Below are 71,102 nucleotides of genomic sequence, written 5' to 3'. Positions count from 1 at the left end.
GAATGTTGTTATGTTTGATGTTATCCCAGATGTCCCTTAAACTATCTCAGTTTTTAAAAATTTCTTTTTCTTTTTGTTGTTTTGATTGGGTATGTTCTACTATTTGTCTTCCAAATCACTGATTCAGTCCTTCGCTTCATCTAATCTGCTATTGATTCCATCTCATATATTCTTCATTTCACATATAGTATTCTTCATTCCTGACTGGATCTTTATGGTTTCTCTCTCTTTGTGTAAGTTCTCACTGAGTTCATCTATTCTCCCCCTAAGTTCATTGAGCATCCTTATAATCAGTGTTTTGAACTCTGTATCTGATAGATTGCTTGCCTCCATTTCATTTAGTTCTTTTTCTGGAGTTTTGTCCTGGTCTTTCATTTGGGACATGCGTCTTTGTCTCCTCATTTTGGCTGCCTTCCTATGTTTGTTTCTATGTATTAGGTAGATCTGCTATGTCTCCTAGGCTTGGCAGGGTGGCCTGATGTAGTAGGTGTCCTGTGGGGTCCAGTGACACAATTTCCCTTGAACCTTGATTGCTGTTGGCAATCAAAGTGGGTAGGATTGACCCTCAGGCTGACTGGCTGTGAGGACTGGCTGTGACTACATTGGATAAGCTATTATGTGGGGGTTGACCCATGAAACAAGATTCATTTTATCAGGGCTCTGGTGCTGCCAAGTCCACCTTTTGGGTGTGTCATTTGTGGAGCTAATTGGATGGTGTTCTGGTTTGGTCTGAAACTGTCCACCTAGTGTATTGGTTGTGGAGCCTCTTGGGTGAGGCTCCGGTGCAGGCCAAAGTCAGCCATTGCCTGTGCCCAACCCGGGGCCACCTGGTAGGAGCTACAAAGTGATCTGCAGTTAGTAGCTGCCTATGCTGGGCTCAGAGGCACCTGGGAGAAGCTGTCCTGCAAACTGAGGCAGGCTGCCACTAGTGCTGAGTTTGGGGCTTCTTAACAAGAGGTGCACAGCATGCCAGCTGCTGCTTGTTTGGGGTTTGTGGACCTCTGAGAGATTTTAGGAAATTCCACAGCATGAGCTGAGAAAGACAACTTGTGCAGAAAAGCTGCTGGAAGAGGTTTGGACTGGGCATGAGATGGGTAGGATGGGATCTCAGGGAATAACCCGGGTGGGGTAAACAGTGTTAGCCAAGTTAATGTAGAGCTCAGCTATGGTGCCCACCTGCACCTGCAGGCTGTGTGGGGTGGGATGGGGGTGGGGGGACAGCTCAACAAACGAACAATGGCACCTATTAGCACTTCTGTCTGGAGTGTGGCCCCTCCAGCCCTTATGCCGAATCCAGATAGTTCAGTTCCTCCCTGTATGTCCCTGGCTCTTTTTGAGCTGCTGTCCCTTCGCTGGAGCTTAGGGCAAGCATTTGTGAGCAAGTGAGTCTGTGCTCAAGCTCTTTAAGAGGACGCCTGGGTCTACAGCAGCCCTTTGTCTTACCCTGACAGAATCCCTGCTGAGTTTCACAGCCAGATGTTGTGGGGGCCCCTCTTCCAGGCACTGGTTCTCCAGGCTAGGGTGCCCAGTGTGGGGCTGGGACCCCTTCCACCTTGGGGACCTCCACAGCTGCAATATCCCTCCATCCTTAATCACCACATGTGTGTGTGGGACCAGCCTGTTTCACATCTCTGCCCCTCCTTCCAATCTCCACGTGGCTTCTTCTTTATATCCTTAGTTATAGGCGTTCTGTTCAGCTAGTCTTCAGGTGGTTCTCAAGTGTCATCGTTCTATAATTTAGCTGTAATTTTGATGTGGTCGTGGGAGCAGGTGAGCACAGCATTTGCCTACTCTGCCATCTTGACTGGAAGATGCTCAGTGAATCCATTCATGATGTCTTAAACAAAAGGCTCAGTCCCAGTGAGGAGGGACATATTGGAGTGCCAATAAATGGTGGCTTGCTTATTAGTGTTGCCTAGGTGCTTTCACACGTTTTCTCATGGCACAGAGAGGTTAGCATTTAACATTGGAAGACCTGAGAACTGTCTGCAACACCACTTAACTAGTTATGCCCTTACATGAGTCACCTATTCTTTCTGAGCCTCAGTTACCTCATCAATAAAATGGAGTTGATGACGATCCCCATCATTTCACAGAGCTGTTATATTTAAAAGATCCTACCAAAAACATTCATTCATTCATTCGTTCATTCATTCTGTAAACATGCATGAAAATCTACTCTTTATTAGACGCTGAAATACAAAAATATGCCCCAGCTCCTGCCCCAAAAGGCCACAGACTCTAGTGGATGAGACAAAGATATAATAATTTTTTTATAAAAGAAGAAGAGTATAATGTGAGAGATGCCAGCAGCCTGAAGTAGAGGACAACTGGCTCTGCCCTGGGAAGTTTTCATAGAGGAAGTGGCACTTGAGAGAGGTGGAGGTGATGTGGAGGGGACTCTCATCAAACAAAGTATGGAGCCATGTAGTTTTATGAAACAGCAATACAGAATAAAAACAAATCCTTCTTTCAAGTGATGGGTCTTCAGATATTTGACAAAAGTTATCATAGCCTCTCCTCCCATTTTTCCTCCAACATCTCCTCTTAGACATGCTCAACAAGCGCAGTTTCTTCAATCATTGTTTACCTGATTGGCTGTGAGCCCCCCAGGCCCTCCCTGGACATGGCCCCTTCTCTGCATGTCCCAGTGGCAGGGAATACATCAACTTATGTCACATATGTTACCATAACCAGTTTGTTAGGTATAGCCTAATTGACATATTTTAAAGCCATTTATTTGCTTGTTCCAAAATTCCAGGAATCTACAAGCTACACCACAAATTGGAAAGCTCATTAGCCATTCACATAATGATGTATGGACTTGTCTCATGAACACAGAAAAAGTATGTGTGTGAAGAGAGTGTGGGTCATAGAAAAGAGAAAATGACTGCCTGCGTGCTCATGCAGAGATGATGTGGACGGCTGGCTTAGTGCTACCAGGGGACAATGAGAACCCCAGCTCTGAATGTTGTCTCATTAAATCTCGAGGGATCCTGGTACGGCAGCTCAGAGACTAGTCTTTCAGGCGTCATTTCCTAGCTCTGTCAGGCTCAGAACTGGCCTTTATGGAACTGGGTGCTTTTCCATTACTGTAAATCAAAAGGAAAGGCAAAATGAACAGAAGGAAAGCCCCTCTGGAAGGAAAGAACAGGCCCGCCGCAGGAGATGGAGGCCCGCTGCTGTCGTAAATGCTGCGCTGGGCACCTGGCAGACGGCAGAGCCCCACCACACACGAAACAGCCGTTGTGGGCCCCAGGCCACCTGACTTCACATGGTGTTTTTTCTCACTGTTGAACACAGGGCATTATTTGTGTGAATGCAGTCCCCTTGAAGCCCCATCTCTGGGTGAAAAAGCCTTGTCCTTACCAGGTCTGCTCCCAAACCTTGACAGAGCCAACTCACCAAGGGACAGGTGAACACAAAGGGCCATTTCTTCTGTTCACAGCACAGAGGACTGCAAGGACCCTGGGTCCTTGGAACAGGACTTTGGAGTTTAAATAACACCCCCGTTTCCCACTCTCCTCATGCTGAAAGGGAAGGTGCGTCATCGACCTTCGTTTTGCAGATGAACCTCAAGGAAATCATTAATTGTCCCAAGTCACCCAGGGAAGGAGTGCAGAAAGTAGAATGGAAACCCAAATAGTGTGCCCTAGCCTGGTGCCCTTTCACCCTCCACAGCAGCAGAGACCAGAAGCGAAGGCTGTGTGCTGGGACAGGCAGCAGGCACGCAAAACATCTTCCCCATCACACCCGCAATCCAGGCCTAGGCTGCAGAGCACGAGGCCGGTGGAACGGAGCCGTACGAAGGCTCAGGAGCCTGAGTCTGTGCCCGCAGGTGGGCTGTCATCTAAGGAAGGAAGCAAAGTACACCCACAGGACAGCAGTGATCAACAGATACAGTTACCTGCGGACAAATGGGAACGTCGAATAAAAATGTGCAGCATTAAGCCAAGGCTCCCTGGTAGCAGTGAGAGCCGCTTGTTCTTTTGTTTGAGTTGGACCTCAGATGCAGAAGGTTCATTATATCTCTATTACTTCTCAGATACTTCTCATTGTCATTCGTCACTGGTCTGTGCAGAGCCCCTCTCATTTTGTGTTTTCCCTCTTTTATTCTTACCCCCGTTCTCATTCTCCTCCTTCCACAGTCAGCCATTCCACCGTATTTGATGTGTATCCACTTTTTGCTTTTTGTTTTTGTTTTGTGTATGGAGGTACAGTTGACATACATTATCTTAGTTTCAGGTGTAGTACAGCATAATGATATGCTATTTATGTATTGTGAAACAATCACCGCAATAAGTCTTAACGTCTTTCACATTACATAGTTACAAAAAGATCATTTTTCTTGTGAGAGCTTTTAAGATCTACTCTCTTAGCAACTTTCAGATCTGCGGTTCAGTATTAGTAACTCTAGTCACCATGCAGCACATGACATCCCCAGGACTTATTTATTTTATAAGTGGAAGTTTGTACCTTTTGACCCCTTCACCCATTTCTCCCATCCCTTCACCTGCCCGCCCCCGCCGCCACACCCCATCTCTGGCAACCCCCAATCTATCATCTGTATCTGTGAGCTTGGGGTTTTGTTTTGCTTTGGGTATGAGTTCTTGAAAATAAGAATTGTTGGCCTGTATGCTTGTGTCTTAAATGTATGTAAGCAGTATTATGCATCTCATTCTAGGTTTTTGGTCTTTTTATCACTTAGCACTGTTTGTGTATTTCACTTTGCCAAGGTTTATACTTGTTGCTATGTGTTGCTATGGTCCATCTGGTCGGCTGCTTTCAGCAGTCGCATTATCCTCTGAGGTGTGCATCACCCCGCGTTTACCTCCCCACTCCCAGTGATGCCCAGTGAGCTTGCTTCCAACCCCCTGCCACCATAAACAGCACAGTGATGCATATCTTCTCACATGACCCCTTCTGGGTGTATTGAGAAAGTTGGGGGACATAGACCCAGGAGCAGAATTGATGTTTCATGGATTATGTGTGAACTTAAAATGACCAAATAGTGCCTGGTGCCCCCTCAACAGCTGCCCTAGCTACACCCCCACCAGCAGTGCCCCTAAACTCCCACATCTGCTCCAGCACTTGGCATTATCCAGCTTCCTAATTTTGGCCAGTCCTACCGATGCAGAGTGATAGCCCATGTGGTTCCAATTTGCAGTTCTCAGGTTACTAATGAATTTGGGCATATCTTCGTTTTCTTGTTGGTCTTTGGGTTTCCTCTTTCATAAGCCACCTGTCTGTTGCCTGTGATTACACTGAGGTTCTTTCTTTTTTCCCTTGGTGATTTGCAAAGCTTCCTTGTATTCCTTAGAGAGGCCCCTTCTTGAACAGCACAGGCATCTTTACAGCTGTCGTTGCTCGTCTCGGGCAAAGGAACCGATATAACCACCAAGTCTTCACACCCTCATTCTGGGGTCAGGGTTTGGTAATGGCCAGAAGTTCAATCAAAGTGAAAGGAGCCCCATCCTTCCCTCCCCTCTGCCAGCCTTGCCATCCGGGAAGACAGGTAACAAGGAAATAAACTTTCTCTTCTCCAGGGCTGCTAACCTGCTGTGTCAATTTCATGCGTTAATGCGTGATTGTATGAGGCTTAATTGCATCAGAGGAAATTGAGATCAGCCGAATCTTAGGCCCCACTTAATTAACCTGTGTTCCTAAGGGGGGCTGAGCAGGAATCAGGGGACAGCCAATCATTAATTACATGTGCTGGTGCCAGTTGCGGCTGGCATTTCCTGCCAGTGTTTGCCAGGCAGGGAGACAAGTGACCCTGCCTCAATGCAATGAAGTCACTGAGGGACCTGGAGGCTGTATTGAGGGCTAAATCTAGAAGGGAGGTGAAGGCGGGGACAGGGCACTATGAGTGACCATCTACCTTCTCAACTTCTCCCGGAACTCTGCCCCTGAGACTCTCTGAACTCAGATGAGCACCAGTCTGTCAGGCATGCTATTTACTGTCTGTCCTTCGACCTCCAGCTTCTGGCTGAGGCAGAGAACCTGGGCGTGGTCAGCCCTGTCCCCACAGAAGGTGGCTCTGTGGATCTGGTTAACGGTTGGGTCCCCTCCCCAATCACACACACACCCAGTGGGGCCCTCCCTGCTCGGGACCCAGTGCAGGGTGGCACATCATCACCAGTGTGTGTCCTTCTCTTCCCGCACCCCATTCTCAGTACAGGACCCAGACCATCCTCTAAATAATGTTGAGTGGCTATTTAAAGAATTTTGGTTTGAAGGGACCCCCAATAATTAGCCTACACTGGGCTCCTAGACGTTTCAGTTGGGTCCTGTCTCGCTCTCCTCCATCTGCACGTCAGCGTGGTGATCTTGTTGTCTGTGTCCACCTGACGATCTTATCCTGTCCAACTTGTTCATCTGACAGTCTAGTTGGCATGTGGGCCTGGGGGATGTCAGAAAGCCGGAGAAAGGGGAAGGGGTGTACAGCTCTGGGCCCCGGGAATACGGACAGGCCCCGGGGAGGGTGGGGAAGGGAGTGGGAAGGAGGCATGGGGGCCATCGAGAGAGAAGGGGTTAGCCATGTGGGCAACAAGGACACGCCTGACGCCAGGCAGGTCGGACTTCTCCAGTGGAGCATGGAAGGGGCAGCCGGACCCCCTGCGCCCGCTGAGCTCACTTCCCAGAACAGGCAAAGGCTACTGCCCGGCGTCCTGCTGCGTTGGGCCGAGGGTTCTTCCAGACAGCAGCACCGAGAGAAGGAAACAAGGATGAGATAGGATGTGGCCTTAGAGTCTGTCCTCAGGTTCTTCGGCTGGGGGCCTCAGAGACCAAGGCTGCCCTTCGGGGACTTCACTCATGTCAAGAGGTCAAGAAACAAGCCCCTTGAGGACATGCACTGCAGTCTTGGGGTTACAACCAGGTGCCCGCGCGAGCCTGTCTGCCCTCTCGGCACCCCCTTCCAGCTCTCACTGACCTCCCCTCTCTTCTCTGGCAGGCACGGACGCCCTTGGCCATGACGCAGCCCCATGACGGCCTGTGTGACTGAACCATTGCTGCCTCGGCTGTTTCACTTAAGTGTAAGGCACAGGCCAACCCCGCTCCCTGCCAGAAAAAGATGCCTGGACCCTGGGTGGGGAGAGGTGTCGGTGGGGAGGAGCCCGGAGTCACGGGCACAGAGGGCAGGCCCCGGTGTCTTTGGCTTGTCCCCTCTGGCTGCCCTCAGGCCTTGAGTTGGTCACCGCTGAATCCATTCTGTTCAGATCTGCTAGGAGGGAACATGGGGACCTCTTTCTCCTGTTCCCAGGAAGGTAATCAGGAGACGGCTGATATGATGTAAACTGTATGGCACTGGCCCTGGGGTCCTGACTCAGACACTTGCTATTGTATGACTTTAGGCACCTCATTTTAATGGTCTGGCTTCCCCTCCTGCCTGTGGGGGTTTTGTATGGTTCAAAGGGGGTGCTATCTTTTGCTGCATAATAAGCCACCACATACTGAGCAGCATGTAACAACACACATTGAGGCTCTCACAGTTCCTGTGGGTTGGGAATCCAGGAATGGCTTGCTGGGTCTGCTGCTCCAGGATCTGACATGAGGCTGCATTCAAGGTGTCCACTAGGGTTGCGTTTTCATTCGAAAGCTCAACTGGGAGAGAGTTCCACTCTCACTTATGTGCTTGTTCAGTTCCTTTTGGGCTGTCGGATTGAGGGCCTCAGCTCCTGCTGTCCAGTGGCCTGAGGGCCAGAGGCCACCTTCAGGTCCTTGTCACATGGGCCTCCCCAACATGGCAACTTGCTTCATCAAAACCAGCAAAGGAGAAAAAGTTGTCCAGCAAGAGGGAAGTCAAAACGTTATATAATCTAGTCTCAGAAGTGGCATCCCATCACCTTTGCTGTATTCTGTTGGGTAAAAGCAACTCACAGGTCATACCACCCCTCAAGGGGGGGGGGGAGTATAAGGCATGACTGCCAGGAGGCAGGATACATTTGGGGCCATCTTAGAGCCTGCCCATCACAGGAGGAGCTGTAAACTGGAGGTGCCGATGAGATGCACAGAGTTATTGTTATTATTTGCTTCTGGTTGTAAAGAGAAAATGAGCCTGCCTTAAATAATAGAGAGCCACTGGATGTGGGAATTTAAATGCTAAATTGTACCATTAGTACTGGGCCTCAGGGAGCCTGCCTGGGACCTGGTTAGCTCACTGCATGCCCTCACCCCATGCCCTCTTGGGTTTTGATTGTCTGGCAGACTCAAGCAGCCAAAAAACATGTGGGTCTTCCTTTTTCCCATAAGCCAGCGTGTTTGAAGGATCTTTTAGTTTACAAAGGGCCCTCACGTACATGAACCTCACTTTTTGTTCTCAATCATACCTGTATACTGAGTTTTTGGTTCACCTCTCTTTCGTAGGTGGAAAAGGTGGTCAGTTTCCAAGCTGGGGTGGCTGCTCAGAGGCACAGGTGGGGCTCAGATGGGCCTTCAGACCCTTGACTCCGCCTGCATTGTCACACTCCGCCCACATTTCTGGCCATTTCTGCTGTCCAGCCTTCATGGTGCTGAAAGAAGGGGGGCCAGCATGGGGGGCAAAAGGAGGGAGGGCACTGGGGATTTTTTGTTTGTTTTTAAAGATTTTATTGGGGAATTGGGGGAGGGAACAGTGTTGGGGAATCGGGGAAGGGGAACAGACAGGTTGCTGACCTTTTGTTCTTCAGTCTAGTTATGGAGGATGTCGCGTCACTGGCCCATGTTGGTGTTATCATTGTGCTCTTCCTGGGTGAGACAGTCACTCGCCGGCCATTGGACGGCTGCTCACGGCAGCTCACGCCGGCTGCCAGCCACTCACAGGAGCTTATGGCAACCCACTGCAGCAGTGGCTGCAGCCTACGCTGTCTCCAGCGACTCACGGCAGCCCAGCTCCAGGTTGAGCTGTTGTTCACCATCTGAGCTGTAGAGGGCACAGCGTCACTGGCCCATGTGGGATTCCAATCTGTGGCCCTGCTGCTCAGAGCTCATGCTCCCAAGCCAACTCTTAACCAATGAGCCACTCGGCCGGCCTGGCACTGTTCTTATATGGCTTCATAATTCCCTGTCTCCTAACACAGGGTGGGCACATCCCAGGGGACTAGGCCAAGACTTTAGCAGAGGGGGTCACTGCCACCTCCCCCAACTTCAGGTCACTCCATAGGCCTCTCTGTCTCTTAAGCAGCCCTCAGTAGAGAGCGTGCTGGCAAAGCAGGCGAAGGCAGGGTGGTGTTTTAGTGGAGGCACATAAATCCTCCCAAGGCTGAGCTTCGTCCCCCACCAAATGCCCAGTGAGTCCCTGACGCTCGGCCCACCATGCACCTGGGCAGTCAGATCTGTCCCAAAGGCGATGCTCAAGTCTGCAGACGGGATGTGAGCTGAGAGGTGCGACTTGCTGCCCCCTGGTGGTATATCTGAGTCATAACTGCCAGGCCTGTGCAAGAAATAACCGGGAGATGATTAACAAACTTATTATTAAGTACCCGCTGTGTGCCAGGCACTGCGTATAACGCTACAGAGGGATAGGAAACAGTTTGGGATACAACCCCCTAACCTCAAAGGACTCATAATTTAGTGGAGGAGTCAAGATGTTCGCACACGCAAGTTGACAAGCATCCTGCCAAGACAGAGTTTGAAAAGCGTGGTGCATAGAAAGGCATTGCAGAAGGAGTCCTGGAGGAAAGAGAGCATCACCGTTGGGGCAGCCAGAGATGGTTTCTCAGAGCCTCGAAAGATGGGCGGGAATAAATAGCCGGAGAAAATGAGACCATGCACCCCCCTGCTGAAAGCTCTGCAGGAACCCCTTCGTCTCCGGCAAAGCTAAAACCCCACGTCCTTGCCTGGCTTACAGCCTCTCCAGCTTTGTTCCGCCCCTGTCCTGTACAGGCCTTTCCAGATTCCCACAAGTCCGAGAACCCCATGTATTTTCAGACTCCTTCCCTCTCCATTGTGTCTACTGGACAACCTCCCACGCAGCTTTTAGGATTCTGCTCAAACATGTCTTCCCTGAAACCTTTCCCCGAGTAGTTAGTTGCCCCACCTCTGTGTTCCCACAGCCCCCGGTCTGTGTGTCTCTGGCTGTGTGTCTCACACCATATTGTAAGATATGGGGTGACCGGTTAGCTCAGTTGGTTAGAGCGTGATGCTGATAACACCAAGGTTGCCGGTTCGATTCCCTGCATGGGCCACTGTGAGCTGCGTCCTCCCTAAAAGAGCCAACTATGCCGTTGTAGCATGAAAGCCATGTGTGACCAATGACCATGGCTGTTCCAAGATATGTTAAGTGTCTTTCCATCGCCAGGCTATAAGCTTCTTAAGGAGGGTTCATGTAAGAGAGACAGTGGGAGGCGGGGAGGGAAACAAATTGGTGGTGAGCATGCAAGGAAGAGGGGCAGGGAAAAGCTTCTGAAGTTTGGTCCAAAAGTTCGTGGCCAGATCAATGTATCCTGCAGGCAGTGTGATGTTGGGAAGGGTCTGGAGGAAACGAAGGGTGCTGGGGTGCTAACGACCAAAGGCTAAGGGTGCTCAGAGCCAAAACCAGTGAGATCGGTTAGAAAGCCACTGCACCAGTGCAGGCATGAGATGCCAAGGGTTTTAACCAATGTGGAGAACAGCAGACTGGGGGAAGCCAGAGGAGAATTTGAGGGTCTGAAAGTCTGGGCAAGTAGGGGAGCACCCCATGGCCTTGTCAAACCCTACTATGCAAATTAATCACCTGGGACCCTGTCAAAATGCAGCTTCTGACTCATTAGGCCTGTGGTGGGGCCGGAGATGCTGCATTTCAAACCCGCTCCACAGATGGCATGGCACGGCGAGCACCTGTGAGTGACTTACAGGCAGTGCAGGGAGCATGCCGTGTTCTAGGAGCACTTAGTGAAGAGCAGGTGGTGTCTTTGGGTGAAGAGAAAGGTGCCGTTTCCACCAGGTGAACAGCAGGGCAAGGGGCTTTGTGAGCAGAGCCCCCACTTGCCCTTTGAGTAACGCGCAACCTGCAAAAGCCTTCGTGCAGCTCTGGTGGAACCACTAACAGACAGACAGGTCCGAGGTGAGGGAGCCCCCGTGGAGAGAGGGTGATGATTCAGCCTGTCACAGTTGGGTTTGGCATGCCAGTGGGACATCCGAGTGCAGTGCCTGTCCACTAGCAGCTGGAGACCCAGCTGGAGACGCAGATTTGGTGTGTGGGGGCTTACTGATGACAGAGCACACGGTGAGGAAGGCAAGGTGAGGTGAGGTACAGCTTAGGGACTGATCTAAGCTTGTCAGCGGGTAACGGTCTTCTTTCAACACCTCCATCCCTTTTGTTGCCTTGCAGGTCACCATCCCCTGTACTGAACGTAAGTGCTCACTATCCTTCTTTCATCCTCAAGAGGCCAAGTCTCCTTGTACCCTCCTTGGTCCCCATGAGCCCCAGAGGCTCAGAAATCCCCATCCAGCGGCCCGAACGGGGAGTCAGCCTGAGGCCAGACAGCCTCTCATCCACAGCTTGCCTCTGTCCTGTGAGCCCACCGTAGCCAGGCCCAGCTCCCCAGCCTCGCCACAACCCCCACAGCCTTCCCGGAGCCAGAATGCCGCCTGCCTGCTCCCGCTGGGCTCGCTGTGCCCTTGTTTTCCACAAGAGCTGGAAAGAAAGGAAAGAGGCCCCCCTCCAAAAAGAGTGTGGGTTTGAGCCAGAGCGGCAGTAGGCAGAACTTTGGAGGTTCAGACCCTGTCCCCTCCGCCTGGGCCAAAGGCTCAGGGACCACTGGTGTTCATGCCTCCGAGGGCAGAGAGTGAGAGCAGGGCCATTGGGGTGAACCAGGCAGGGGGAGACCTCAGCCTGATCAGTCAAGGCTGGGGTTCATCACGTGTGAAATAGGGATAATTAGGAATTGTCCAAGATCGTTTGGAGGACTAACTGAGATACCCAGCGGAATGCTGAGTGCTGAGCCCACAGTAAACTGAAGCTGTTTTTCTTTGTGTCTTGAAGCCACCGGTGGAGGGGCTGTAGTTTAAGCAGGACATAAGGAGAGGGGAGAGGGGAGGCAGAAGAGAATTAGAGGGAAAGACAGCTAGAACCTTTGAAACTGGGTAGAAACAGGAAGCACTGCATCCCCTCTTCCGTCCACCTCCAGGAGATGTCAGCCCCCCGGGGAGGCTGGCTCAGGCCACAGCCACCCTCTGGGATTCAGGAAGTCCCCAGTATCCCAGCTGCTGGGGTCCCCCTACCTCCAGCTGTGCAGACAGTTTCAGGAGGGCGCCCTGCCCCGTGCCCAGTGTGGCCGCCGTGGCTGCCTCTCAGCCTTCCATGCATCTCCTTGCAGAGTTGGATGGGGCGTCGGGCGGATGACAGCGGGAACAGTAGTGATCACTGGCGGAATCCTAGCTACGGTCATCCTTCTCTGCATCATCGCTGTCCTGTGCTACTGTCGGCTCCAGGTCAGTCCCCCAGCCTGTGGCCCGAGGCCACCTGCAAACTGCTGCCCCATTGGGGCGGACACCGGAGGCCCTCTTCTGGGTGACAAAGCCCAAAGCCATGGAATGTGGGAGGCATAAGTCAAGGGGCCTGGGAGCTGGGGAGCGATCAGAGGGGAGCTGTGCATCCCCCACACTCTGCACACGTAGGGCACCCAAAGGGGGCATGCTGGGAAGATACTGGCTGATTGGGTTGCGTCTCCTGCGTGTCTGAGATTTCAGAGCGGTGGGAAGGGCACCGTTCTAGGGAGACTGAAAGCTGCTCCCCGCCACCCCTGGCCCTGTCCTCAGTGTGACTTGTGTGTCCCTCCCTCGCTGCCTCCCTGCCTGTGAACCATAGCCCAGAGGTAATGCACTGGGAAGTAGGGGAAGAAGAGGGGAGCAAGGCTGGGGATCTGTGGAACGTGGCCTCTGGTGTTGAGTTTGGACCTCAGCGCCCACAAAGTGCCTGGCACGGGGTCCTCAGTGGAGCAGGGGCGTGGGTGCCCGTGTGCTCAAAGGGGGCCTTCAGCCCTCAGGGCCCCCTCCCATCTCCCCTCAGTATTACTGCTGCAAGAAGAGAGGAGCTGAGGATGCAGATGACGAGGAGGAGGAGCACGACCTGCCCACACCCTCCAGGGGCCCCCCCTGCAATGCCTGCAGCTCCCAAGCCCTGGATGGCAGAGGCGGCCTGGCGCCTGTCACCGGCGAGCCCTGTGGCCAGCCGTGTGGAGCGGCAGCCCGCCACTGTACCACCTGCTCCCCATATAGCTCCCCCTTTTACATACGGACGGCTGACATGGTGCCCAATGGGGGCGGAGGCGAGAGGCTGTCCTTCGCTCCCACGTACTACAAGGAGGGGGGACCCCCGTCCCTCCAGTTGGCAGCACCCCAGAGTTACCCGGTGACATGGCCTGGCCCTGGGCGTGAGGCCTTTACCAATCCAAGGGCTATTAGTACAGACGTGTAACCAACCCCTCTTGCCCCCGAACCCCACACACACCAACGCGGCTGCCCCAGCAGGAGCAGTGGAGCCAGCCGTGCCCCCTCCAGCATCCCACAGGGACTGTCTCCATTTCTTTGGCTTTTCTTGCCTCACAGTGGAAGGTTCACCAGGATTCAAGCTATTGGATGTGCTGAGAACCAGGGCAGGGCCTGGTCCCCTGGCCCGGAGAGGGGGCCTGACAGGTTGAGTTGGTAGCTTTGCCCGTTTTTCTGTTGGGACATTCCTCTGTCCAGCTCCCGCGCTCCAGGTCCCTCTCATTTTCCTCACTCCCCCAGCTTTGTGGATTTTGAGAAGAAGGAAAGTTATGCAAAGGTCTGGAGGCCTCCAGAAACCTTGGGAGATGAAAGAAGAAAGGGGGACATGGGGCAGGGTGAGAGGGGAGCGCTGCAGAATTCGAGAAGGGAGAGGAGGCTGTGAAAGAGACTGCTGCAGGACTTGCTGGCTGAAAAGAATCCAAGAGCTAGCTTGCAGTGTAGTTTTGTGTTTCGGTTGTCATAGAGACGGCAGGCCCCATAGCTGCTCCAATGTCGAGCTGATTCCTGAAGACATCACAGGTGTATCTGCCCCTTCCCCGTAGAACACATTGAGTTGGCTTTAATGGCGGAAGGTTATTTGTGGGGAATGCATCGAAAAGGGGCTGTGTGACCTTGTCTCCCCTTAAATCCTCTTTCCCTGCCTCAGAACGAGCTGCCTGGCTGAGAGCCTTTTTCAGGTTTTGTTAGGAGAGTTCGAGTTGCTTAGCAAGCGAGGTCCTGCTGGTGGTCTCTGGGGCTGTGGCCCGCCGTGCTGAGTGGTGTGCGTGGATGCAGCCCTGCGAGAGCGTGTGCGTTCTCATGCGTGTGCGCACGCGAGGGGTTTGGCCACCTGCGGGACCCGCCGAGTGGAAGGGTCTCTGATGTCGCACCTCGAAAGAAAAGTCTGACCCCCAGACGGCATGAGGGAAAACTGATTCAGTGGCCAACCCCTGTACAGGAAGAGCCTGAAGAGTCTCCCGTGGGATGATGCTGTCCCACCGGCCCCTCTAGGGCGTACCGCTCGGGCACCCAGCTGTGACGCTGTAGGCCGGACCACTCACTCACCGGGCACAGCGGCCCAGGCTCCTGAGGTCCGGAAGGTCTGACTTAGCAGTCGGATCCCTCTTGCCGCCCTCCGTCCAGGCCACGCGCCACTCCCAGTCTCGGGGAGGGCCGATTTACTGCTGTCTCACTCTAGCCCCAAGTCCGCGCCCACCTCGCACTCATGTCAGCCGTGGCCTTACGCTGTTCGAGTGAATGCATCCGATGAGTTTTCCAGCTGCCTCTGTAGCAAGGGGTGGCCGCCCCCCTTCGAAGCCTGCCTCCCTACCTGACTGCACTCTCTCTGCACCCACGGATGCCCCTGGGGGGGTGGCAGGGAAGGAGCTGGCGCCTCTGCTGAAGGATCACTGTTCAGGCTCCTGTCACCCTGCATCTCAATCTGTTTATTAAGGCACACCAGGATCAGAGGATCTGGGGTCCGGTCACACTTTGGTCACTCACTAGCTCTAGGGATCAGCCACTTATCTTCTCTGAGACCCCATTTTCTCCAGGGAAATGAGACTTGCCCAGATGGACTTGAAGGGCCCTGCAGTGCTCCACGAAGCCAGGGCTGCCTGTGAAGATCTGCCAGCCAGGCCACGCAGTCCTGGCGGGGCTGGGTACACTTGCCAGCTGTCTGATCCTGTGTGCAGGGATGCATGCTAAGGAACAAAGACCACAGTAAAACAGGACTAGCAGGCAGAGCAGTGGTGATTGTGAAAAGCACGTGTTTGCCTGACTCTCCTACTGAGTGGCCTCAAATGGTAACATTGGTCTTCACACAGGAGGCAGCTCTAGGTGTCATGAAATCCGTCTCCGAGTGCAGAGGGGCCAGCTGAGGACGGCGGCTTTAACATACCCCATCCCACTGCCAGCCATTGCTGGGCCAAGCACACCCCCTTGATGCGAGCTGCTGGGCCTGGCCGCTCTCACCGCTTCCTGACGGCCAGCCCCAGTGCCTTGCTGCTCTGGAATTCCATAGCCAATCAACCCCAGCAGGGGCTGTCCCTCCTTCATCAAACAACAACAGGGTCCTTGTACCTCCCGCATTTGCAGAAATCAAGACAACCTAATCACCTGTCACCTGCTCCTTACGCCTGATTTGTTGGGGTCCCCAAGTGGAAAGCATCTTGTGGGGTCCTGTCCCCTCCTATAGCTTTCCCAGCCTAAGTCCTGTCAACCCACAGATGACAATCTAGGTGTGGGGCACTGGAGAAATGGTGGGCCACTGCTCCCCCACACACAGCTGCATGCCGCTCAGAGCACAGGCTCAAAGTTGCCCGCCCACCTGCCCGTAGGTGCGAGGGCCTGACCTGTGGAAGAGGAAGCTCCCCCATTCAGCTGCACGGCATTTTTTAGCTATGGGACACTACCTGGACACCCTCCAAACTGCACCCTAAACAGGAAGAGGGGAGTCCGGGAACCCTGTCTTCTCCGCCATTTTGTCTTCACCTCCACTCATGCTCCTGCTGCAGATTTCTTGTCCTGCATCTTTGGTAACTTGGAGTCACAACCAAGCGAATGTCAAAATAAATGAGGAGTTTGAAATAGAAACCCCACAGGGTCTTCCGTTCTTCACCTGGGGAGGGGCCAGCTGGGCACGGATGTAAGGGCGGACACTCCTTCCCATCACCCAGAGTGTCCATTTTCAACACAAAAAACCCCTACCAGCTTCTTCTCCCTTCCTGTTCCTTCCACACTGATAAACCCCCTCCGCCATGCTGCCGCCCACCCCGGCCTCAGCCAGAGCGCACATCCAGGGAGGGCTGTTGTTTGTTGGGAAAGGGGCCTGGAAGTGTTGACACTGCTGCTCCCTGAGGCGGAAGTGGCCTTGCCGATGCTGGGGGGCGGCCCAGGCGCCAGCCCCCTCCCTGCTGCCACCCCACCTCACTGCCAGGCCCATGGTATTCCCCACCTGCAGCTTGGGTTCAACCACCAGCTCTCTGAAAGTGTCACGCGACCAGGCCCTGAATGTTGGGAAGGGAGGAAAGAGAAGAGAATTTGGGGACCATCTCCTTAGCTCCCATGGTGGCAGAAACTGCAAAAACAGGAGCAGCATGGAGTGGGGACCAGAGAACCAGGAAATAGCTTTATGTGTGAGAGGGAGACTTCATGGAGGATGAGGGTGAGGGTGTGTGTGCCCGGGAGTGTGTATGAGAGCGACACACTCTCCCCACCTCAGGGCCACTGCAAGCCCTGCCCACAGCTGGCTGGGCAGCAGGCAGCCTGGCCTGAACGGTCCAGCACCCCTCTCTCCCCCCACAGTCACAGGCGAACCTACTTTCCCAGGAGGTCCTTTTCCAAGGATGGCTGGTCCCTGGGGGAGAATTTGCCCAGGCCTCCAGGGAAGCACTTGGCTCCCCCACTTCCTCTCTAGTCTGTCACCAACCACCCCCCACCCGTCACCCATTCTACACACACATACACACCACCACCAGCAAGGAACCCCAGCCACAGCTATAATCTCAGGGTGGGTGATGCAGCCCTACCCACCCTGGACCCGCTCCCAGGCCTGCCCCACCCAGCGGGCAGGACAGTTTTGGTCTTCACAGGAGTCAGCGTCCTAGGGCTTCATGGCTGCCTCACACCAGGCATCGGAGATCGCCTTCTGCTCCAGGTCTCCACAGAGGATGACACGGCTCATGTGGCCCTGGCCACGGGCACCTCGTCACCTGGAGGACCGCGGAGCTCCAGCGCTGGCCTGCAGGTACTAGCTGGGTCCTGGCCCCACTACAACCCTTCCTAGTATCTCTGCATCCTCCTGGGTTTCGCCTCGGACCAGAGGTCTTCTACCCATTGGGAATTGCATCCTTATTCCTAACACAGGACCACTCCCCTGAGAGGATTTGTGTTCTGGGTCTAATTAAAGATCCTGAGATCAAAGCAGAGACCTAACCCTCCTTCCATCCCCTGAAGTCTTTCTCCCAACGTGAAGATTCCAAACAAAGGGACCCAGAGGGATCAGGAGAGTCCAATCCCCAGGCCCCTCATCTTCCCTTGCCTCTGCCCCCCTCCCACCTCACCTGGGCCTGAGGACCCCATCTAAGGGGACGTCATGAGCTGGTGACAATGAATAAGGAGGAATCCAAAGAGAAAAATTGAGACTTGAGAATTTTAATTAAGGGAAAAAAGTGGTAATATAAAATGTGCCTGAAAAAAAAAATGTTAATAAAATGTGCCTGAGATAGACATTAGAAGGATACATAAAAAAAAACAACCTAATGAAAATGGTTTCCTATTGGGAGGAAGTGGGGGATCGATGCGATGGGGCTAAAACAAGGCTTGTCAGTGTATGCCTTGTTATGTGATTTTGATGTCTGTGACTGTACGTTTCGAAAAGATATTTTTCTGAGTTAACTTATCCCAACACTGTGCCTGAGGATAGAGACTGCCCTGTAGAGTCACAAGAGGCGCACGTGCTCAGGCTGTGAGCAGGACCCTTAGGGGGGAGCCCGCAGAGGCCTCTGCTCAGATCCTTAACTGTGGGAGATGCCGAGTCGGCGGACAGCAGCCGCCTGGGCACGTTGCGATTTCTCAACATGCTGCCACATTTGAAGTCCTTCCAGCCCTGAGGCTGGGACACGGCTCCTATTGGGCCTCTTGGGGGGCTCTCCACAAGCAAAGGGTCTTCTGTGCTACAAGTGTGGCCAATGGGCAGAAGACGAGGGGGAACACAGTGTCAGCCAACGCAGCTTCATATTGTATAAATAAATAAAGTGTTTTTTTTTGCTTGTGGTAAAATACATGGAACATAAACTTCACAATGCTAACCGTTTGAAGTGACATTCCATTCCCAGTGATTTGCAACCATCACCACTATCTGTTTCCAAAGCTTTTTCATCACCCCAAACAGAAACTCTGGAGCCATTCATGTTTGAGTTATTTTTAACGGCTATGTTTTAATTTGGTATCAAAACAAAGTTTTAAGGTTGGCTCATCCTGCCAGTGCTGCCCTGCCCGAGCATGGGGCTCCGGAAACCTGCAGCAAGGCAGGGGGGGGGGGGGGGGAATCTCTCTCTCTTCCCTTCTCCCACAAAATGTCTTAAGCAAAAACTGGCTTCAGGGAAACTCCAAAGATAAGAGAGTTGGAATGCAGCTTTGCAGCTTGTTCTGGGGGAAAGGTGAAGGGAGGCCTGGGCAGGCAGCATGTTTTAAGATGAAAAGGAAGAGGATTGGTGCAGTGGAGAGAATGAACCAGCTGGGCACAGTAATAGGGTGGGCAGCTGGGCAGCCTGGCCTTCCTCCCTGCTGTCAGCACATCAGGTCCTCCACTGTGCCTGGCAACAGGATGGATGGCCGAGGCCTCAGGCAGAACCGTCCAGTCCCACAGCCCAGGGAGCCATCTCAGCAGCGGACCTCACTGCACTGGGCCGGCTCCACTGAGCAGCCACCCTTCCCCTCACGGTCCCCAGACTGCCACAGTGCTGGCCACCGAGAGGGCAGGGGAAGGGAAGGGGGAAGGAAAGCCAGCCAGGTGTACCCCGGACTCTGTACAGGGACCTCAGCTAGACTGTTTGAATGCACATGAGGTCTGTGAACCCGTAGGATTTCAAGGTAAATGCATGTGTGTCAGGTATCCAGAGAGGGCCCATGCCTCCCCTCGCGCAAAAAAAAAAAAAAAGTTAGAAAAACAACAACAGGGATTTCCCCCATCACGTTCATCCCACTGGCATGAATTTTCAACTATAACTGACCCCACAGACCCATTTCCACCAGCCCCCATTTGGCCGTCCTTCACACCTTTTCCACTCCTGGGCCACCCCTAGAAGCGACTGCTCCCTTTTCTGGGTCCTCCCTCTACCTCTCTGTCACAGTGACATCCTAGGTTGGTATTCGGCGTGTCCTGTATCTTCCCAGGTAGACAGGCTGTTCGTGGAGGGTGGTTTCGCCACTGCATCAGCCCAGCCCCCTGCACGGCGCTCTGTACAGTTTGCAGCCAGTCAGTCTGCAAAGGAAGGAGGCTGCTGCTGCAGACCTACTGTGGGTGCTTGGAGTGAGTATTGGGGAATCCTTTGTGCTTAGCCTTCCGGCTCACCTTAACCTTTCACTTGAGCCCATTTCACTGAAAGCTTGTCTGTTAAGATGCGCAGACTCCTGAGAATGACTATTTTTCTGAACTGCAAAAATAAATCAGATTTTCAAAATTAAAGTCAGATTTGGTAGAAAACAATTCTATGAAATATGTCAACAGATTGGTGGTTTTTCGTTGAGTATAGACCAGTGGGGGCAGAAAGCCAGACGAGGGTGGAGGGGCTGAGATGGTTATCAGATGCCTCCTGATTCTTGTTTGGCGACATTCTAAGGCAGAAATTCTTAACACACTCTGGACTCTTCCTCCTCTCCACACACAACTGAATGACGTCCACAAGGAAGAAACGCATTTCCTATCAGCACACCCCAGATTAGGAGCAAGTCCCAGGGCCCTACTTATCACCCGACTCTCCCTCCTGCTCAGAAAGCCTCGTTAAGTAGGACTAGCACCCGAAGAATGCTCAGTGAGACAGGCAGTAGATTCTAGGCATAGCGTTTGCACCGTGTCACGTCACCAATGGCCACAAGGCCGCCTGACCTTCACAGGGTTCTCGGGCCCTTGAAATTATTGCTAAACGAGGGCCGCCTCCTTTCCCACCATCGATGACCACATGCCCAATTCTCTAAACTTGTTTTTCTGGAACTAGAATCTAGAATCATTTAACTGAGAAAAATTAAGATTTTTTTTTTTTGTAAACCAGTCAACTAATTTGAATAAGGCACCTTCTTCAACATCCATCAGAAACAAATGCAGAAGCAACCGCAGCTCGGGGTGAAGGGGAACACCAAGAAATTGGACATAAAGGCTAGCAGTGCCCATTTATATTAGTGAAATAGGAAAAAAGCACAATGTTTGAAAGTCAACTTGCTGCTGCTTTCTTTTATGATGGGATCTCAGTGTAATCTGACCACCTGGGAGCAGCTGCCTGCAGCCTTGATAAGGCGGAGGCCTGGCCTGGGCACAAGAAGGAAGGGCAGGGTTGCTGTGCGTAGCATCTTGCCAGCTCTGCCCCACCATGATGAGACTCAGCCGCTGATTCTCACGCCCACAGTGTTTCCTTTGGTGCAGGTAAATCCTCCCAGCCAGGGGCAAATTTAGCTAATGAGCCCCCAGTGAGGGAGGAAAAGTGGGAGGTCATTTCCCAGAACAGGAAACAGGATTTTTACAGACATCAAAACAAGCTGAAATAGATACCGCAGGTAATGCTGGAGGAAAGGCATTGAAGACAAAATTATTTTTATCTTTACAGATTATTTGCAGATTAGAGGATGCTGGTTGTGTCCTTGGGCCATTTGGATAAGCCTAGTGCTCTTCACTAGTTTATATACGTTTTTAAAAACAGGTTGACAAGCAGTGTATTACTTGGAAATGAGTTTCAGTGGCCCAGTCTCAATCGGAATAGAGCAAATGTAGGCTACAACCCAACACCTAAATTTAATATAAATAGGAATAAAGCCTATTTTAAAGTTTTCTGGAGAAACTGTTTTACATGATATCTTTATTTAGTTCTCTTTTTTGCAAATATATTATTCACAAGGATGTGACTCATAGCCTCAGTATCTGATAGTCTCATAGACACCTTTAGAAAAAATTTTAAATCATTTCGTATTTCAACAGATTATGATACAGGGACTTGTAATCAGTGATATTCACAATATGTATATAAAGACAAATATTAACAGTGATACAGCATTCAAGATATTTTAATTTTGAAAATAACAGAAAAACCGCTGACTTTTCAACAAATAAATTTTAAAATGAAATATATTATGCTCAGTGAACAACATATTAAAATGAATACTGCTACTTAACTACATATTCAACTTGAAAAACAGATTAGAAACTGCTTTTATTAAATGATCTATTAAGGGCTTTACAATGATGTACTGGTTTATTTTTGTAATTATAATGTTTTATTTTCAAATGATAAAAGTTTTCATGTTGCTATTTATTTCTTATAAGTAAACTGTGTATAAATGTAATCTTTATTCCCATTAAATAATCCTCAGCAGATATAAGAATTATATTTTCTATTTAACATTAGTTTTTGAAGTGCTAGAGATGCTATATACTGCATAAAAACTTTAGTCAGAGATATGCCGGTATAATCCTGGTAAAGATCGCGTAGCTGAATTAGTATCACTGTCACATGGTGTATTTGTTTGTTATATGCATTTTAACATCAGTGCTCATTATGCTTCCTGTCTTTAACAGATAAAAGTATAAATCAAACAATTAAAAACTGCGAAAGGGTCAAAACCACCTCAGCGGCCAGCAATGTTCAAATGGGGTATGGTGAGTGACAGCATGCTAAGCCTTGCCTCTGTAAGCTTGGGGGCCTTCCAATGAAATACATTTCAATTATTTTATTGACTTAAAAAAATAGAAACAATATCATTACTACCTGTAGTGATATGAAGCCCCTGGAACTTTTCTGCCAACTCTTGGAAATTAAGTAGGAAACCTACAATTTACTCCATAGGAAAAAAAAACAACTCAAGTCCAGAGACAATTTCTGATTTCACCAGTTGCTTCTAGAAATCTGCTATCAAACAAGAAGTGATTTATATTACTATGTAATGTAATGAGAGCTCTTCTATGATAATAATTAAATCACATATGGTATCATATGCCCAAAAGTCATTGTTCTAAGTGAAATAAACAAGCTATCTATTATAGTCATGAAAGAACTTCAAGATACACACGAACATTTGCAAACTTGAAAAATGTAAAAAATAGAAACAATTGAATAGAAATTAAACTGAGTACATTAGATAGTAAATTTTAATTATTTGTACATTTAAAAATATAAACTTTTACGTTTTAAAAAATAATCATCTTATTCATGAAAAGACCCAGAGCTAATAATATACTGCTTCTTTGTAAAATGATTTTTGAAGTAGTGGACAGAAAACTGACAACAGTTTCAGCTCATTGCACTTATACATGGAAGGAAAAGTTTTTTAACAAAGGCTAAATAGTAAAAAAAAAAAAAAAAAATTGTTGACTTTTTTGAAATTTCCTTTTTTAAATTATATTGAAAGGAAATGATGAAAAAACCATATTCAACTGAATGAAAAGATAAGAATCTTTGCTTCAGCTGTGATCTGAGTCACTAGACAGATTAGCTATGCACACTTCACACTGGTTACAGATCCGAGGTAGCACAGGTCAGCTGGTCAACAAAACAGCTCTACAAGGCATCATCGGTTTGTGTGATGTAATGCTAGGTAGCATCTGAGATCTAGAAATACAGAAAAAATGTGAATAAGCTATATAGGTTTTTCTCCAATTTCCTCTGAGTTTAGAGTAGATTGATATTGATATTATATTCACTGTGCTTGAACTTTGTGTTCAGGCAGGTCTTTCCTCAAACCTGTTGGAAGATTGCTTCACAAAGTTCCCAATGAAAATAGTCCCGTCAGGTAGGCCCCTACCTCAACGGAGCATAATGTAAGGCCTTGGTTAGAACAGATTTATGCATCTGCCTGTGACACGTACTTTCAAATAGATTCTTCCCTCATGTCTTTGTGACCTCTTTTTAGGTATCAGTAAGGATCTCTATTATCTTTTTACTGTTTCTGAAACTCCTTCCATACTTTAATCATGTGACTTAAAACCATATCCCAAAACCTCACTGAAATATTCCAGGAGCATGGTGACCATTCCTAGGAATGCCATGTAATGGAACAGACCCTTCATTTGGTCAAGATCATTGACTAGAGTTCTGCCTTCAGAGCTGAAATGCAAAAAAAAAAACCAAACAAACAACCCCCCCCCCAAAAAAAAACCCCAAAAACCCTACTGTCTCCATGAACACTGTTCTCAATCTTTTTTAGAATCACAGAACATGGTCCAGCAATTCATACTGGCCATTAGAACCTCTTAGAAACCATTTCTGCTTCCTCTCACTTAGTACAGCACATCTTGCATTTCTCTCATGGTTAACCTAATGGTACTTCTAACTAGCAGATCAAGAAGTGAACTGCATTACATAATGTTCCATCACTGCTTAACAAGTAAACAGTATGGTCAAGTTATGCTAATGTACTTATATAAAACCTACTATTCAATTGGTTCTTAAAATCTGTTCTGCTTACAGGAGACTCAAACCCTCATCCTAGACAATTATAAAATCCCATTCAGGGGAGGCAGAAGTGATGATGAACAGAAATTAACAAAAGCATCAGAAATCTGCTAGTAAATACTTTAAACACTCCACTGTTCCTCTGTAGGTCTTTATCTTTCCTAAAAAGTGTGTCTACAATAAACCTATATTTCGTCCTCTTCGTACTCATGAGTTTTAATACATTCATTTGTTTCCTACCCATTTCCTATCTTTTAACATGTTTTCTCACTTAATTGGTGATTTTTCAATCGGTGGAACTCTTTGTTCCAACGAAATCTTATGAAGAATCCCAAAATATGAAACAGTCAAAGCAGAACTGTTGTGATACAAAGGGGAGGGGTACCAGTAGACACAGCCTGATAAGCACTGCTCTAAATAATTCAAGTAAAGACACAGCCAATTGGAATTTCGTTTTCAATGATTATAAACAATTCCCCCAAGTTTTAGGAGCATTTCTTGAGTAGCGCTGCTTTTCTCTCAGCTCATTAACATAAAAAAAGCACAGTGCCTTCCATATAGTATTTAGGTAAGTATGTGAATTCAAATTTCCTTTTTTCATACTACTCAAAAGTGCAAATTAGTATAAAATGTAATCCCACACAACTAGGCTATTAAAATGAGTTTTTAAAATATTTGATATATGTGATATGTGATAGAAAACAATTCTTTTTAATTATCATTGCTTCATAACTAATTGCTTTTGTCCAAATACTATCCAAAAGACTGTTAAGAGTCTCAAGAAAATAAACTCCGCAATGTAGTTACTCTGAGCAGATTATTTTCCTGTGCAAGAATTCCGTTGCTGTATTTTTGGATTAAAAAAAAAAATCCTCCGTTATATCTACCATGCTAGATTTCACCAGATTTGCTTGAAAGGTAAGGGTGGAAAAAAAAGTCAGGTCTACCTTTCAGCTTTGTCAAGCTTTGAGTAGAAAAACTTTACAAAAAGTAAAAAATGATTTTTTTTGTTTTCTAAAATAAGCTTATTTGTGCATTTCAGGTGATTTCCTCACATTCATCAACCTCCTTCCATATAAATGGAAGGCTCTTTTTATTTAGCACACCTGGAACTTCCATAACCAATTCAGGGCTCAGCTTACAGCTGGCACCCCTGCTCCTCTATGTGCCTCACAGGCTGGACGGGCAGCACCAGGTGGGAAATACGGCTCCACAGCCCACTCAGCTTGTCCGAGTCCATGTGGTTGAAGGAGGTGGGAGTGTTGGAGTTGGTAAAGCGGGCCCACAGTAAATCTCTCACTTTCTCTTCAATTTCCCTTGGGCCGACACTTGCTTCTAATGTTTCCTCCTCTAGGAGAACGGTCAGGACCAGCGCCACGTCCTTAAAGGCGGCATTCTCATGGTCACAATACTTGTAGAAGATCAAGGTGGAGCCTGCAGGAAGGGATTCAAAGCGATGGACCACGGCAGCCTTCTGGCCGTTCTCAAAGCCAGAGCTCAGCTCCATGTCAACCAGTAGCTTCACCGCATCACTATCCTGCAGGCTTCTTCCAGCCCCATTGATCTGAATGGCGGAGACTTTCTGGGAAGAGGTGTAGGCATCGGCCACGTGGTGGCTCAGGCACTTGAGGGTCTCTCTTCCCTCTCGGGCTGCTGTAAAGATGATGGTGGCGGGCTCGCTGGGCTTGGAAGCATTGAGGTGTTTCTGGAGAAATTTACGTCCTCGCTGCCACAGAAAGGGACTCTGGCCTGGAAATTTATCCTTCAACTGTCTGAACTGAGCCAGGAAGGCCTCTAAAGCTGGATTTCTGGGCACTTGCTGAGCTGGAGAGGAATAGTAGCTCTGAACCGAGCGTAGCAAAATGAGAGTCAGAACTAGGAAGCCAAGGAAGATGGAGCCTGTCAGAGGATGAAAAAATAAACGACAAAATTGGGGAGAATGTGAGTCAGAAACAAAGCCTGTGGCAAACTGAAATGAGGGAGAGATACTGTTAGATTTTGCTGGTTGTGGTAAGTGTCTTTTGCCCAAATCCTTTAAACTTTCTGCTCTTAAAATCTACCACATCTACATTTTCTGATTTCTTAGATTGAATTATTTGAAGGGACAATATCTTTTTAAAAGGCAAAAGCTAAGTTCATGTATCTGTTGCTATAATATGTTGCTACAATATAATATAAACTTGTGATTTAGAAATGAACTATCAGTATATTCTCCCACCTTCTCAAAGTACCTACTACCTGTAACAGGCCATCTTTTTCCCTAAAGGGTCAAAATGTAAAAATGCCACTTGAGAAGTTAATACTCTCTAACGGAAAAGGAAGTTTTAGTTTCTTGATTATGAAACGCCTTTCCTCCTGTGGGAATTTCCATTTTGTTAAGGATGACAAAGCATCAGCCAGCACCCCTGAAGGAAAGCCCCTACAACTCTGTCACTCTATTTGACAATTACAGTAATACCTTGGTTTGCGAGCACAATTCATTCCAGAAACAAACTACTCGTATTGCAAGACATCACTCATTTACCACGTTAAAATGTATTAGAAATGTCTGCTCGTCTTGCAGAGCACTCGCAAACCAAGTTACTCGCAATCCAAGGTTTTACTGTGCTTACTATCACACATTGTCTTAAAACATGCTAAAAGAATGTTAAAACTGTTTAAATCTGCAAGTTCTCTAGGTCTTTTCTCTGAGGATTTCTGAATGTGGATCAACACTGCAGCAAGACAGGTTTTATTCTCACCATAGCTCAAAAAATCCTTTTTATTATTCTTTTGTATAGTACCCTGTGCAGTCTCTTTCTTTTCTTCCAATTTTTGGGTTCCTTGTTGGTGACTTTCAGCTTCTGGAGGGAAAAAAAAGAACATTATTTTTAGACAAATGACAGTGTGTATACTTTTACACCGCCTACGAAAACAAAGAATTGTTTGAGAGGATTTCTATACTTTGTAAAGTTTTCTTTAATACAAGGCTAGCTTTCTTCCTGACTTTCCCTTAAGGCTCACTGTTACTTTTACTCTGCTTAGAAGAATAAAATGTAGGGCTCTGAAACTCATTTAAGGAGACTGTTGCTACATTCCTAATTCCTCACTGACCCTTACATCAAAGACAAAGAAGCGAGCATCCTAATATTGCAGCCAAACCTACCTAAATTGTGATTCAACAACATGTACAGAATTAAGAAGCAGTGTCAGAAACGTCAGCCGTACACAAGACAACACCACAGGACAACGATTCCAGTGTTCTAGTCTCACATGGCTCTTCCCAATCCCCAAGTATACAGATAACGAGGCACTAAGCTTAGAGACAGCAGAGAGGACTGTGAAGTTGCAAAATATGTAGCTTACAAAAGCAAGTTTGAAACGTGGTGACGGAGGTACGCAAAGCAGGGAATACAAGGTTAAGGAAACTGATCAACTGTATAAAAATGTAGGTGTGGGGTCAGACACCAATTTTAAAATGTGTGGCTGAAAAGGAGCACTCTAAGCTAAGTCACTCTTGAGTCCAGGTGTGTGCCTGACCCCAGGCAGGTACCTCATGTCACAGTGAAAGCTGAATACTGCTCATAGCCCCTCCTGGAAAAACACCTCAAATGGCATACTCTATTAGCATATATAAGTAGAATCATCTTCACTTGTAAAGGAGGGTTCATTTAGTCATATCACTCCCCCCAAAAATAGATTTTTAAAACATCACATCACAGAATTTAAAGACCGAAAGGATCTTTAGTGAACGCCTACTCCAGCCCCCACCTTTATCATGACAAAACGTCCGGAGATGTGAAGGGTTTTGCCCAAGGTCACATAAAGAGATGTGGCTGGCTGAGCTGGGAACAAGGTTTCTCACTTAGATTAGCTCATTCCTTTATATTAAGTTGCTTCCCACAAATAAACTACATTTTGAAATAATATTTTCTTCCTGTCTTCAGTGAACCTGCACACCAGTGCAATTCTGATGGCAGATAATGGTCCACACAAATCTCATTCATTCCTTCATTTGACAAATATTCATCAAGTTGCTTCTCTGTGCCAGGGGCCGCAGAAACAGTGAGAGACATAGTCCTCCACTGAAGCTACAGACTGTTCTAATGATGAAAGAATGAAACAGATACTTGAGATCAGTCATTGATTTAGAGTGGAACATGAATTTCCAGCTCTTTGTCAAGTCCCCGATGAACAGAATATCTAATATTGTGTATTCCTTTGCACTGACAAATGGGCATTTCAGACTGAGCCCTTCAGAGTACTTATAAAATACAATCACAGAAGACGAGAGCTGGATAGCATCTTGTCCAACTTCTTCCTTCTACTAATAGGAAACTGAAGTGCCAGGAAGCTCAGAGACTGGCCCAAAGTCACCACAACTAGAATCCATGTCTCTTGAGTTCCAGTTAGGACTTAGCACATTGTAACTGTTATTTTCATAACGGGAGATATGATGCTTGTTCTTAATATGTAAGGGGGGTGGGGAATCAGATATAGAGAAATTAACTGATTTGTTCAAAATCCTATACAACTGAAATGACTGCATGAAAGGTACTTACTGTACCGCTGATGTTGGTTTTTATATATCCCTATCTCTTCATTTTGGTAGCATTTAGTTTTCCCAGAAATAAAGATTTTTTTAAAAATGTAAATTAAAACATGCTTATAAAAAAGAAAAAGCCAGAGATGAATTTTTTAAAAGTCATGCCCTTTTTTATATATATCATACTGCATTAATACAAACAGTAAATAAATAAAAACATTGTTTAAAAATGCAGTTTAAGTGTGAAAAGAAACTTTATGTGGTGGAACTAGCTACTTTAGTTGATGAGAAACCTCAGTCTAATCGCAACTCAGTCATATCTCTTTCTGTGACCTTGGGCGAGGCCCAAAGGCCTTAATCCAAGGAAAGACAGAAGTTTCTGGAAAGGACTGACCTATGCTGTTTGTTCTCAGTGACAGAAGCTCAGGGGGTTCTCTCACCTGGCGCCAGCAGCCGCCTCCTCAGTGCACCCTGGCTCTCCAGCCCTGCACAGGAGTGACCAGGAGTCTGGGCATCCTGGGGTTCCGTGGCAGGCGGCCCCTGTGAAGCTCCGGGGCCGTCGCTTGCTTCCTCGGGGAGGGCTGCAGAGCTGCTCCCTGAGTGTTCATCTGCTCTTCCTGCCTTGTCACCCGGAGAGCTGTCGGGTTCGTCGGGTTCGTCGGGTTCTTCATCCAGACTTTTTGAAGAGAGTGGGTGCCTTCCTTCTCCCTCCTGAGAACTCGGGTTGGTCTCAGGTTCTGTTTCATCCTTTGGACATTTCCCACAGTTTGTTTCATCAGGACTTTCTGGTTGATCATCTGTATCTGCCCTTCCTGAACCTATTGTTTCTACCTCTTGGTGGTCTTTGCTGAGACCAGAGGCAGGGTTTAGGGCCTGAGCTTCTTCGGTAGTACTTGCTGGAACTGTGGTCTCCTGTACCTGAGAATGTATTGGTGGGTCATTTTCCAAGTCCTTTTGAGAGTCTATTGAGATAAAAATTTATAATTTTTATTGAAAAAATTTCCCCCATTTTTTTTTTTGGATTTTAACAAGGTCCCTGATAAATGAGTAATATTTATATATAAAAATTAATAATTTTTTTATGGTTTACAACACATTATTCCTAAACATTATTTCTCTTGACATCCACTAAGAGATTAAGACAAACAAATGTATTATCATGTTAATAAATCTAACCAATAATAGTAATGTAAAACATTCTGAATGACAAGCCAACTTTTAGTTATATTAACTACATCCTCTTCTCTAATGAAATAATGGATCTAGGCAATCGTCATCAACAGCAACGAAAACCATTATGCAAAAAGCTAATGAGGAATTTTATAATGGATGGCCAGACTGACAACTGCTGAGTCCACACTGATCAATCTTAATATCACAAAAAAGAGGGAAAACCAGATACATTAACCTCCCAATTCAGTGCAATAGGAAGTGCACTATACCACATACCGTGTTTCCCCAAAAATAAGACCTAACTGGAAAATAAGCCCTAGAATGATTTTTAGGGTATTTGTAATATAAGCCCTACCCCAAAATAAGCCCCAGTTAAGATCATCAGCCAGACATGACTGTATTTGAATAAATGTAGATTTTTGTACATGAATAAATGAATAAAATGAGTCTTTTGGAGCAAAAATTAATATAAGACCCGGTCTTATTTTCGGGGAAACATGGTAGGAAGTACCCCTGCAAAACAACTGAACTTGAATCTGATCAGGCTTCTAGAGCTAACTATCAGTTTCCCAGGAATGTATTCAATTCTGCCTCAGGAATGTAATCAGTAAAACCCAGAATGTGGGACATTCCAAGGGACAAAAGACTGTTTCTTTCGGTAATAGCAAGAAAAAAAAAAAAGGAGTGACCTATTGATTAAGAGAGACTTCACAGACAAATCCACAGCATGCAATGTGCGGCCCACCCTGCTTAGACCCAGTGTCTGAGAAACCAACTGGTAAAGAAATATTTATGAGTCAATCAGGAAAAATTGAATGCCAGTTATTTGATGATAACTAAGACATTTTTGCTCATCTTTTAGAGCAATAAAGGCACTGTGATAATGTTTTTAAAAAAAGAATCCTTATCTTTTAGATAAGGATTTCAAGTATTTAGATAAGTGTTCAGGTATTTATTCATCAATTCAGTGATTTAAAAAAAAGGAGAAGTGAGGGAGTATAGAGGATTAGCCAGATGTTGACAACAGATAAAGCTGTTTGATGGCTACATGGGTTTCACTTCATCTCTCTACTTTATGTATGTTTGAAATTTTCTATAATAAAGCTTAAAAAAATAAAGCAACCTACAAGATATATAAATCAAATGCAGTGTGTGACCTAACTGTAAAGAGAAAAAAGAAAGAAACCCAACTAAGAAAAAAAAGATTATAAGACAACTGGGGATATGTGAATACTCAGTGGATATGTAATCATATTAAAGAATAACTATTATTAATTTTTAGGTGTGATAATGCTATTTTGGTTATATATTTTTAAATTTTATCTTTAAGAGATATGAACTGTTTACAAATAAAAAGATATAACGTCTTGGATTCTCATTTAAATATTCCAAGACAGGCCACAAGATCATTATGTACTTGAAGTTAGATGTTGAGTACATGGGGGCTTATTATACTGCTCTACTTTTATATATTTTAAAAACATCCTTAGTAAAAGACTTAAATAAATATGCCCTTCTTCTCTTCTGAAAAATCTACTTCATGTTTTGCCTGTTTTGTATATCCTATATATACTACACATAAGTAGGATGAATTTAAATTTCATCTTTCCCTATAATTGAAAGATCCCCTCTAAATATACACCATAAGACAAGTTTTCTTGATTTTTTTAAATAAATATGTGTCTACCATATATTTTAAAGATGCACTGCAGTTTTCCAATACCATTCTACGATTGGAGTCTCTAAAACATTAATCTTACTTATAATTAAGGTCTGATGTTTTGGTAAAATTTACTAAATATAAAAGAGTAAGAATAATCATAGCAAATTAATTAAGTTAACTTCTTTGTTACCTCCAAACTTCAGGTGTCAGTCATCAGAGATTTTCTCTCAGCACAGCCCTAGTTTCCTACAGCACCGACCTCAGTGCTGTACAAACGCGTCTTACCCTCTGAAGGATCCCTGAGTCCTCTGTCGGCCATGTTTGTGTCCTCTCTCTCCAGGCTTTGGGATACTTTTTGTTAGCGTCTGGTTTTCCTCGTGAAGATGTCTTGTTTTCTTCTTGTCCCAAGTCCCAAAAGACTCATGCTTCCCGTGGACCCAGGAAAGGCATATATACAGCGACTACAATTAAAATGACAAAAAAAATAAAATTAAAATTAAATGACTTTTTATTCATACATGGAAGAAATGTCAATTTCAGCTTTATTTATTAAATCTGTTTAGTTTGAGTAAGTATTTCCTCTCTGAAACTTTTTCTAGTGAAGAAAAAATGTTTTCTGGCTTTCTTGAGGATCATTCCACATCCTAGACTAGAAATAGAAAAAAGCTTCAGATTATTAACCTTGAATGCCGTAATCTCCTAATACATTCCAGTGTGGTGGAAAGGATGTAAAAAGACCAAGTGACCAGAAACTTAAAGAGGACATCTATGAAATTGAAATAAAAAGGAATTCTAAGAGTGGAAATGTTACTCAGTACTGAATTCATCACTGCAGATTTCTTTTATGTTTTCCATTTCTGTTCCATATAAATTTTTCAGAGTTTGCCTGTCAGAAACTTGTACTTATCCTTCACAAGTAACAATGCACAGGGTGCTACCTGCAAACTAAGATGGCTTCCTTGGTATAAAGAGTAGGAAATACACATTTGGAGTTTCATCACTGCCTTCTTAGTGGTATTGTTTTGTAAAATAAAGAGACATCTTTTTATATAATGCTTTTTTAGGCAGTACTGAAAGAAGACTGATACATAAATTAGTATGAGCTATATACCAAAGGAATCAAAATCAGAGGTTAAAAGCAATAAAAACTATCATTTTATAGTTAAATCTTATTTTTTGTCAAAAGCAATACTATCCAAAGTTACTTAACCTTCATTATCTGTAAAAATTATTAAGGTTTGCTAGGAGGGTTAAATACAAAAATATATGTGATCCTCAAAAAATTAAGAATAGAACTACCATATGATCCAGCTATTCCATTTTTGGATGTTTGTCCAAAGAATATGAAAGCAGTAATTCAAAACGATATCTGCACCCCTATGCTCACTGCAGCATTATTCACAATAGCCAAGATATGGAAACAATCTAAGTGTCCATCGATGGATGAACGGATAAAGAACATGTGGTATATACACAATGGACTACCACTCAGCCATAAAAAAGAATGAAATCTTGCCATTTGCGACAACATGGATGGACCTTGAGGGTATTATGCTAAGTGAAATAAGTCAGACTGAGAAAGACAAATACCATATGATTTCACTCACGTGGAATCTTAAAAACACACACACACACACACACAAAATAAATGAACAAACAAAACAAAACTCATAGATACAGAGAACAGATCTGTGGTTACCAGAGGGTAAGGGGGTCAATTTTATGGTAAAGGACGGTAACTAGACTTTTGATGATGATCGCTTTGTAATATATACAGATGTCGAATTATAATGTTGTGTACCTGTAACTTATATAATGTTATATACCAAGTTTACCTCAATAAAAAACAAAATATATATATGAAAGAGCTTTATAAAGTGTACATTTTGAAGCTAGCCAACTAGCCTCCTTTGTATCTTTCTTACAGCGTAATTTTGTAAAATTTAATTTTACAAATTAAAATTTTTAATCCCAAATGCCTAACATAGTGCCATATTTTACCTGAAAAGATATGAATGAATGAATGAATGAATGAATGGTGGTACCAGTTATAAACTGGAAAGGAAGGGAGGCATTAGGGACAGGTGTCCTTTTTGCTGGTGCAGACCTATGGACTACAGTGATTAAACAACAGATTAGTGGTTCCTAGGGGAACAAGTACTGACTGGAAAAGGGCATGAGGAAACATTTTGGGGTCATGAAAGTGTTTCCTATCTTTTTTTTTTTTAAGCTGAGCCATCCTGCTACCTGTTCGCAGCTCAGCGGCTGCTCAGCTTGGGCTAAGAATCGAACCGCTATTGCTCAGAGCTCAAACTCTTGAGCGAGCTCTTAACCAACTGAGCCACTCAGTCGGCCCTGTTTCCTATCTTTATTGAGGTAGTGCTTACACTTGTCATCAGACTTAAATCTCTGTATTTTATCGCATGTAGAATATCCTCAATAAACTTGAGTTCAAACAAACAGAACTGAATGCTCTCAAAAATGTGTTGCTTGGTAACTAGGTTGCAGCCAATAAACAATCTGCCAAGAAACCGTCACAAGTATGTCTATCATCTGACAAATGCCTGGTGTACACCATTCTTGTCTCAAGGCACACGTCATTCCTGTAGGCCATTTTTTCAGGCCCTTTGTAACATGGCGCGTTCATGTTCACAGCTGAAGTGCTATTCCTTCCAGGCTGCAAGGAAGAAGTGCTACAGACTCGGAGCTTCGTGACACACCCTCACAAGAAGTCGCCTTGTGGGGAGTCTGGGAGATCTGCAGGCCACTATTGGAGAGGCAGCTCAATCTTTGGAACAGTGTCCAGTCCATACCAGGAAGTGTATACATTAGGGACGTTTAGATGCATAACGGAAGTGAGGCAGAGCCTCATCCTGATGGAAATGGGAAGTTGGAGACTTTCTGCAGCTGTAGGAAAAACCATTCTGTAGTATTTTAAAAAAAAATGCCTTTAATGGGGCCTTTTTCGAAAAGGAACTAATGAAGACCCGTGTGCCTCATATGGCACAAAAACATTTAGGTTTAGTGAATCCCTTTTAGGTTTGTGAAATGTTGGTGTTCAGTGCCCCATATGTGGAGGTTATGATGATCCATTTTTCCACGTTTAGTAAAACTTAGGCTCATCACTGGCAGTTATCTCCACTTCCCTGGGACCCTGCAATGTGCAGCAAAACTTGGATCCTTTTGCTTTCACCGTCTCTATGAGGGCCGGAAACAGGTGAAAGCAGTAAGGTTTCATTCGCCATTTATGGAGAACGCACCAAATGGTAGGCTGAGGGATGCTTCCTTAATGTCAATATCCTGGGACTTCTCTAGAAAGGGACACAGGTTTCCCTGATGTGGCTGCCCTGTGCTCTGTCTTGTAAGGTGTCCCCTTTCAGCTCCATCTCCCTTGTACCAATGGCAATACTTTGACAACCTGGTAGGTATTCACTGTCTGGTACACAGGATGGTCTTTGCACTGTGGTACCAACCAAGGTTAGCAGAGTCCAGCATGCAAAATTAAGTGTTGGAAAGGCAACTTCACAAATGGATCATATTAGATGTTTATATATGAACATTGCTGCATAGTAAAATTTTGAAAGTGTCCAATTCTTTTTTATTGCTCTGTCTATTGTTTAAATAGATATAAAATGCAAAATTAAACCCATGAACAGAAAGGATGCACATCAGCTTCCATTTAGGGCTCACTTCTGCAGAGGGAAGGACAGGAAGAAGATGAGAACAAGAATGGAATTCGACTATACCTGTCCAGTATCTTTAAAAAAAAGAACTGAGGTAAATGTGGCAAAATGTGAATGTTAGATCTGTGTGCATAGGTGAATGCTATTTTCTGCACTTTTCTATGTTTGAGGTAGTTAATAATTTCTTAAATGAGTAATAAATAAAATATATTAGCTTCTGTGGGGAAAAGAATCAAAAGGAAAGGCCTGTAATGGCAATTCTTTGAGCCCACATGCAATGAACTTAATGTTAGAGGCACCATTCAACCAGTCTCCCATGTATTTTGTCACAACCAGGTGTGACAAAAGTCACATGTTGCAAATACCAGTGCTTCTTGATACCTACCTGCCTCTTCCCTTTAATTAATCAAATGGATGACTATCCCTTTCCGTATGAAAGGTACGGGGAGACAGGACAGGGAAAAGCTGCCTGTGAGAACAAAATCAGGGCTGGGAAAGCATAGAACCCCTCACCCAACCTCTAGTCCAGTGAGTCTCAACCTTCCTGATGCCGCGACCCCTTAATACAGTTCCTCATGTTGTGGTGACCCCCAACCATAAAATTATTTTCGTTGCTACTCTATAACTGTAATTTTGCTACTGTTATGAATCGTAATGTAAGTATCTGATATGCAGGATGTATTTTCATTGTTACAAATTGAACATAATTAAAGCATAGTGATTAATCACAAAAACAATATGTATATATTGTGAAATATTTATTTCTAATTACAAATAAATGAAATTTTGTCTTGAAGCCGGGTACTCGGATGTGGGCTTATCTGCATGTGGGCGGACCCGCCTGGATACGGATAGAGGAGCGGTGTCTCGGTTCCCAAGACCATCGAAAATATGTTTTCCGATGGTCTTAGGTGACTCCTGTGAAAGGGTCATTCGACCCCCAAAGGGGTCGTGACCCACAGGTTGAGAGCCGCTGCTCTAGTCCATCCTGAAAACCTCTAGTCTCGCCATGGGGACCAAGGAGAAGATGGGATGGAGACCCAGAGGAGACCTACAGAAAAGGGAAGAGGCAGGTAGGTGTCCAAAAGCGCTGGTATCTGCCACATTAAGATGTAAATTTCTTTTTTAAAGGACAGGGAAATTAGAAGTTTAGCAGCTAAGACAGACAAAAACTAATCAGCCAATCCTGGATGGTAGTTTGGATGTAAATGCCATCGTGACAAACAAATGTATGGTAGTCAGGGCCCAATAAGTATGTATCTTTTTTCTATTTCTAAACACTTATTTTAGTGAATGATGCCATTTTAGGCTCCAGGGATAAAAAGTAGCAGATATCTTGGCCCTCAAACAACTTATCATTCTGCCATGGAGACCACATATAAAACCTACACAATGACAGTAACCGCTAACATTTGCTCAGTGCCTTCTTTGGGCCAGGCAGCATTCAAAAGCACTTCCTGTATTAACTACTTGCATCTTCACGACTATCTTATGATGTATGGACTTTGGTTATTTATTGTATTTTACAGATGAAGAAGAAACTGGATCCAGAGGTGAAATCGCCCAAGGTCACTCCATAGTGTCAGAATTGGAAGACAAACCCAGGTCAGTTGGCTGCAAAGCCATCATTTTTCCTCTATAACAAGCAGTTTTCAAGTGGTCCCCAAGATTCCATGGAGAGTCAAAGGCTGTCGGGGGAAACTGAAGAGATGGACGGACAGGGCATGACTCATCTCACTTGTACAGATATCTGTAAAGACATCTGTAACGTGCTGACGGCCACATACTCTGGATGCCATGGAATTCTTTCTGTGCCTGGGCTTGCCCAGGGTTTGACTTAGAGATGAATCTCAACTCAGTCCCCCACAACCCAGGACAGCCTTCTCTTCAGCAGATATTTTCCTCCCTGTCTGCCCCAGAGCGTGTTTCCATTAACCTTCCACGCCCAGGTCTGCCATAAAATACCAGGAGGTAGTTATAAGTCATTTAAAAAATGGCCGCCATTATGTGATAGTATTATCGACTCCTCCATGGTTTGGAAGAGGTGCACACGGCTCACATAATCCAAACAAATGGATAAACCTCCAGATCATGTGTCGTGAAAATTAATTGTAGGCACACACTTATAAAGTTCAGTATTTATTAACTATGGCGTATTCTAGAATAATCCACAGTATGTTAAGCCAAGGATAGTCATACTGAAAAGACCTAAGCTGAAAAGCTACAAAGCTTTCTAAATTTTCTCTCTTGCTCAATTTTATGAACTTTACCACTTGACGTTATTTCTAAGAGCGGACCGCAAAACAGGTATGTGATAATATGATCATGTCTGCAGGTGAAGTACCCTTCTTCATGTAACATTAAAATTGGTATTTTTGATTCCTTTCTCTCGCCCATATGCGCACTTAGCTTATAATGGCCCCACACAGAACTGTTTGTGAGGAGGGCTACAATAGTCCTATTAGTTTAATTAATGAAAAAAGTGTGACTTGAGTTGTAGCCTGAAATATCAACAGTGACCTTCAGTCTGACGTGAAATCTCTTTATCCGTCACCAGCAAAGCACAATCACTGTCTCCATCTTGCAGCATGATGAGTACTCAGTCCCCATCCTTTGAAGCCAGATAACTAAACACCATGGATGCACGGCATTTCTCCAAGTTTGGTCAATAGAGCAGCTGCACAACAGTCTCCTAAGGCACCTCTTATAAAATGCAGATTTCTGGGCCCTCTGAGCAACCTATGGAATCAAACTTCCTGTGAGATCAAGAAATTCTCAATTTTTGACAAGATCGTGCAGTACTGATTTGAAAAATCAATGGTGCAAATCCATTTAATTTATCTTTACTATTAAAAAGGAGAGACTGGTCAAAACAGAAAGACCTTTTCTCTAGTTTGCTGATAGAACTGCACATATGTAGTGTTTCTCAGTAGTATGTGAAGAAATGTAGGGGTATGGAGCCTAATGCCATCCTCAAAAGCAATACCTCACTTTTTGGAGTGATCCTTAGGATAGTGGAGGAGTTGTTAACCAAGGGTTAATGATACACTAACTAGTCTTCACGCAGTTTAGCAGTCCACACAGTTTATTCAGCGCAGTAACAGGAGAGAACTTCCATCATGACAAACATAAGGCGGATACAGGGTAGATCTCTGGGATACATTCTTTACACAGACGAACAAACAACTTTAGGCTTCACACATGGGGCAGGCATGATCTGCTGCATCCAGCAGCCGTTCATTCCTCACTTCTCCCTTCCTAAGAGCCCTGATTTTATTGGGGAGACCGTGTGCCCTACCTACCCTGGCACTGCCAACCCTATTCCCCTTTGCCTGGTTTCCCGGCCTTCGTTGTGAACCAATACCTTCTAATGAGATGTAAGAAAGCTGGGAGGGCATGTTGAGAAAGAGTTTCTCTCCAGATAAGACAGAGCCTTCAAAGGAGAACGCGCTTTGCTCCCTACGTGCTGCCTTTGATGGGGACTGAAATGTCGGGAGCAGCAACAAGCCACATTGCGAAACTAGGGGGACCAAAGCTAATGCGATAAGGATCCCAGAGGGGAAACACAGAAAGAGCCTGGGGCCTTGAGAACACTGTCGAGTTGCTACACAAGCAGAGAATTATCTAGCATCTTAAGTGGAATTTTAACATTGTTCAGTGGCTTCTGAGATGTTTTCAACAGCCTTTTCTAAGTTTCTTACCCGAACTCTGGTTCCGTGACTCTCATGGAGAAGTGAAGGCCAGGCTGTGGCTATGACCAAACATGACCTGCTCAGTGTTGAGATGGGTGCTTCCCTTAGACTCCATCACACATATGGAGTCAAGCTTGGTGACTCCTTTTGTCACCTATCTCATAGGACAGGTACTTTTCCATCTCCAGAGTAGTCCAGTCACCACAGACACAGAATAGTCGTTTATGGAGAGCCAAAGAAGTGTAGACACTGGCATCTCTGCATGTTTTTGTTTAACTTGTGGAGGTGTCGCCTGACAGAATGTGATTTCTCTGACAGGGGCCAGTTATAGGTAATGTCAAAGCCACACTGAGGCCAAAGAGAGCCAATGAAGAATAAATGATTATATATGAATAAAGTGTATATAGAGATATATATAATCACTGAAATATATGTAAGAGGTGGAATTTAGAACCAAGAATTAAATAGTTTCTTATTAAAATGTCTAAGCTGCTTTACCAGAATGATCTAGAATCAAGCAACAATGAGGATGCTTTCCCACAAAAATTATCCCTAGAAACACTGTTATGCTACAGACAGTATGGGCCTTGCCTCGGGACTCCCTTGTCATTTGTCAATAATGAGGCTGTAGAGCTTTTTTAGGGGGAAGTGGGGTAGAGTTAGCTAATTCCAAAACAGGGAACATGAAATAGTCTGGTTCTAGATGAACAGCCTGGCTGGAATACTGATTAAATTGGTGCTGGACAAAAATCAGTATAGACCATCGTAACAGATCCAACCATTTAAGCAGTTCCCCAAAGCAGTGACAGTCTAGATCAGATTGAAAAGGAGTCGTTTTTCCATCTTCCTTGGGCTTCTAGCACAAAACCCTCTGGAGTCGCATTGATTTTGACTATTTACGAAGTTAACTGCCTTGGCCAAGTTTTTTGTTTAAGGTCGTGTCTGTTCTCGTCAAGATTAACTGTAAGGCAGGGTTAAAGCCAGCGACTCTCGAGTCATGTATCCTTTTTCTAACCAGTGGGGGACCTAGAAGAAATGGGTGGCAAGCTTTCTCAAAGGTCCACCTGGTCAGATTTTGGGGAGCCCACTCAAGTGGGAAAGACCAAGGGAGAATAAGGCTCCTATTAGCAGAATTATCAGGATAGCACTCAGGGCAATAATCAGCCCTGCTAATACGGTCTAAGAAAACTTGGTAACATTCATTGGCCACAAGTTCAGTTTGGTACAGCCAGTGGCCTAGCTCTAAACTAGGGAACCACTGTTGTCCACAGTCGGGGCAATGTGAATTATCCGAGAACATCTGGCCTACAGACACAACACAGAAAGCAATGGAACAGTAAGTGGCAACAATGACAGAGAGAGACACCCAAATAACCAGTCCTGTTACAGGTTTGGTTTAGCAATTTCTCAGTCCAACCACCACTAGCTGGAGGAGGTTAAATTTGACTTGCACTTCCGTGCAATTCTTCAAGATTTCGTTGTGTATTTTTCACTCAACTGCAACTCAGTCTCTGAACTCAGGGACCGATCCGCTCTATAATGTTATCAGTCACTTGCTAGGAGCACAGATCTCAGAATACCTCCTCCAAATCCCAGCTTTTCAAGGAAAGATAAGGCTCTAGTCTATAGTTATTTTTTTCTTGTGTGTTAATCAGCTGCTGATGTCATGCAGAGGCACGTGGCTTACTCTGCGTTGCTGGTAAGCTTATTATGTCTGTTTGGTCAGAGGAGCTCACAGGTCCAATGGGTCTTTGTGGGCGCTGGCACGCTTTCCGCTGTAATACACGTACCCAAGTCTTAAGGCGCTGGCACTTTACGGCGATGTAGGGGGATCGGGAAAACCTGGGAGAGGCCTCTTGAGCGTGGATCCAATGAAGTCGTTCTTGGGAGGACCTGAATCAGGACCCAGTCAGAGGAAGTAGCTGATGCTGAGCTGGTTGGAGGGTCTCAGAATCCTTCACATACCTGTAAAGGATAAAACTTCAGACGACTCATATGGGTTTTCAGTTACTCACAATATTATTAGAAACAAGCATTGAGAAATCATTTGGGTCAGTCAAGGTGGATGAGAATTGTCTCATGAGTTTCCCCATAGCAATTTCACATGGGTTCAAACCAATGTATCTGTTGGGGGTTATTCTTATTAAGGGCACTAGGAAGGGTTTTGGTTCATTTAAGACGTGTATGAGCTTAATGTTTTTTTAGGACTATGTTTCCTTTTTCTACTCCTTTTGCACTTTGGGAACAAGGTTTGTATAATCATGTTTAACCTGGTAGAACTTTGAGATTTCTTGTCTAGCTCTTCTGTGAAGTGGGTGTCATATACGGTATTCCCATAAGGTGTGGGACAGCATTAACAATGGTGACAGCCTTTCCGTAACACACTTCAATCCATCCAGGAAAGAGCTTACAAAATTATTAAATGATATTCTTCCCAGCTAACAATAGGAAGTTGGATGAAATCCTTTTGAAGGCTGAAAAAGAACCCATGAGGGGCATGTCTCAGTGCCCACATCTATGTTTATAGGTTCATGCACATTGTTTAAGTTTAAGAAGGTAAATAAGGCATAGTCCTGAGTAATGGTCTTTTCTTTAATGAGCTTTTCTTAGAAACAGATAGTAAATCAGTTGGAATTTGCAGATGCTGTTGTCAGCTTTGGAATTTTTCATGGCATGAATGTAACAAGTAAACAAGGGGAGGGTAGCAGGATGTAGGGAACAAGCAGATAGCCACTGAGGGAGTGCCACAAATCATCCAAGTACCATGGAACCCCCGACTTCTCCAGTGTTCTTTTTGTGAATTCTGAGGCTTGATCCTGTGAGAGCCCTAAGGGACGCAGGGAAGGCATGAGTGTTAAAACTGTATAAAGATTTGGCCTGAAAAGCAGAGGGAATTACAGCCTTAGTCATGGTCAGCCGAAGCCTTTTCCTTACGGCTATCAATAGTCGCTGTGATGCTCAGATTTTAAAATGGCCAAGTTCAAAAGGCAACTGAAGAGCAGCTCCGACAGTGCTGCAACATGGGGCCAAGATTTTGTTGGGAGCCCTAGAGGAGGTGAGACCATCGTGGATATACTGACATGTTTTCTGAGGTTAGGTAACAACGTGTGGGTGAGCGCTACCAATTCAGGTCCTCCAGCTGAGTGAACAGAAGGCGGGGTTCCTGACTCAGCGACCTTTGTGGTGACAACATAGGGCATAATGGGTTTCCTGGAGGGTCTCCTGAAAAGCGCCCCCAAAGTAAGAGTTTCGGTTGTTATACTGGGAAATCTTGGGTGTCTAGCACATGGAACATGTACCTGATCGTGAATAAAACCCACAGGATCGTGAGGTTTAAATTAGAAGGTAGCAGTCAAGTTAAATGACTAAATCTGACATTGAAAAGACAGAGAATTTTGTTCTTTTAGAGTGAAACGGGGAAATGCAATTAAAACCACAACAAGATACCATTTCACATCCACCAGACTGGCAAAAATTAACAAGTTTGACAATGGGGGCTCTCCAGATTCTAGACAACACCCCTCCTCCTCCCCAGGACAGCCCCACTGGCAGGGGCAAGAAGCCCTAGAGCTCCAAGGGCTCAGAATAAGCCCACCCTTCCCCCAACCTTCATCTTTCCAGCTTCAAGTGTCAAGCAAGCCCTCGAGCTCCAAGTATTCCTGAATCAAGAGAACGCTGGTGTTCCCTCCGTTCCTGACAAAACCGCCCCTCTCCTGGTCCTCCAAACCTCTGTAAGAGTCAGAAGTGGGCCCCAAGGCACTAAGTGTTCAGAATAAGACCACCTATAAGCAGCCTCCCCACTCCATTCCTTAGCCTTCTCTCTGCTGGATGAGTGCAGAGGGCTGAAAATGCTCCTGGCAAGGTTCTCAAATGCCTCCTCCCGTCTCCCTCCCCCAGCTTCACTATTATTACCTGCTGGAAAGCATCAGGGCCAACCAATCGCATCACACCTGTACCTCTTTAGGTCCTCACCATGTGAACCTCAGCTTCATCCCCTTAGTCTCTAATGGCTCTAAGAGCAGTGAGATAACATCCTTTCCCCTTGCTTTATTAATTTTTTCCCCCATACAACATGTACCATTTTAGCATATTAAATGTTTTAGCTATTAGTCCCTACTAAAATATAAACTCTGTCAGAGTAGAGCTTTTTGTCTTTTTATTTACTGCTGTACGAACCCAATAAACATTTCTTGAATTAATAAACAGCAATTTGAATCCTTCTACCCTAGCGATAGGAGCACAAATTGGTACAACCATTTTTGGAATTCGTTTGCTATTGTCTAGTAAAGCTGAAGATGTGCATTTCCTATAATTCAGTAATTCCACTCTTAGGTTTTATATCCTAGAGAAATTTGCACAAGTGCATTTAAAAACATGAATAAAAATATTTATTCATGGTAGTACTGTGTGTAATAGCAAAATAGGAGCCAAAATGTCCATGAACAGTAGAATGGATAAATTGAGGTACAGCCATACAATGGAATACTGTACATATAGACGCAGATGAAACGCAAGGCTATATATAATATTGATCTGAAAAATAAAAAGCTAGTAGTAGAACATACACACGCACGCATTAGTTTCCCTTTACATAGAGTTTCAACATATTGTTTAGGGATGAATATGCAATAAAGCTAAAGAGAAAAGAAAGATAAACACGGGATAATTATTACCTTTGATGTGAGAGGGAAGGAGATGGGTTGGAAAGGGCATACAGAGCATTTCAAAGATAATCAGAAATATATTTTAATTGGGTGGAGAGACAAGAGTGTTCACTGAATCATAAATCCTAGTAGCTTACATAAGCGCTATCCAATATTTTATAATTTAAAAAAACCAGTAGAGTAGAAATAGCAATGGGCTAGAAAGAGAGATTAATAGGCAAAATCCAACTTTCACATTGTGGACAAGAAAAGTTGCATCAGTTACTCTGTTCAGAGACAAAGTAGGTGACTGATAATATTGAGGAAAAGAGGAGCCCTATAGAAGGATTTGGATCTTCCTTATTCTCATTAAATTGTAAGCAGCTATCTCTTCATAAAGTAAAAGAGACCTCCCCAATGCTGGTATGGAAAAGGAAGTTTATCTTGGCATACTCCATAAAGGCATGTATCTGTGTGCAGAGAGGATGTTATTTCATTTGGTACCTTTGTGCAAATGAGAAAAAGGCAGCCTCCCCCTCCAGGCAAGATACAGCCTAGGGAGCCTCACCTGGCCAGGTATTCAACAAGAATGTAGTCTGTGAGACAATAATACTTAGCAACAATAGCTAACACTTATTACCACTATCTGTTCTAAGCCCTTTAAGGTGTTATTAACTCATGTAATCCTTACAATGATCCATTGAAAGAAACAGAGAGGTTGAGAAACTTGGCCAAGGTCAAACAGGTCATAGAGAAATGAGTATTTGAGTCCAGATAGCCTGGTTCCAGAGCCTGTACTCTTTGCCACTTTAAAATATCACCTTTCTCAAACAGTGACAACTGAGCTTAGAAAGCCTCCATAAGCAGTTACAAGAATACTCTTCAATTGTGTATATATATTGAGGTGGGCGTGGGGGGGGATTATGTCTCATCATTTCCTACTTCTACACAGAAAGGTCTAGGATAGGTTTCAGGGAGTCCTGAACCCCCTGACATGACACATAGAGTTTTTTATGTACACATACACATTTTTTCTGGAAAGAGACTACCTACCTTTGGACTCCTGAAGGAACTGGAAATGACTCAGGACCATTAATTGTTGCTTCCTTCCTCAACTCTATTAGCTTAAGTCGGAAGCAGTTGATTTGAGGTAAATATGTTACCAGCCAACCAAGTAGCCCCGACCCCCCCCCCAGAAACTTTTAAGTTTTCTTTCCTATAGAAATGTTAAGTATAAAAATGTTAAGTCTCCTCCCTAGTACCTTAGTTTCTTAGCTCTTGGCTTTGATTACTCTTCTAACCAGTTTGTGAATCCTAAAGACTGCCCCCTGCTTCTTAATTGCTTTGTAAATCAGTTTCTGAATCCTAAACAATAGAAGTCTCCCACCCCTGCTTCATAGAACTACTTGAAAACCTGTGACTTCCTAATATTCCCCAGGCCAGTGAGCTAAATGCCAATCCCATTCTGGGCCCAGACAACTGATGCCACCTGAGTGATGGGCTGAATGGCCAAAGGTTTCATGAGAGCTAACAGATTTATTAATTAAAATCTATTTTTCCTCATTCAGGGACCTTGGGGATACAGATGACACCTCAACAAGATTGCCAGTCACAACCAAAGAAGCCAACACGGTCTTCCAGGCGCAGCTCGAGACCCCTTCCTCTCATCCGAGATCAGCTAGGGTGAGAGTTCTGTGAATCCCCCAATAGGCAGGGACAGCTCTATGCCCCTGCCCAGCAGGAAGCAGATACAGAAGGAAAGACCTGTCCCTCAGCTTCCCACAGAGATTTTATGGGGATCAGGTCTCTCAAGGGGAAAACAAGACAGGCAGTTAGAGGCAGGCATTGGGTCTCTGCATTCCTGCATGTCCCACAGAGTGCGACCGCCAAGGGGACATCCCCTCTCCACCCAAAACTCCCCTTTGTATTGTAATTGCCTACCCCTGTGGGAAAACAAATGGGCACAAAGTACCCAACTAGATCAGACCAGTCACTGGCACCTGCACAGTGCCTCTTGTCAATCACAGGTACCAATCAAGTGGTCCCATGCCCATAGGGGAACAGCCCATTTTAGAGAAAGGAGATAAAAACTCCCAAGTCCTGGGAAGTCCACCCTGCTCTTGACGGCTTCTTCCCTTTTTGAACCCCTTCCTCCCTTTTTTGAGCCTTTTGAGCCCCGCCTTTGCATGTGGCCGCTCCAAACTCTTTGAAATGTACTATCTCTTCTAAAAAACTTTTACTCCGGTATCTCATTCAATTCTTTGCTCGAGTTGCCAAGGACCTGGACTTGCGCAGTGAAGGGCCAACTCTCCGACAAATATACATGATACTATTAGGCTTATAGACATGCTGAAAACACCTAGAGAACCACCATTAGTCTACTGATTATTGAACATAATTATTTAAGTTATTAAGGAAACCATCATGTACTAGGCCCAATGCCAAGTCTTGTGGATATAGAGAGAAAAAACTTACAGAACAAATCCAGAGAATCCAGACTGGAACCAATTTTAGGTAAAGGCTACATAAGGGCTTTTAGATGGATATAAAAAGCTCACCTATGGAGATCACAGGAAAATTCAGGAAGGCTCACAGAAGCTGACAACAGTGGGCAAAGACGAAAGTTTAAAGAGCTCCCTACTGCACAAAGGCTATACAAAAGAAAACCACAAATCGGGTTTCCTGTGTATAAGAACTAAAGTCAATTTAAGATTCTTCCTAGAACTTGACTAGAAGATTAGAAAATAGCAAATGCACTTTTATTTAATCCACTGAAATTCACATCTACTAATGATGGCAGCTTAATACCTATGAAATGATTATCTTTTCTAAATATTCTGATCTTTTTCATTCTTTGCTGTTTTTCAAATGAATGTTAGTAAGCAAGCTCAACTCTGCCCTTGACAAATAGTCCCTTGTTCTTTGTGATGATAGGATAATGTCAGTTTCAGAATGAGTCAGGATTGCGGTGACTTCTCCAGGCAAATATATCCCTTAGACTTTAGCCTCATCCGACTCTTCATATGCTAAGTTAAATAAAAAGGCACACCAAAAAAACATGCTTTAAGCCATCTTGAGTTCCTATTTTAAATATTTTCTTCCATGGGAAGGCTAATCAATAATCAAAACTGTCTGTTCTTTGTATGAAAGTTTCCCTAAGTTCATACACAAAGAAATCTTTGAGTTTCATGTTTCATAACTAGTTTGAAATTTAGATGATGGGAGACCAAGGAGTGTGAAAAAAAGGAATCAATCCCTCTTCTTTTTAAATGCACGTAAACTAAAATAATTCTTTGTTTAAAATATATTATGAAAATAAACGTTCCTAAAAAAAGTGTTCAGCCTAAGTTTAGCGAGGAACTCCTTTTAATTTGGCGAAGTCTTGAGCTCCCTGAGAGAAGCCACATGTATGACCATCTTCAGCGCTATTTCATACACACACAGTTCCCTCTTATGGAGGACAGATAAGCCAAAGGAAAAATATGATCCTGGCTTAGACAACAGCTGCCGAGTGTTCTCCTCTCACCCCCGGAACTGACAAAACAGGTGTGTGTGTGCATTGCTTGCATACCATAAAGGAGAACACTGGTTTAAATATTTACTGGTACATTTCAATCTACCTTGCCCCAATGGACTAAAAGTCCATGGTTCAAGTTCTGTCTATAGTTTCGATAGAAAACAGCAGCAGCCAAAGCTTTAGCTAATATGCAGCTTTCAACAGTGAGACCCTGTGCCAAGCTTAGGTATTTCTATACCTGTACCAGTTAACTGTGTCTGTGTTTAAAACGCGTTTCTAAGCCTTGCCCACTCCTCTTACCATATCCACTGACATAATATGCCAGTATTATTATTTTCACAATTTCCCACTTATTTCCAAGTGTTTTTACTAACTGGTACTGATTTTATATTTTTGAAAGGGAGTTTGAAAAAAGTACTAAACTAGAAACAAAAGGTACTCCAATTACTTCATTAGGGAACTCTTTCTTAGGTCGGGACTGAATGTCTGGAGCAGTATGTACATATGATATATGACATATGACCTATGATATATATTTTCTGAGTGCAGAAAGTCTTCCTTTCCTTCTTACCCTTCTTACTCCCTTCCCAACTCCCTTGTCTTGTATCTCAGGTTTATTGAGCACAGACGCAAAAACAATGCACAAAGAGCCAGAATTTGCTAAGATTTTCAACAGTGGGAAGCATAACCGATTCCCAATTTTAGCTCAACTCCCCTAGTCACCTTTACTATCTACCTCAAGCCAACATGTTTATATTAAACTTTTTATTTTGAACTACAGTCGTGGGCTGCATAGTGACATTTTGGTCAACAACGGACCGCACAGAGGACCCCATATAGGTCTGTGGTCCCCTAAGATTATAACGGAGCTGAAAAATTCCTATCGCCTAGTGCCATCGGAGACATCATAGCTGTCATAGTGCAATGCATACCTCATGTGTTTGGGGTGATGCTGGTGTAAACAAGGCTATTGCGCTGCCAGTCGTGTAAAAGTATAGCACAGCACGTGCAGTACATACTACATTACTGGTTTATGTACTTACTATACTATACTTTTTATCATTAGAGTGTACTTTCTACTTATAAAAACGTTTGCTGTGAAACAGAATGTCGTGCCTCAGAAATGATTGCATCATTTTCTCCTGTGCTTGATTTAATCTCGGGATGTTTCGTGCGGTGACATGCCATAAGGGCTTGTAGCCCAGGAGCAACAGGCAGGACCACATGCCCTCTACCATGTGTGCATGACAAAATCGCCTGATGACGCGTGTCTCAGAAGGTATCCCTGTCGTTAAGTGACGCATGATTGTAATTTTAAAAGTTACAAAAATAACTAAAAAAATAAGTTACAAAAATAGTGCAGAGTTCCCTTATATCCTTTATCCACTTTCTCCTAAAGTCAGCATTTCATAAAATTAAAGTACAATTATAAAAAACAACAACAACAAGGTATTAACAGTGGTACAAGTCAATTAACTAAACTACAGACTGTTCAAATTTCACCAGTTTCTCCACCAATGTCCTTTTTCTGTTCCAGGGTCAGCCAGGATCCCACTGCATTTAGCTGTTAATTCTCCTGAGTCTGCAATCTGTGAGTTTTTCAGTCTTTACTTGTCTTTGGTGACCTTTCCTGACGATGGTGACCTTGACGCTTCTGAAAAAGTACTGGTCAATTATTTCGTGGACTGTCCCTCCATGTGGGTTCGTATGTTTTCTCATGATTAGAAAGAGAAAGAGGTTCTGCATTTTGGGTAAGAATACCACCACAGAACTGCTGTTGTGTCCTTCTAATCGCATCTTATCATTGGGCTCGTGATATTATTGCTGGTGACGCTCACCTCGTTCCGTTGATTAAGGGTGGCATCTCTACAGTTGTTACACTTTTCTTGTGCAGCTAATACTTATCTTAGGGGAGATACTATGAAACCACACAAATGTCCTGCTTTTCCTCACATGTTCACCCGCTAGCATCACAGGTGGATCTATCTACAGCAATTACTGCAGTGCTGTTGGCCTAATAGTGTCTATTTCCTGCTTTCCATGTTTATTCATTGGAATTCTTCTGTAATAAAGACTTGTCCTTTCTTACCGTTATTTACTTGTTCAATTATGTCAGTATGAACTCAGGGATACTCACCTTATTCTATGTGTTAAAATCCAATGCTATTATTCGCTTTGTTGTGCAAATTGTTCCAACTTTGGCCATTAGAAGGGAGCTCCTTCAAGTTGGCTCCTGAGTCCTTTCAGCAAAGCCCCCCAACTTTTTTTGAGCATTTCATGGTTTCAAGCACCACAAAGGAGTCCCAGGCTTATCTGTATTTCCCTGCCCTGGGCCTGGAATCAACTGCACCCCCCAAAAAACCATCCTGGATCGAAAAGCAAGAGCTGGGTGCTCACTGCTCCTGGGGTTTCACTGTCAGGCCTACAATTTGGACAAACCAGCACCAGTGTTTGCCTCCTTACAAAACTCATTAGCTGGAAACCATTAGCATCACTTGGGAGTTTGTTAGAAAATACAAATTCTTGGGCGCTACCCCAGACCTACAAGACTAGAATCTTTGAGGGTCTGGTGCCAGAGTTTGTGTTTTAACAGGTTCACCAGTGGATTCTGATGCTATCAAGTTTAAGGAACACAGCTTTAAAGAAGAAAAGTTCGTTTCCTTCACTATAAACCCTATATAACTTTACTATGTTTATCTCTAATAAAAAATGGAAAAGTTAGTCTTAATAACTTGTGTGTAAATTATTTTTACTGCCACAATTAATAAAACTAGGTGAATGCCTCATCCGTTAAGGCACTAAACATTTCCCTATTCTTCTCTGCTATTTTCCTATAGAATTTTAAAATGTGGTGGTCACAGTGGTAGTTATCCAGTGCAAATACTGTTACTTTTATACAGAGAAGTTGTAAGTCAGCCCTGGATCAACTCCTGCCTACATACAGGACCTATCATCCACACAGTGAATGTACAAGGAGAAACCCTTGCAGTGCTGGCTCTGAAGTCAGACGGCCAAGTCTGAAGGACTTTCCAGTACAGGACTTGGTGAACTGTTCTCTACACCTTGGTTTTCTTAACCACAAAATGGAATAGCACTACCTTGATGAAAGAGGCATTGTGAAGGTTAAAGAGATCATGTGCAGCACTTACCTCGAAGGGGGCACAAAAAAAAATCCTCAAAAGCTGTTTATTATTACTTGAACTATTAAATAAAAGTGCAACTTAGAGGTTTTATTTTTTGGAATGGGGAAAGCAAGTGGAAATTGTGCTAAAGGAAAGTTCTGCTGTTTCTTCACTAGATCACATTAAAGGCAGAATCAGAGCTCTATTTATATAATTAAAACAAAATTCTCAAAGGTTAACAAACCAATGTTTTAAAACATTGGTTTTAAATTTAAATTTTTACTTTTTGTAAAAATGTTACATTTACATTAAGTATACCTATGGTCAAGGACTAAAAGAGAGTATAAAAAACTTAAAATAATTTGATCTGTTGGGGTAGTGGAATTATGGGTGAATTTTCTTCTTTCCTATTTTGATTATCAAATTTGTGTGCCAATAACTCCTTTAATATTAGTAAAGAGGAAAGTAGCCCAATTAGTAATAACAGCTTCAATGTATTGAGTCCTTAAACTATCCCATTTAATATTCCAAATAATCCCATGAATTTTTATTTTACAGATAAGGACATGGACTTTGAGCGATAAAGCAGCCTACCCAGGCACACAGTGACAGAACAGGAATTCGGCTCAGCTGACTCCAAAGTCTAAAAGCTCATAACCAATGTTAGGGACATCCTTCCTTATTCAACAAATTTGCCAAACTAAGGATAAAATATAATCACTATACTGAATTATCTCTGTGGGACACAGTAGTGGTCATAAGATGTAGAATACTCATGAAATGTTAACGCAATTAAAATTCTAAATGAAAAACAGCATAAAGCAGAAAGGCTTCTCTGAGCACACTTTTCCTTCAGGAAATTCAAGTGGCACTTCAGAGAAATGTGAATTTCCATAGAATCCAATTTAAAATGACTTCTTGGGCAAAATTAAATTATATATACAAGACACCAAACATTACTAAAATACCAAATAATCCTCAAATAATTAGCAAAAATTTTAAGTTACTTTATTTGTGAATGATAGGAGCTCTCAGGCCAGTATTATAATCTCTACACTTGGAAGTAAAATAAGCGAAATAGAGCTTAAATGAGTCACTCGCAGTTCCGAGATAAACCAGCAGCAAAACTGGTCATCAATCTATGGACTCTGCATTCGATATAATAAACATTATTGAGGAGCGGCTCTCAAAGTTTTCATAGCAAATGTCAGTTTTTCAAACTGTTCTAATCCACTCAAAGCCTTCCAAGCACATTTTTAGTTCCTCTACCATAAAGTTCCTCTATAAGCCAAATGATTTCCCACTGGCCATTTATATACGAATCATGTGCTTTAAAAAGCAAACTGATAAATATGGACTGCCACAGCCCTAATTCTTTAAAGAGAGACAAGGAAAGGGTCTCTCATATAGGTCCAAAATAAAATGTTTCAAAACCTAAAACAGGTAAAACTGAAACAAAAAGTTAAGTTGAATCAGGTTAAGATAGCTCATTTCTGTATTTGTGTATGAAGTCTAACAATGAAGCACTACTGATAAAATAGAGAATACTGCACACGTTCTTGAAGGAGAGAAAAAACGGTAAACTTTCTCATCAGGTATGAAATAGAATTGGGAGGACATATAATTTGTAAGCAAAAGGAATTGTAATTGTGGGGTCTTACTAAAACTTCAAACTTTGTCCTTTTTGGCACCATGAAGGCTACAATAATAAGGGGAGTTGGGGGTTACTATCTAATAAGGATTAAGATGACAAATGATGATCCTGTTAGGCACGGAAGTAAAGGGAGTAATCGCCCCCTATTCAGGTAGATTTCCCGTTTCCATTTTGAGTCTTAGAGGAATTTTGCTTCTCGTCTCAAAGTCCAAACCAAACATTTATTTCCACCTTATCCTATTTAGTGTTTAGAAGATTGGGTCTTTTTTTTACTCCAAAACAAAAATATACCCCCTACCTGCTCCGTTTAAGATTGTTGCAGTAGGCAGGTGGGGGTGGGGAGGGATCGTTTCTCAAAGATCTTTCGAAAGAAGATATTAGATCAAATATTAAAATATGGAAAAGTTGTATACACGTTTTATGTACTTACAGATTCTAGCGGAGTTTTAAATCGTTAACAGTCAATGTCAGGGGCGCCCTTCGGGTGTTCTGGTCCACGACGACGCCGGACTGCACCCCTCGGACGCGGCTGAACAGAATGTCGCCCGGTCCTTGCCCACGTGACAGTGATCTCCACCAGGAGGGGAGGCGCCCGCGGAATGCTGGGACTGGTAGTCGCCCTGCCCCTCCCCTCGAGTCTGCACCCCCGCCCCCCTTCCCCGCTCTCTCTCCACTGCCCAGCAGGCCACCAGCGCCAGGCTGTGGTGAGTGCGCGCAACAGAAGCGCCGATGTCCCCGCGTTCTCCTGCTGTTATGTGACAGGGAAGGCAGGCATCTCTGCCAGTGGACCCTAACTAACCTTTATAATGATCTAAAATTCATAGACTGGAAGAAGCCGTGGAGCCAAAACGGTGAAAGGCACCACCCACTGATAACCGCCAGCACCAGTCAGACATCATTTTGGACCCAGTCTCTGCCTCTCCGAGGTGCGTGTCCTCAAACCTCAGTTTGATCGTGTCCAATGGGGACAACACTACATACTTCATAAGGTGGTTGAGAGTGAAAGCGTTAATGTAGTAACGGTGTCGGCTAAATGACAGTAGCAAATGTGAAAGTTGAGAGATGTAAGAAAGCAATTTATCTAAGAACACATAATTTAGAGCAAAGTCAAGTACAGTTGACTCCACATGAGTTTGAATTCTGTGGGTCCCCCGATATGTGTTTTTTTTTCTTTCCAATAAATATAGTCTGCCTTCCGTATCCCAAGTTTGGCCTCCTTACATTCAACCAACCACAGGTGGAAAACTGGACTTCTCATCCACTATTGGGAATCCGTGGGTGCAGAAGACCCGCTGTTGTGTTACCAGTCACCGGAGCAGCACCCCGCCACACACTGAGAAACTTTTAAGTTCTTTCCTATAGAAATGTTAAGTCTCCTCTGTAGTTCCTTAGTTTCTTAGCTCTTGGCTTTGATTACTCTTCTAACCAGTTTGTGAATCCTAAAGACTGCCCCCTGCTTCTTAATTGCTTTGTAAATCAGTTTCTGAATCCTAAACAATAGAAGTCTCCCACCCCTGCTTCATAGAACTACTTGAAAACCTGTGACTTCCTAATATTCCCCAGGCCAGTGAGCTAAATGCCAATCCCACTCTGGGCCCAACAACTGATGCCACCTGAGTGATGGGCTGAATGGCCACAGGCTTCATGAGAGCTAACAGATTTATTAATGAAAATCTATTTTTCCTCATTCAAGGGCCTTAGAGATACAGATGACACCCTGGCAAGATTGCCAGTCACAACCAAAGAAGCCAACACGGTCTTCCAGGCGCAGCTCGAGACCCCTTCCTCTCATCTAAGATCAGCTAGGGTGAGAGTTCTGTGAATCCCCCAATAGGCAGGGACAGCTCTATGCCCCTGCCCAGCAGGAAGCAGATACAGAAGGAAAGACCTGTCCCTCAGCTTCCCACAGAGATTTTATGGGGATCAGGTCTCTCAAGGGGAAAACAAGGCAGGCAGTTAGAGGCAGGCATTGGGTCTCTGCATTCCTGCACATCCCACAGAGTGCGACCGCCAAGGGGACATCCCCTCTCCACCCAAAACTCCCCTTTGTATTGTAATTACCTACCCCTGCGAGAAAACAAATGGGCACAAAGTACCCAACTAGTTCAGACCTGTCACTCGCACCTGTGCAGTACCTCTTGTCAATCACAGGTGCCAATCAAGTGGTACCACACCCTTAGGGGAACAGCCCATTCCAGACCAAGGGGATAAAAACTCCAAGTCCTGGGAAGTCCACCCTACTCTTTTTGACTGCTTCTTCCCTTTTTTAACCCCTTCCTCCCTTTTCTGAGCCTTTTGAGCCTCGCCTTTGCGTGTGGCTTGCTCCAAACTCTTTGAAATGTACTATCTCTTCTAATAAACTACTTTTACTCCAGTATCTCATTCATTTCTTTTGCTCAATTTGCCAAGGACCTGGACTTTGTGCCGAGAAGGGCCCACTCTCCGACAACATTTGCATTGCTCTATGCTGTTTCATATAAGGGACTTGTGCATGGGTGGATTTGGGTATTTGCAGGGGTCCTTAACCAACCAATCACCCACGCATCTGGGTGGGGGTCAGGGCCCCTAACACCACCCACCCCACCCTATTGAAGGGCCAACTGTAAATCTAAAATTCCTGTTCCTGACCTATACCAAGTCAAGAAAACATAGAAGAAACCTACTCACATAAATCTCACTTCCCCTTCCTCATTTTTTTTTCCTCCAAAACACTCTATCACCCTATTTACTTATTTTGATTTTTATCTGACTCCTATAGAATATAAATTCCAAGAAGGCATGAAGGGTTGTCTTTTGGTCTGGTCTTTCACTGCTGTATCCCCAACACCTAGAACAAGGTCTGGCTAATGCATAGCAGAGGTTCAAATATTTAATGGATTAATGATTCTTCATTTAACAGTGGTTTTGGTACCTTCACCTCTCAATTTTCCTCTTTTGGTAGAAGTCACAGGACTTATGAACATTCTTGGATACTGTTTAATAATTGACTGCAATTTCTAACTCAACAAAGAATAAGTGGAAGAATTTTATATTCCATTCACTTCACTGGGTTTAAATTTTCTTAATTTCTGTATAACATTTCCAGCTAGTCAGTTCATTTGTATTGTTTTTAAAATATTTTGTCTACTTGTATGAATGGGGACTAAATGGAACCAGCTACTATGTCTTTAATTCCCTTCCTCGTACTTAATATTTTAATCACTGTTTCCTTATTAAAAATAACATGTTGACTTCTTCCTATATTTATGTATTTTATCTGAAAAGTTTAAGTGTACTGAGAAAAGTCAGTACAGTTTTGATGTCAAATTGCTGGAATTTATAAGTATACTATTCTATTTGGAAAAGAGGCAATTTTATTTTAAAATGTGAACTTCTTCCACAGTCACTAATTTATAGTTACGAATAAATATAACATTCCATTTCTATATCATTTTATAGCCTATAAAGAATTTTTACAAAACTTTTCATTTTTATTGTAGTTCAGACTAAAAATGTTAACAGAAGAAAGGAGTCTGGACATCACTTGGTTAATTTCATAAGTTAAATCCTTTTGCAAACATGAATACTACATCCACACAGCCAATAAATGATCTTATATTTCTTTAAAATGTACCAAGATGATTGTCACTTTTTTTAAAATTAACGTTTTATTTTGAATTTTAATTTTCATAAAAGATGCACAGATAACACAGTCATCTCATATACTGTGCTCCTCACCCAGCTCCCCCTGATGTTTGTTCATGTCTTACATTCCTATAGAAGTACAGAGTATTTGTCAACACTAAGAAGCCAACACATTTGATACATTACTCATTAACTGAACTCCAGACTTCGTTCAGATTTCACCTGTTTTTCCACTAATGTCTCTTTTCTGCTCCAGGATCCAATCCAGGATACCACACGGCACTTTGCTAAATCACTTTTAAAAGTAGTAATTTCTTAAATTTCAAAGGAATAAAAAGAAGCACTTCCTTACCTGCTCTATGCCAAAATCTCATGTGTTTAATTCCAGCTGTAATTAATCAGGCATATAGAGGTCCATCTTTACAATTTATTCCTCTGAAATAAATAACAAAATGTTTTAATTCTGAAGGTAAATCTCTCCTATAATAATCTTTTGCCTAATCCATACTTTGTCTTGATAACCCCATGACTGAAATGCTTGGCCCGCTTGTCTCTCAGGTTTGTGCTATGTAATCATGCATTGGTATATTTATTATTTTGTCATTATTTTACTATTAACTCTTCTCCATAGAATCTGAAAAGATAGGAACAGCTGAGAATTGTACTATGCATAAGGAATACTATTTCTGGCATGAATGAGTTAAAGAAAATTGTTTATAATACTTCATTATAGTTTAATACAGTCTTTCCAAGCACAAAGTTCCTCTTAAACTTTTTATTTGGGCATTGTCTATGTACTGTGAAAAAGGCATTTATCTGTATTTTTAAAGTGCTTTAATGTCTCACTTTAAGGAATAGGAAGTTAGTTTATGAAACTTGACTATTTCCTCCTTCAAAGAAATTAATATTTTTATTATAAAAATAATACATGCTCATTGTAGAAAATTTAGAAAATTAAAAGTATAACAGAAAAAATAAAAAAATATATAACTTAAAAAAAAAAGTTGCTTATTTCTACTAGGCAATAACCCTGAAGTTACTTGCCTATCTGAGCACAAATGTGAATATCATGTACAATGGATTGATAAATGCCTTCTCAGTGTATAACTGGATTTCTGCTTACCTTAAAAAATTCATATACAAAAATGATTTTAAAATGTTTCATTTAAAATAGCTGCTTTATTTAGAAATCTAGTGTCAACAACACTAGATTTCAAGACCTAGAACTAATAGCTAGGTATATTAATGTCAATCATTTAATCTGAATCATAATTTTTTGTATATGTCTCCCCTAATACATGGCAAATTTCCTAGGGATAAAGAATACACTAATTAATTTAATTCATATATGTATTAAACACCTATTCTGTGCCAACAGAGATGTTTAATAAATATGTGAATTAATGAGTGTTATAATCATTTCTTCTCTTACCTGTCTTCTTTGATTCACTGAATTATTCTATATATCTCAAATTTCCAGAGTAATTGTCTAACATTCATTGCTCATGCCTCCTCTTGGTATTGGTGGCCCAGCAATTCTTTGTAATGCTATGAGTCTACTGTCTCTGCAACGTCACCTCTTTTGGACACCCCTGCAGTTTGGAAAATATTTACAGTAGAATATCTGGTTTGACTAGAGTTTAGCTTTGCCTCAGCTTTTAGTGATGAAAAGTTGGTATTTGTAAAGTTGCTAGGTGTGGGAGGCAGGTATGGCAGAGTTAGGATTATGTATGACTACCTAGCCGAAAGAGGGAAAATAAACTCTAAGCAAATGTATGTGTTAATGCTAAAGTTACATGTCTCTAATTTTAAAAGATTCTCATGATTCGTTTCTTTGGGAAGCCATTCCTACGCCTTTACAAGAATTTTTTAAATAACAAAATAACACATGGACTGATTAGTCAATAATATGTAGAACCTTTCTCTTTTTTAATGTCCCAAACCTAAGTTTACAAGTCTATATCCAAGTTTGTATATAGTCACCTGTCCTGATAAATGTTTTAAAGAGGCTTTTAATATATGTATTGAAGCTCGTAATGTGAACTTTGTATATTAATACTATAGTTTTATATCCTTTTAATTACATTACAGAACTTTTACTATTATATGTTAATGAGTAATATAATAGGCACCTTATAAAGCATTACTTAAAACAAAAGGCAGGTTTTTGGTACCAAGTACCAATACTTTTCAGCATTTGGCAGAAAATAAGTCCCACAAATTTTCCAAACATATTATCTAACCCAGGCTGACAAAGGAGAATATGCCTTTAATTTTTCCTTAAAAGATTTTTTTTTAAGTAGCATTTCCCTTGTCACTGTTCCTCCAGTTTCTTGGGCTATATTTTATATACTAAACAAAGCTAAACTAAAACTAACAGGCTAAAACCTAGGTGACTCTCTAAAGCATGTAATTCCTTGTATCTGTGGCCAAATATTTGGCCACAGCCAAATATAGTGACAACACAGTACATCTTCAGATTTCATTAAATTGAAATTGGTGCCCAGTTTGAGCAAATGAGTTGCTCAAAAGCATTCTAAGGTGATTTAAAATACTTGAAAGCATAAGCAGCTAAATACCTTCAAAAATTTTAGTCATTCTTTTTAATTCGTATCCTAATTACAATTAAGATCTATTCACTAAAATCAATGATTAAAAAAATCCTCCATGAAAGTGTACATTTGAAGGTAACATTAATCTGTTTCAATAATTCAGATTTTACACACTAACTTAAATCCTTCCCTCAGTGTGTCTAAAGTTGGTTAGATATTTGAAGATTATCCACGTCTGTAAATATGTTATTGGGAAGTGAAACAAACAGTGCTTATTCATGCCTTCTTTATTCAGTAAAATAAACGCAGGAAACCCTATCAAATGATAGCAAACTGGATACCGTCTCCAGTCGTGTCCAGAATCAAAGTAAAAATAACGGATCACAGTTAAAATTACGGCTGTCTTTAATATACGTAGTTGTTCGTTTCCCTTTGTCCATAACAGCACTAATAAGCTTCCAGAACAGCGCTACTGGAATAGTTTCTACCCAAAAGCCAGGAATAAGGCTTTGCTATGCACACATTTTGCAAACGGGAACCGATTTTGTACACTCGCAACAGGTGCCTTAAAACTGGGTAACGGCTTTCCTAAGGAGCGCTTGAAACCAAAAATTTTCTCCAAGAAAGGATGACACAAATGTATCTTTATTAACCATCGCTCCTGCTAGGGCCATTTCCAAGCATGGCTAAGGTAGCGGTGGATCCAAAAGGCTCCAGAAAAACTGCGCAACAGCCTGGGAAGGAGGACTGAAACTCCTCCACCCCCGTCTCACTCCGCCTTTCCTGAGACTCGGCATCGGGAGCCAGCACCGGCGTCTCCTGCGTGCGGGCAACAGTTGCCACGAGCAGCTGGGTTTAGGACACGCAATTTGCTCAGCCAGTTGTCCCTTCTCTATCGTCCCCTCCCTCTCCCTCAAGGCCAAGGACAGCGACGTCCTCCGCCCTCCTCTCCTCCTCTTTGGTGCCTTCAGCCAGGAGGCGGGAGTGACCAACAGCAGCTGACCTAGCACAAGGCACTGCCTCCCAGCCCTCGGACACACCATGGGCCCAGAGGCGGGATTGCAACACAGCAGCGACGACGCGAGCGGCAGCCCCGGCGACTCTCAACTGCCTCCCTGACCACCGCGACCACCGCCCATCACCCCGAAAAGCCGTCGTCACCAACGGCAGGAGAATCTAGAATCGTCAAAGCCATCTCCGCGATCGACTCAAGCTACGTCAACAACTATGGCGGGCGAGGGGCGGCGGGCAGCGTCGGTGATGGAAGGATGGGGGATGTACGTCACACCGAGGGCCCCCATCCGAGAGGGACGGCTCCGGCTCGCCCCTCAAAATGGCGCAGGCAGCGACGCGCCTGCGTACGGAACTTCTTCGCCGTCGCGCCACGGCCGGCGGGAAGTGAGGTTCTCGGAAGAGCCGCCCGAAGTGTACGGCGACTTCGAGCCTCGGGTGGTTAAAGGGAAGTCCCCGGTGGGAACACGAATCCGACTAGAAGCGTTCCGGCCCGATTCTGCGAAAAAGGAAGTGAGAGAAAGCGCCTATTACCTTCGGTCTCGGCAGCGGAGGCAGCCGCGACTGCCAGGAGCCGGGGAGATGAAGACGCGAAGTGCTATCCGCTTGCAGCAGCAGCCTCCGCTCCAGCCGTCACCGTTTACGAGCCGGAGAGGATTCCAGGACTCCCATTCCTCTGAAGGTGAGGACGACGGAGGGGAACAGTCCGAGCCGCAAGCCCAGGAGCGAGCGCGACGGGCAGGGGGGCGGGCGGGCAGGGGGCGCGCGGTGTGTGTGCAAACCTCGGAGGCTGGCGGGCTTGCCCGTGTGGCTCCTCTGCGCTGATGGGCGTGCGTCCCCTCGTCGGGTCCACCCATCCCGCTGGAGGGAAAGAGGCACGGGCGGGAGGACTGGAAAGGCGGTGGTGCGCAGCGATGGGCAGAGCTGGGGATCTCTGGGCATCCCTGCCCATCCCTGGGCATCCGTTTAGGAGCGTCAGGGTTGCCTTTCTGCAGGCCTTCACGAGGGGACGGCAGGCGGGACACCGAGTCACCCCGGGTTCGGTTGTATGTCGGTTTCCTCTGTCCTGCGGCTGCTTCTACCAAAGCCACTTCCATTTCCTCCTTTGACACTCAGAGGCCAAAAAGTCCCCAGCTAAGAACTAACGGTTCTAATCTAACCTTCCAGTCTTTTCCTGTATTACTATCCCCGTGGGGGAAGAGGGAGGGAAAATTTGTGAGTGGGCGTTTTGTAGGGTAGCATAGTTGGTGACTTGAGACCCCACCCACGTACATACACTGAAAAGGGGTATGTCGGTTACCCCGAGCTTGAAGCCCCCAATGTCTGATAAACTTGAGCTCTAATCGCTGTTTCTGGACTGTAGTGGTCTCTGCCAAAAATTTGCCACGTTGGGGGCCCTCAGTGTAACCTCAGTGGTTAAGTAGCCTGACCAAGCAAGACTTTTTAGCTTTCATCTAAATGGGCCAAAAGGATGCTGACGGAAAAAAATGTATCGTTTTAGGTGAGTCACAGGTGAATCGACTCTTTCAATCCATCCTCTCCCACCTTGTCCCCAACCCCCATGTAACACTGAGTCACGAGTGAAGTTTCAGTGAAGTTTCATGTTAGCCCCATGTAAGACACCTAACGAGGTAAAAACCAGGGGGTTTGAATCACAATGGCATTACATAGTTAGGTTCACCATTGATGGCTATGAAGAGGACATGGATTTTCAGTTTAGAGCGGCGTAACAGGCTGCACATTTACCTGCTGACACATTTGAAGATGTGCTGAATTTGGAAACTTTATGCTAAAGATATGTAAGTTACTATAGTGCCACACACGTTAGTTTTTTCTCGTCTTTAGGATTATAAATTCCCTGAAGACAAAGAGCTTAACCAAACATGTTTGCAGGACTATGTTATACTTTAGTACTTACGTTAATTCTGTATTTCCTTCAATATCTGCGTGAATGTTTTGCACATATTTATATTTAAACAAATATATGTTAAATTGTATTGACTCTTCCACAGAGCCTAGTGCAATTATGCAAATTAATTTTTTAACACATAAAGAATTTATTTCTATTGTAGTAATTCTATAAGGACCTAAACATGTTTCACTCTTCTGCATCATTTATGACACTCTAGCTCATCTTTTAAATTTTCTAAAGTAAAATATGCTTTTGTTGTAAAGCATCAATGGTGAATAGTTTATTTTTTTATCGTCTTAAGAGCATTTCTAACTAATTACATTTGTAAGTTTTGGTAAACCTAGTTTCACATTTTTAAATAATTACTTGCATTTCTGTTTATATATTGCTATTAATATGCATAATCTCGTACCCAGATCATATGTTCTGTGTTTTGACATTTGTTATATTTATTCTTCAGAGGATGAACCATCTTCGCAAACTGTTTTAAGTCAAACAGTCTCAAAGAAAACTATCAGAAGACAACAGACTCCAGGTAAGAAGAGTGATTTTTTTTTTCAACTTTTTTTTTAATATCTAGATTATAGCCTGTTTAATCAAGGGGCTCAAATCATACCTCATTCAGAGTTTCAGTGACTGTTCTTTATAGGTGTTCACTGAATTAAACAATGTGTCAAGAAAAGACAGGGTGCATAGATGAGTGCATATACTACCAGCCACTTTGCATATGTTAATTCATTCACATATGTAGGATAGATACACCTGTTTTATAGATGAGAAAATGAGCTCAGAGTAGCTAAAAATGTTCACTAAAATTACATGGTATACAACTGAGCCAAAATTCAGACCCAGGTTTGTCTTCTTCAAAGCTCTTTCATTTTCCCCAGATACCTCACTGTCACTCTCCCATGTAATAATCAGCTACTCAGTAGGTTAAATGTTGAATGAATGACTATGTCACACAACCTTTCATTTAAAATGGATTCAATGGTCTGCAAAGTAAAATCATGACACAATATGGTTAATCTTGTCAGTTTGATACTATATTTCATCAAATCTAAGATGTCATCAGTTGTAAGATACACCATCATTGTTTTATGTACTGCTTAGAAGGAAGAAATACTGCTAATTAACATGCCGCCATAGAGTGTATGATGCATCCCAGTTTCAGAAATGTTAAAGTGTAAAAATATTTGCATCGCAGTATCAGTGTAACATGGAAGTAGGGTACATTTGATAGTCAACTTAAGTTTTAAAAACTATTTTAACTATTTTGAAAGGTAAGGGAAAGGATTAACTTCAGTTATTAATGCCTAGTATCTTTCGGTTTTTAGTTCCTTTCATTTCAGTTTTTTTTTTTTTTGATATTTAGGGAAGTCTCACAACAATAAATGATTCTAGCTATTGAAACTGATCATCCAAGCTTTTATTTATTTATTTTTTAACCCAAATCCTGCCTTACTTTCTTATCCACTGCTTCTAATAAGATTATGTTTATAGTTGGAACTGTTCTCAATTTAAAGTATACGTATCTTGTTCAAGTTCAGTTCCAAATAAACACACCCTTCATGCTTAATTCCTTGAGCAGCCTATCTGTTAAACTATCTTAGAAAAATGCTTAGAGTAATACGTGTAATCAGATTTTCCAGGCCACTTGGGAAAGGTGTATTATTGAAATTTTATTTACAGTAGATTTAATTGCACATCCCTTATACCTGGAGAAGCAAAAATTTCTCATTTTAAAAAATCTAGAGTAAATTTATAAAAATTACAGAGTTAAGTAAATTGATATAATGAAGACTATTGAGCACCAGCTTATATAGACCATTACGAAACTATTATATAGTAGCACGTCTTGAACAATCTTTTGGAATTCTCATTAGGCCTGTATTTAAGGACTGATAATGAGGTGCATGTCTGCGTAATGTGTGGAAAGAGCACTGGATCTTTGTTGGTTTACCCATCCACCTTGAGCCTCTGGCTTTTATCTTTATGACTCACCCTGCCTAACTCACAAGACCACGGCAGAAATGAGATAGTACATGCAAAATCACTTTGTACATAATAAAACATACAGACACAAGGTTTTTCTTTTTTCTCATGGTACTTTACAAAAGATGTGACATTGATAAAATTTGGCGTAAGCATTTTTCTTAAGAAGCTTATGCTGTAATTGGAAATGGAAAGACGTAATGTCCCAATATAGATGATAGATTGATGGAACCCATGCAGAGATTGCCCAGAGTATATTGATAGTGTACTGTTCCTACAATCTAGCTAGAAATAAGGAATATGCCTCTTTGGGAGGTATGAGACTGTGAGGGCTCTCTCACTCTAAAAGGTGCTTTAAAAAAATATTACTATAGCTAGCACTTGGCATGCTCCCATTGCATGCCTCTTAATGAAAGGAGAAAGAGTTGGGGGAATTACTAAATAAATGCTTGTGAAGTCTATCTAACAGAGGAGTTATTTAAATAAGAGTCACTCTTTGATGGAAGACTACTTTAAGTACAAGTTTAAGGATAGGCCCTTCTTCCTTATAGAATCTTAGGGTTTCAGCTTAACTTGGTATTCAAAACAGTGTTGTAATTGTATATAGGGCCGCTGGTGTGATCTGAGAGAAATTTACCCAAAGATGCCCTTAAAAATAAAGACCCAAACTAAGGGGCCACGTTCTAAAACAACCTAGTAAAGACAACTATATCATTATTATCCTGTTTCTGGAAGTCATGAAAAATGCAGATTATATTAATTTAGAACAGGGATATAGTTTGTACTCTTCTCGTTGTTTGAACTTCCAGAATTGAATTATTTTCACATTAAAATAGCCGGTAGGTTGTTCAATCATATGGATGGATGGATGGATGGATGTTTGTTCTTGTATGGCCAGATTCTTCCCTTTCTGGAAATCATGAAACTAATTTTATAATCTAAAAAGAAATTAGAAAATTTTCATTTATTTTTCCTAAAGTTAAATAGATATTTCTGTTTTACTGGTTGTTGTTTCTAGCTACATAATCATAGATAAATATTTTTGAATGCCTACTGTTTTGTCATGAGCATTTGATTTTTTTGGCTGCTGTAGTTACAGCTTTCATTCATTTTCCAGATATTTATATTGGGCACCTATTTTATGCCAGTCCCCGTGCTAGATGCTGGGGGAGCAAAAACAGACAAGGGAAGGAACTAGCTACTAAAGAAGAAGGATGCTTGTTGTTTCATTCTCTAATACTCCTCTGACCATGGTACTCTGTCTCCTTCAAGTAACTTACATAGGGTTATATATATAGTAGAGTATACAAGAAATGCTTCTTAAATGAAAAGATGGAGACCGAAATAGTAATTGATGTGAGTAGGTTGAGTTTTCGCCTTTAATTAAACCTGAAAAGTATGGAAATTCAGAGGAAAAAAAGAGGAAGGTAATAATGGGAGTAGCAGGCATGTACTTTATTTTTAAAGCCACTTATGTAATTTCCTAATACCCAATGTGTGCAATGCTAACGTGAGATAAATAGTTCATAGAATCTTAGAGCTGTAAGATTTAGGGAAGTGACCCCGAAACCTTCAAAGTTTCTGGGCAGGCGTCCCTTTGTCAACATCCATTCATGCATTGCTTGAGCATCTTCAGTTATATGGAAAGCGTTCTCTCACTATCTGTTCTGTTTTGGAGATAACATTAATAACTTGTGTTTTTTGTTCGTTTGGTGGGTTTTTTTTGGTTTTTTTTTTTATTGGGGAATTGGGGGGATGGGAACAGTGCTGGGGAATTGGGGGAAGGGGAACAGACAAGTTGCTGTCGTTTTGTTCTTCAGTCTAGTTGTGGAGGACGTTGCTTCACTGGCCCAAGTTGGCACCATCATTGCGCTCTTCCCAGGTGAGGCAGATCAGTCGCCGGCTTCTGGACGGCCGCTCACTGCGGCTGCTGGCCACACACGGCAACCCACTGCCACAGGGGCTGCAGCCTACGCGACTCAGGGCAGCCCAGTTCCAGGTTGAGCTGTTGTTCAGCATCTTAGCTGTGTGGAGGGCAGTGTCACTGGCCCTCATATGTGGGATCCGAACCGGGGCCTTTTGGCGTCCCAAGCCAGTTCTTAACCATCGCACCACTCGGCCGGCCCTGTTCGTTTGTTTTTAATATTGAACTAAAAGCTACTTTGCTGTAACTTTTTCTTATTGATCTTGTTTTTCCTTTTTGAGCTACACAAAATCAATTTCATTGCTTTTCCATGTCTCCATCTTTAAGAGGTATAAAAACACGCTCAATAAGTATTTTTGGAACAAATGAATGACTGTCCCTTCAGGATTTCTCCTGTAGATGCTACAAAGGGGAAGCCGGGTTAAGTCAGTTTTGTGAAAACAAACACAGGCAGTCAAATGTAATGTGATAGCCAGTCCAATGGGGTTTCTGCAGTTCTCACACAGAGCCAAACATAATGCTTTTTTCTAGAGACAAATGAAATAAAATATGTTATAATCCAAACTGAGGTATACATTAGGTTTTAGATTTGTGAAGTGAGGCTCTTTGAGAAAACACACCTTGGATTTCTAGGCTAACATTACCATTTTATTCAGTGAGACTGGCTTTCCCGTGAACCCTATGCCGGTGAACCATAGTCTGAAACAAACCCTGGCTAACATTAACATTTTATTTAAAATCGGAATTTGCATGTCCCAAACACACACAAGGTTAAAATCTTGGAGAGAGTGTATTAACTCTCAGGAAGGTACACCCTGAAAGTAAAATATGCCATAAATAATCCACAATGAGTATACGCTCCAAATGGAAATTGGTTCTCTTGGTCCTTTGTAAGTTTAAAAATTTTTTTCAACTATAGTTGACATTCAACATGATATTAGTTTTGGGTATACAGCACCAGAATTCCGTTCTTAATTGAGAAAGTTGGATTTCTTTCCTTTTATGCAAATATGGTCTGTTGAGAAAAATGACCAATTTTTCCATCAAATCCATAATTTTTAAATTTTTTTTAGCTGAGCCTTCCTGCCACCTGTTGGCAGCACAGCAGCAGCTCAGCTCGGGCTGTGAATCGAACCGGTGACCCTGTTGTTCAGAGCTCACCCTCTTGGGCGAGCTCTTAACCAACTGAGCCACTCGGCCGGCCCAAGTCCATAAATTTTTATGGCAGGAAACTTGTCTCTAGTTCACTAGCGTATTATACTTTGCATAATGGAAAGCTCAGAAAAACTTTGTTGAATAAATAAATGATTATATAATAAACCTAGTGTATTGGATAGCTTTTATATATTTTTTAACGTTTTCCCTTCCCACAGTAGTGATGAGTGAAGATCCTGTCACCGGCCTGTGTAGACCCCCTCTAAGAAGTTCAAGATCTGGTAAGAGATTGTAATGTCTGTTGGTTTAACATTTTTTTAAATACAATTTTATTTTTAAGTTGCACATGTATACATACAGCTCAAAATTCAAAAATTACTACTGTATAACTATACATTGAAAACCTTCCTTGCTCCCTGTGTTACCCACCTAGTCTTCTCATCAGAGGCAGCCAAAGTTGTCAGTTTCTTACATATTCTTCCAGAGATAGTTTATGGAGATGTAAGGAAACTTGTGTTTAAATGATCATTTTAACACAAATTTTAGCCCAATAAGTACTCATTTCTGCATCTCTATGTTATTTGTTTTTATTTTTACTTAACATATATTGTGACATCTTTCCATATACGTAAAGGACTTCCTCATTTTTTTAAAGAGGTGTTTCTTATATGTTGCTATGATTCTTTCTGTGAGCAGGATGATTTTAAACTAGGGTCAGGGACTTTTTATTCTTCCCAGTTTAAGATTAATAAAAAAAATTAAGACTAAGGTTTTGTGACTCAGAGCTATAAAATTTCCCTGCCACAATTACATTTCCTTTTGACTGAAATTTTTAAAAACTATTGCCCTTAAATTGATTTCATGACTATGAAAGAAAACTAGGAAAGTCATTTCAAACAGTCTACTTCTGTTTCATTTTTGGAGTTTATTGGCCCATAAGGATGCTTTATTGTGGGAACTAAAAAGGAAGCTTTTTTGTCTTCACATTAGGTTTCTACTCCTCCATCGTTCCCTGTAAGAAAGAAGTTTTTTTTTGATAGGTGACTATCAAGTATTACAATGATAAAGATCGGTTAAGATTTTGATGATGAACCTGTGGTAAAGAACCATGTGAAACATTTCCTTTTAAGCTTGAATTATTGTCTTGCTAGCTCTTGCAGATTAGGCATACAAAACAAATGGAAATACTAAAATGAGTGAACTAGGCTTGTTTATTTCTAACTCTTACAGATTCTCTGAGGGGTCTGATATGAGTTCAATGCAGGAGTACACACTTTGGTCACTGGCTTGAGAATATTACTTAGTTCATTATCTTGGCATGTGGGATACTAGCCCTATGACCATGACCTTTTTAAATAGCCTTAGATTTTCTTCTATCTGAAATTATGGATTTTGTTATACAATTGCTTAAATTCATGTAAGAACATGTAATAACAAATACACTTTAGTTTTTATTAGCCTTTGTTAAATTCACACTATTGAGAGTAAGTAGGTATCAACTTACTAATTAAGGTTTTTTCTTGATTTAGCAAGTGAATTTGAGATGTTTTTTTCATAGTAAGTCCAGTGTCCTTGGCCGTGTTTGTTGAACTGGTTTAAATTCTTTTCAGTGTTTGCCTGGGTGTAGGACATGAGATACCAAGGTCTGTAGCTTTAAGTGAACCTACATTGATTGTGGTTGGACTTAGTTTTAAGTTACAGATCTTTTCTAAATTTGGAGATGAATCAAAAGGAGGGAAGCCTCATTTTTCTTTATAAATAGTTGCAACTTCTTTTAAATTCATCTTTCACTTAAGCTCAGGCTAATTCTTTAGCTACTTCAGGCTCTAGTATCTGGGGACTGAAACCGATCCTTACAGCATACAGCTATTACGTGTATTACCCACCAGAGTTTCTCAAGTGCTCTGTTTAAAAGCTTTTGAAAAATGCTTTTAAGTCAATTAAGTCAAACTTTTAATTGGAAGAAAATTTGGAGCTAACATAGTCTCGCACTTTTACTTTCTGTGCTAAAGTTAGCAATCATTTTTATAAGTACTTTATTATAAAAACTAACTTTAAAACAAGTGCTTTCCAGTTTAATGGAAATTCCTGTGAGATTAGTATAGAGAATGGAGTATATCAAATAGCTATTCATGAAGCTTGAATATTAGTGGCATCCCCAAACTATTCATTACTCTCTCCTTCCTACTGCCGCACTCTGACTGTTCTCAAAAGCATTGTTGGCATTGAATAGTCTTACAGGTACTGTTTTTAAAGGCATCTATACCAGTGGTCAGTAAACTACAGCCCCTGAGTAAAATCTGATCTGCAGCCCTGTGTTTGTGCAGCCTACCAGCAAAAAAAACTTTTTAATATTTTATGTATATTAATATGTATTTAATCATAATATATATATATGAATGCAGAGAACTTATGTGGCTCACAAAACCTAAAATATTTACTGTTTGGCCATGTATGGAAAATGTTTACCAATCCCTGACTCATACCAATGACAGGAATAAAGACAGCAAATCACCCAAACTATCATTTATTTGTTCTAAGAGTAAATTCAGAAAGTTACATCCTTCCCCGAACATAGACTTATTATAACACTCCATGCTAGGTTGTACTGACAGCACAAGAAGACAGGAGATACAATGACTCCTGTATTCTGTCTCGCCGTCTCTTTGAGAAAGCATAATAGTGTCATTATGAAATCTTCATATCTTTGTCCCCAGACAAAACACCAAGTAAGCAAAGCTTATATTTGCTTGAGTATCCTTTACTCCTCACACCAACACATTCCACAAGTCTAGGAATAAGAAAGTCTATAAAGTAGTAGAAATATATGTGGAACTTTGTATTTTCCTTAAAATCTGCAGTCAAGCAAAAGAAAGTGTATAGAGAGTGTTATAGTTAGTGGCCTCCACCAGAAGAGATGGTTGTAAGTGATCTATTCTTGCAACAAAGGAAGACCTAAGATCTCTGAAAAGTACCTTTTCCTACATTGGTTGAGGTTGTTAACAGCACATTCCATTATTGCCATGTGTGTATATATTTCTTACAGTCACAGCTTTTATAATTTCCTAAAATAACTTTTTAAAATTAAGGGTATTATTGCTCCAAATAGGATTTTAATTTCTCAAAAAGCTTCTGCATGAGCATAGTGAAGAGTAATACGTGTGTGTGTGTGTGTGTGTGTGTGTGTGTGTGTGTGAGAGAGAGAGAGAGAGAGATTTTTTTTATTTTATTTTATTTTTAAAGATTTTTGTTGGGGAATTGGAGGATGGAAACAGCGCTGGGGAATTGGGGGAAGAGGAACAGACNTCCCTCAAGGCCAAGGACAGCGACGTCCTCCGCCCTCCTCTCCTCCTCTTTGGTGCCTTCAGCCAGGAGGCGGGAGTGACCAACAGCAGCTGACCTAGCACAAGGCACTGCCTCCCAGCCCTCGGACACACCATGGGCCCAGAGGCGGGATTGCAACACAGCAGCGACGACGCGAGCGGCAGCCCCGGCGACTCTCAACTGCCTCCCTGACCACCGCGACCACCGCCCATCACCCCGAAAAGCCGTCGTCACCAACGGCAGGAGAATCTAGAATCGTCAAAGCCATCTCCGCGATCGACTCAAGCTACGTCAACAACTATGGCGGGCGAGGGGCGGCGGGCAGCGTCGGTGATGGAAGGATGGGGGATGTACGTCACACCGAGGGCCCCCATCCGAGAGGGACGGCTCCGGCTCGCCCCTCAAAATGGCGCAGGCAGCGACGCGCCTGCGTACGGAACTTCTTCGCCGTCGCGCCACGGCCGGCGGGAAGTGAGGTTCTCGGAAGAGCCGCCCGAAGTGTACGGCGACTTCGAGCCTCGGGTGGTTAAAGGGAAGTCCCCGGTGGGAACACGAATCCGACTAGAAGCGTTCCGGCCCGATTCTGCGAAAAAGGAAGTGAGAGAAAGCGCCTATTACCTTCGGTCTCGGCAGCGGAGGCAGCCGCGACTGCCAGGAGCCGGGGAGATGAAGACGCGAAGTGCTATCCGCTTGCAGCAGCAGCCTCCGCTCCAGCCGTCACCGTTTACGAGCCGGAGAGGATTCCAGGACTCCCATTCCTCTGAAGGTGAGGACGACGGAGGGGAACAGTCCGAGCCGCAAGCCCAGGAGCGAGCGCGGCGGGCAGGGGGGCGGGCGGGCAGGAGGGCGCGCGGTGTGTGTGCAAACCTCGGAGGCTGGCGGGCTTGCCCGTGTGGCTCCTCTGCGCTGATGGGCGTGCGTCCCCTCGTCGGGTCCACCCATCCCGCTGGAGGGAAAGAGGCACGGGCGGGAGGACTGGAAAGGCGGTGGTGCGCAGCGATGGGCAGAGCTGGGGATCTCTGGGCATCCCTGCCCATCCCTGGGCATCCGTTTAGGAGCGTCAGGGTTGCCTTTCTGCAGGCCTTCACGAGGGGACGGCAGGCGGGACACCGAGTCACCCCGGGTTCGGTTGTATGTCGGTTTCCTCTGTCCTGCGGCTGCTTCTACCAAAGCCACTTCCATTTCCTCCTTTGACACTCAGAGGCCAAAAAGTCCCCAGCTAAGAACTAACGGTTCTAATCTAACCTTCCAGTCTTTTCCTGTATTACTATCCCCGTGGGGGAAGAGGGAGGGAAAATTTGTGAGTGGGCGTTTTGTAGGGTAGCATAGTTGGTGACTTGAGACCCCACCCACGTACATACACTGAAAAGGGGTATGTCGGTTACCCCGAGCTTGAAGCCCCCAATGTCTGATAAACTTGAGCTCTAATCGCTGTTTCTGGACTGTAGTGGTCTCTGCCAAAAATTTGCCACGTTGGGGGCCCTCAGTGTAACCTCAGTGGTTAAGTAGCCTGACCAAGCAAGACTTTTTAGCTTTCATCTAAATGGGCCAAAAGGATGCTGACGGAAAAAAATGTATCGTTTTAGGTGAGTCACAGGTGAATCGACTCTTTCAATCCATCCTCTCCCACCTTGTCCCCAACCCCCATGTAACACTGAGTCACGAGTGAAGTTTCAGTGAAGTTTCATGTTAGCCCCATGTAAGACACCTAACGAGGTAAAAACCAGGGGGTTTGAATCACAATGGCATTACATAGTTAGGTTCACCATTGATGGCTATGAAGAGGACATGGATTTTCAGTTTAGAGCGGCGTAACAGGCTGCACATTTACCTGCTGACACATTTGAAGATGTGCTGAATTTGGAAACTTTATGCTAAAGATATGTAAGTTACTATAGTGCCACACACGTTAGTTTTTTCTCGTCTTTAGGATTATAAATTCCCTGAAGACAAAGAGCTTAACCAAACATGTTTGCAGGACTATGTTATACTTTAGTACTTACGTTAATTCTGTATTTCCTTCAATATCTGCGTGAATGTTTTGCACATATTTATATTTAAACAAATATATGTTAAATTGTATTGACTCTTCCACAGAGCCTAGTGCAATTATGCAAATTAATTTTTTAACACATAAAGAATTTATTTCTATTGTAGTAATTCTATAAGGACCTAAACATGTTTCACTCTTCTGCATCATTTATGACACTCTAGCTCATCTTTTAAATTTTCTAAAGTAAAATATGCTTTTGTTGTAAAGCATCAATGGTGAATAGTTTATTTTTTTATCGTCTTAAGAGCATTTCTAACTAATTACATTTGTAAGTTTTGGTAAACCTAGTTTCACA

At 43.6% G+C, this 71,102-nt stretch overlaps 4 protein-coding genes across 8 annotated transcripts in view; 2 read left to right on the top strand and 2 right to left on the bottom strand.

The window, feature by feature from the left end:
* LOC109375438 (protein FAM163A) overlaps positions 1–16,023 on the top strand; it is a 69,630-nt gene extending 53,607 nt beyond the window's left edge. For 2 of the 3 annotated variants that reach the window (XM_019630828.1, XM_019630827.1), the window contains 4 exons: positions 6,956–7,037; positions 11,291–11,312; positions 12,279–12,393; positions 12,971–16,023. In XM_019630828.1, coding sequence (XP_019486373.1) covers positions 12,301–12,393; positions 12,971–13,378 — 501 coding nt within the window. In that variant the 5' untranslated portion in view covers positions 6,956–7,037; positions 11,291–11,312; positions 12,279–12,300 and the 3' untranslated portion in view covers positions 13,379–16,023. The remainder of the gene's footprint in view (positions 1–6,955; positions 7,038–11,290; positions 11,313–12,278; positions 12,394–12,970) is intronic. The other variant, XM_019630829.1, reaches the window with a different exon arrangement.
* Positions 16,024–20,979: 4,956 nt separating this feature from the next.
* Positions 20,980–51,776, bottom strand: LOC109375435 (torsin-1A-interacting protein 2-like). Of its 3 annotated transcripts, XM_019630824.1 has the most exons (6): positions 40,115–40,206; positions 31,235–31,410; positions 28,554–29,075; positions 26,330–26,431; positions 24,695–25,487; positions 20,980–22,745 (listed from the first exon to the last, which is right to left on the bottom strand). In XM_019630824.1, exons 2-5 carry the CDS (start codon positions 31,266–31,268, stop codon positions 24,727–24,729), a joined length of 1,419 nt encoding a protein of 472 aa, XP_019486369.1. In that variant the 5' UTR covers positions 31,269–31,410; positions 40,115–40,206; the 3' UTR covers positions 20,980–22,745; positions 24,695–24,726. The 3 variants fall into 3 exon arrangements, with proteins under 3 accessions (XP_019486369.1, XP_019486370.1, XP_019486368.1); XM_019630825.1 differs by lacking the exon at positions 40,115–40,206 and adding an exon at positions 51,691–51,776 and having other exon boundaries at positions 20,980–25,487; XM_019630823.1 differs by having other exon boundaries at positions 20,980–25,487.
* On the bottom strand, positions 37,697–40,120 carry LOC109375439 (torsin-1A-interacting protein 2). Its single transcript, XM_019630830.1, has one exon. It carries the CDS (start codon positions 39,622–39,624, stop codon positions 39,229–39,231), a length of 396 nt encoding a protein of 131 aa, XP_019486375.1. The 5' UTR covers positions 39,625–40,120; the 3' UTR covers positions 37,697–39,228.
* A 16,995-nt stretch (positions 51,777–68,771) lies between the features above and the next one.
* Positions 68,772–71,102, top strand: part of TOR1AIP1 (torsin 1A interacting protein 1) — a 29,126-nt gene continuing 26,795 nt past the window's right edge. Inside the window, exon 1 of the mRNA XM_019630817.1 lies at positions 68,772–69,520. Coding sequence (XP_019486362.1) covers positions 69,055–69,520 — 466 coding nt within the window. The 5' untranslated portion in view covers positions 68,772–69,054. The remainder of the gene's footprint in view (positions 69,521–71,102) is intronic.

The sequence above is a fragment of the Hipposideros armiger genome, unplaced genomic scaffold (assembly GCF_001890085.2).
Source record: "Hipposideros armiger isolate ML-2016 unplaced genomic scaffold, ASM189008v1 scaffold_950, whole genome shotgun sequence".
Taxonomy (NCBI): domain Eukaryota; kingdom Metazoa; phylum Chordata; class Mammalia; order Chiroptera; family Hipposideridae; genus Hipposideros; species Hipposideros armiger.
The sequence above is the reverse complement of the archived record's forward strand: the minus strand, read 5'-3'. Positions and strand labels throughout refer to the sequence as shown.

Excerpts from the sequence above, each read along its gene's own strand:
- LOC109375435 (XM_019630825.1), bottom strand. The coding sequence starts at position 31,268 with ATGGCCGACAGAGGACTCAGGGATCCTTCAGAGG. Across the intron at positions 26,432-28,553 it reads GAGGCGGCTGCTGGCGCCAG|AAGCTGAAAGTCACCAACAA; the intron begins GTGAGAGAACCC and ends TTTTCCCTCCAG. Across the intron at positions 25,488-26,329 it reads AAAGGATTTTTTGAGCTATG|GCTCCATCTTCCTTGGCTTC; the intron begins GTGAGAATAAAA and ends ATCCTCTGACAG.
- LOC109375439 (XM_019630830.1), bottom strand. The coding sequence starts at position 39,624 with ATGTTCTCGGATAATTCACATTGCCCCGACTGTGGACAACAGTGGTTC.